This window comes from Ambystoma mexicanum, chromosome 4q (assembly GCF_040938575.1).
Source record: "Ambystoma mexicanum isolate Mex_15411 chromosome 4q, UKY_AmexF1_1, whole genome shotgun sequence".
NCBI classification, from domain to species: domain Eukaryota; kingdom Metazoa; phylum Chordata; class Amphibia; order Caudata; family Ambystomatidae; genus Ambystoma; species Ambystoma mexicanum.
Window position 1 is genome coordinate 630,459,148 of NC_090928.1, and position 72,089 is coordinate 630,531,236.

The window sequence follows — 72,089 nt, forward strand, 5'->3', positions numbered from 1 at the left end:
CCATTCCCATAGAGCCCTATGGGGCAAAAATGGGAATGGGGAAGGGCAATGGGGGAAGGGGGAATTACCGCCCTGCCAACCTTGGAATAGGGTGGTAATTCCCCTTTCCACCAAGGCGGTGCTGGTATTTTACCGGCATGAACCATGGCGCTAAGAGCGCCATGGTTTACTGCCTACCGTGTAATGAGGCCCATAGTGTTATTTACACTGATACATTTGCGTGACATTCGTGAACACAGTCTCCTCTCGAATGTGGTGTGATTGTATTGATCAGTCAACTCTATTTGTCTGCATTTACCAATTTCTTGTGCTTTGCACGTCATAATATAACATACATCACCTTGGGTTACATTGTATGCGATTACACGTGTCAAATTTCTCCACTTCTTGTCGGTTTCTTGGAAGAAGCGGCAATATTCGTAGACTGAAAAAGATTGTCTAATGTCTGAGTCTTGAACTAAAGAATCATTATATGTGACGCCGAAAATATGCTTTAAAACCGGAACAGGCGTCGGTACCGCTACTAAACATGTAGTCAATGAACTCCAGCATTGGGTACATCAGATAAACAGAAATGTGATATGTTTAGCACTTGCTGTGCTAAGTAGATCCACATATTTTCTTCTTGGGTGATCATAGGAGAGTGTTTCCTCCATCCTACAAAGGGCTCCTGTACAACGGGCATCAAGGTTGTTTTCACTTGCTCCTGATGTGTTTGTCGCAATTCATGGATCCATGTCTTCGGTCTGGCGGGCTTGTCGGCACTGGCATAGGGTTGCTTGGGGACAACATTATTCATCACTATCAGTATCCCCTTGATCACTGGCACAGATGTAACATTGTTCACTGGCGACAGGAGACTTGTTAATCCGTCCAAAGGGAGTCCATTTAGTGCCACAGTCACACCAACCAGACCCAGGATCTACAAAGCAAACCCAGAAAAGAGATATCAGTGTTGCACATCACTCTCTTAGGTAACATTTGTCGGCGGGGACATATTGCCATTTCCTTCTACCAGGTTCCATGACTAAAACCACTTGATCTTTGCCTGATGCAATGACATCTGCTGTCACTGGTGGACCACTTGGCTGTTCCACCCACAACTTTGCACCCGGTATCATGCTGTCTGAAGAGCCAAAACCGCGCTCCCCACGAGTAGTTAACACTGTAGGAGGCTCCCCTTTTTTAATCACGGACAACTTAACAGGAATGACTATCATTTGGGCCACTCGATCACCCTTGTGTATTGATAACAATTGATCCCCACTATTCATTAGGATGACTTTAATCTCGCCTTGGTAATCAGCATCAATTACCCCTCCTAACGCTTGAACTCCCTTCAATGCTAGGCCAGATCTAGGGGCAATCCATCCCATATGCCCTGGGGGAATCTGTACTCCAATCCCTGTTTCAATTACAACTATTCCTCTTGGGTCTAGTCTGATTTCTTCATTAGAATGCAAGTCTACCCCTGCTGACTCTGGAGTTGATCGATAGGGAGTTAAAGAACCTGGTGTAATTTCCCAGTACAATAGTGTTTCTCTGACTGAATTGGGTTGAACCTGCAAAGTAGGAGTCATTAATCGCATCAACGGCGTTTCATGTTCATACACAGGTCTATTGTTCAACACCTTCACCGCATCAAACACACGATCACGCCAGCCTGCTAGACTACTGTCTCCAGATTTGCGCAACTGTTCTTTCAGTAACCCATTCATTCGTTCAATTAGCCCTGCTGCAACTGAGTGGTGGGGTATATGGTATACCCACTAAATGCTTTTTTCCTGACAAAATTCCTGGACTAATTTGCCTTTGAAATGTGACCCATTGTCACTTTGAATCTGTAAAGGCACTCCATAATGTAATATGATCTGGTCTAACAGTCTGATGGTGTTCAATTGGGTTGCACGTTTGCACGGCAAAACCATCAAATATCCTGAGTATGTATCTATAATAGTGCATGCATACTGACAACCTCTGCTGATTGGCATAGGACCAATATAATCAATCTGCCAAATTTGACCTGGTAATTTTCCTCTTCTCAATGTGCCACGAACAATTTGAGGTACAGATCTATGCAATTGGTGTTGGCACACGGCACACTGCAAAATAATGGTTTTCACTAGTTCTAAAGGAAGACTGATGCCTCGAGCTTGTGCCCACCTGATAGTAGCCTTTTCTCCAAGGTGCCCACATTTCTGATGGGCCCATTTGGCCAAACCCTCCATATCGTCTTCCTGAGCCTCTGCATCCACTGAGGCAATCTTGGTGTGTTCATCTGCAACAGAATTAAACCAATGTTCTAATTAATCTGTAGCACAATGCGCGTCTACATGATATACAGTGACTTCACTTTGTAACAACATCTCTGCAATATCTTGCCACAGTTCTTTTCCCCACAATTCTTTTGAATGAATTTTCCATCCATTCTTTTGCCAGGTTGGCAACCACACTGCCAATCCATTTTCCACTGACCATGAATCTGTGTACCCATAACATTAACCAGGGGTCTTTTGTTTCAATGCTTGGTAAACTGCGTAAAGTTCTGCGAACTGACTGCTCTTTCCTTTCCCTGTCGTTGTCAACATCTTTTTGCTTTTAGGATTGTACAGCACTGCTTTCCAGTATCGCTCAGTTCCCACATATCAGGCTGAACCATCCGTGAACCAAGCATGCTCTGTTTGTTCTACGGTCAAATCGCTGTAAGGAACTCCCCATTTCACAGGAGATTCACGTTTTTCAGGCACTTCCGGTGGTATGTAATCTGAGGGCGGTATGTTAGCTACTTGTTCATGTAATTTTGCCACTCCACCCTTTCCTGATTTAGCTCTGTCTTGAATGTACCATTTCCATTTAATTATGCTGGCTTCTTGAGCATGTCCTATTCTATGCGTTTTAGGAGAGCTCAGTACCCATTGCATGATTGATATTTCTGGCCTCATCAATACATCATGACCCACCGTCATTTGCTCGGTATCAACAAGGGCCCAATAACATGCCAGCAACTGCTTCTCAAACGGAGTGTATGAGTTACCAGCATCGGGCAATTTACGACTCCAAAACCCCAATGGCACACGTTTCCTGTCCTGTTTCTGCCACACACTCCAGTTAGCATAATTGTCTTGTACAGACACATTCAATTCCACTTTTCCTTCCTTCAATGGCCATAAATCAAGCACCTGCTGCACGGTGTCTTTTGCCAACTCAAATGCTTTCTGTTGCTCTTCCCCCCACTGAAACTCATATTTCTTTCGTGTCACCTTATAGAGGGGGGCCAATATCTGCCCTATATGAGGAATGTGTTGTCTCCAAAACCCAAACAGTCCCATAAACTGCTGAGCTTGCTTTTTTTTCGTTGGAGTGGTGAATTCAAGTATTTTCTGTCGAGCTTTTGGCACCATTTCTCCATGCCCATGATGCCACTGGATCCCTAGAAATATCACTGTTTCAGCTGGACCTTGAATTTTACTCGGATTAATCTTCCACCCTTCCTTTGTCAATCCTTCCCTAAGGACATCTAACTGACTTTGCACGCTGTGCTCATCCTTGCCCTGAATCAAAATGTCATCAATGTTATGAGAGATTGGTATGTCAGGTTTACACGGTATCTTGTCTAAGTGCTCTGCCACCAGCCGGTGACAGATAGTCGGACTGTGCATGTACCCCATGGGTAGTCTAGTGAAAGTGTACTGACGTCCACCCCACGTAAATGCAAACTGTTCTTGACACTCATCAGCAATTGGCACGGAGAGAAATGCATTGGCTAAATCAATCACTGCATACCAAGACCCCTCGAACTTTTGGACATTTTCAATCAGAGTAATAGCATCTGGGACTGCGGGCACCAAGGGAGGAGTATGTTTATTCAACTCCCTGTAATCCACCGTCATCCTCCATGACCCATCCCCTTTTTTAATGGGCCAGAGCGGATTGTTCCATGATGTGGTAATAGGGCGTAATACACCCACCTCCACGTACTCTTTGATGGTGTCTGAAATTTCCTTCTGCCCCCCAGGAATGCGATATTGTTTCATTGCTACCCGCTTGGTTGCTATGGGCACTTGCACTGGGGGCATCTCCAATTTGCCTACAGTAATGGGTGTACAAATCAATGCACTCACCCCAAACTGGTACGTTTTACCGCCAAGTCCCAAGGTTAGCCCTTCCAAAATGTCAAAACCAATTATATTCTCAGGTATCGGGACAATCAACACTTGGTATTTCTGCCTCTTTAAATTGCCTATTTTCATCTCCACTCGCGTTTGCACTGCGGGGGTCTCCTTCCCCCTAGACCTGTGATTGTGAACTGTTTGCCTTTAAAACATGTCGGATTACCATGAATCAAAGAGGCCTCCGCTCCGGTGTCTATCAATGCTCGCACCCCTTGTGTATTTCCTGGCCCCCAAAAAATCTTAACATCAACATGAGGCCGCCTATCCACTTTTATGCGGGCAGACGTTGCCGAAGCTTGGCCGAAGCCCTAGTCAAACTTTGAATGAGTGTGACTTGACTCCGCCTCTAGCATTGCACTCACCACCTTTCTCAAATCAGCGTATGTCGGATGGTACGGGAAGGTGTCCCCATAGACCCTTCATCTTGTTCTTCTGCAGGGGGAGCAGAAGGTGAAGCATCCCCCTTTGGTGTGGTGACTACTTGTTTCTTAACCTGTTTATAGCGCTCTTTTGCTGCAAGTCTTCGTTTTTTGTATAATTCATACATTACTCTGGTTTCAATGCCATCAATTTCTTCATGTGACACACCGTCTTTTAACAAAGCCAGAAACATGTCTTTTCGGGACACTCGGGAGTCTCTGCTATCTTGCCGCCTGCCTTCAGTTCTTCTCTCACTACGCCCCTCTCTCTCCCGTGGCTTGTTATTGCTCTTGTCCCACTCTCCCAAATCTGCAAGTTGCCTAATGGCATCTGCTACCTCATCAGTAGCCTTGCCCGTCATACCTACGAGCAAAGTCATCATGATACTTTTGTATGCGGGTGGCACAGTTCTAATCACCATGTTTTGAGTTGAAACTGAGAGCGGCACGGCTCCCATGTGATCAGGAGCATCTATGTGAATCGCCTCTTTCATAGCATGCTCTCTGACTTTTTGAATTGCTTCTCTCAATGTATACGACTTTGTTTCTTCACTAGGCCAATCTGTGGTAATGGGGTATTTACGGTTACATGCTTGGGCTATCAGGTGCAGCAAAGACACCTGCGTATCTTGACCATTTGCATCAGGGGGCGGTCCTACTCTTAAGACCTCCTGTACATTGGTGTCAATTGACGGGGCTAAAAAACGCGGTGAATCTGTAGAATCTACCAACAACCCTGCAGCACCCCATCTAGTAATCTCACCATCCATGTCAATAAAGCTTCCCCTGATTTTTGCCTCAAACGGGTAATAATTTCCCCAACCTCCTGTTGTGTGTAATCCTCCAATATGGTTAAATCCACCATACCACCACCAGGATTCTGCGGGTGTGGTCCGGCTCGACGCCTTCTAACAGGCTTCGCTGCCACTGTTTTCTGTTTTACCTCTGGTTTGGGGTCAGACTCTTCTGCAGAACTACTTTCTAGACAGGTTGAATCAAAAATATCCCCATCCCATTTGTCTGGATCCCAGTCGGCACCAGCGGTAGCGATTACAGTTGCCACCTTTCTTTTGTTGACCCCTCCCCGTCTTTTCCTATATTTGTAACAAGCTACTCTGACTGCTGCCCTCTCGGCCACCGCCTGATATGTGTCAGCCTTATCTTTAAACTGTTTCATTTGAATCTGCTGCATTAACGCTGTTTGCCTTTCTGCAGCTAGCTCTCTCTCTAATCTCAAAACCTCATTTTTCATATCCATCTGCCTCTGATGTATTTTCCTATAAGCATGCAAAAGAACCCAACCTCGCCTACCTAATGCCACACATTCTTTACCACGTTCTACTGAAACTTGTTGCAAGCATGCCATGACATCAGCCGGATCAGCATCCCCCAATCCTTGATCCCAAGTTTCACTTAGCCCGGCTCCACAAGCCCATGCCTGAGCCAACTTATCATATGGACTCTTAGTCCAGCCTGGAATGACAATATCAGAGCATTAACCGCCAGCGGTAACACTCTTTTTCCTGAACAAACTATTCATTACTGCAAAATGGTACAAAACCTCTTTATATCTATATTTTTTTTCTTTCTGCAATCACTCCCACAAGCACGCACACACCATCAAGGGAAAAAAGAGAGAGAAGAAAAAAAAACAGCTTAACACAGTTCAACACTCACTGCCAACTTACTTTCGCTTGCAAGATAACCGAAGCCTATCTGTGTTCAAAACAGATTATTTGGAACACTTCATCACAAATAACCCTGCTCACAGCGCCATAATGTATTGCTCTCCTCTTCAAAGTGCACAGAACTACCATAAATCACCAATGCAATTAGATCAAATACTTCGACCCAAAAAACAGACAGACACAATAATTCACAGCCACGCACCCTTTAGAAGATAATCAGCTCTTTACGGCTATTTATTCAAAGCTTACAGGTACATAGAAATAACTCATAAAACTAACATGGCCATAAGTAAAGAAAGCCAAAAGAAATACATCACCGTGAGCGTAAATGTTGTCCTCATCTTGTCCAGAATCGGCTGGAAGACTCCGGGGGGACAGCCAGGAAGAGAGTGCTACAGCTCACGGGAAGGCCAGATGGAGCGTCCTCTTCTGGCTGAAGTCTCACCTGACCCCCCCAGATCTTCCGCCTATATAGGCACTCCAAAAAAAGGAGTTAATTCTCGAATCTTCTGGAATTGCACCTGCGCAGTTGAGAGACAGCCGTCGGTTGCCAGCTTGGTCAATCGAGAGCCCCCCCCCAGGAATGCAGGGCCTCTCTGCTCTAAAACTCAGAAAAAATATGCTCCACGGAGAACAGTAGCAAGTCATAACAATGTTAGCTTTTCCCAGCAGAAATGGCCTTAACTGCATACCAAGTTTGAAAAAACATGTTTGTCTCAGCACTGTGAATCTAACACTTCAGCAAAATGTGTGCAGCCTTTCACTGCGGAGTGAAGTAAATATCCAACATGGCTGCGAGCACTCCCAGAATGCATTGTGCTCCTGCGCCATTTTGAATTAAGTATAAATTGAGCAGAACACCCATACGGCTCCAGACAGGCTCATGACAGGTAGGTGCCTTATTGTGAGTGCCTTCGTGTGTGGGCCGGCTCGAGCCTGCCGGCTCGCGATTGGTTGGTACAGAACGGCTGGCAACCAATGGGGATAGGTGATGGGGCCTGATGCTGAAGTTCACAGCAATGAAGGCAAAGTGGAATTGCGGGTGGCCATTTTAGAGAGGCTTCTGCCTCGTGGCAGCTAACAGAGAATGTTACACAGCAGTGTAAATGCAGGCTATTTGGCACAATCTGGTAGGTAGAAGGGCCATCCAAGGAGTAATATCAAATGTGGATAGAATCCGGTAAATTAGAAAGATTATTTACCAACGTCGAGCAGCATACTTCGAGATGCTGCAGTATTAGGCGGACGGCCTATCTTCCATCAGGGTGCACCTTGGAAGCACCTCTGAGCGGGGGCTCCTCCTGGGGACAAGGCAGCATATGAAAATGTGCAGGTAGGTTTCTGGCCCTTAATTTCAGGTGTTCATCAGAATCTGATCCAATGTTCTGAAGTTATAAAAACCTGGTCTGCCTTGCTAGGGTCGGATAGGAGTGCCATTATGGCGCTTGGAGCCGGTGGTACGACCCCAGTATTCATGGGTAATGTGAAAGGGTCCTATTTGTGTGGGCAAGGGGAACCAAGAACCCTGTGCACTAGCACTGAGAAAAAGTAAAACATGAAATACTGCTTTAGACATGATACCTGCTGCGGGTGTCAAAAGGATGCAGGGAACTGTTGACCTGTCAGCATCCTAAGACTGCGCCTGATGTCAATCATATTGTGAACCAATTCTTAATGAAGTACTTCAATGCAATACGTACGTGGAACATATCACATAATGTTCCTTTACCTGTTTGGTCATCACACCCAGACGTTGGGGCTCACACTTCCAGGGTACCGAGCTCACCACAACACACTCCACGCATGGGCTTACGAACAGGCGCTGAAGAACTCAAACGTGTTTTGCATGTCTTTCACACTGTTCACTGTTCCTATGAACCAGATTTTAATAAGGTATCTTTCTGTTGACATCCAAAGCCCCGCCCCTGAACATGCTTCTAACCCCATCTCCCCTGTGTCTAGCAGGCAAACCTCCCTCTGGCAAAATTCAGGGTTTCTCTCTCAACCGGACAACGGTGGCCCCCTCTGTCTTGTCCCCATTTGGGGGTTACATGGCTCAGCGGGTGGCTCTCCCTGGCACCCAGATTTCTACTGTGTCCCTTTGTGAGCGTTCCACATATGACCTCATCACACCCTGTTAATTTATTGGGTGTTTGCATTTTAGTTGATGTTTCTTTTTTATACCCCACCCTTCTAAACAACATAAAGTTTCACTGGTAGGTTCTATGTAAACTAGTCGAATCTTTTTCATCGTAGTAGATTTCATCAAGTTATATACTTTTACAGAAATATTTTTACACAAATATATGCGGGGGAGACCCATGCAGCTCTCCAATAACCCCACTACATTAATGATCCTCCTAAACCCACTCCCACATATAATTGCGGCAAAATCCGATGAAAATAATTACACAAAATCTACTTCAACAAATTCTACTGCGGCAAAAACTCCCTATGCCTCACTGCCATACCAAAATGTCTTAAACTGAGTTCTTTCTGTGTGCATCCATTGCTTCTTCCATGTGGCTGCTGGTTCAGTACATCACTTACAACATAATAACTAAAGCAAGTGCCATCCCTGACATGCTGCACTAGAAAGTATCTTGAGCATTTGCTCTCTTGGTATTGTGATGAATCAGTATCGATGGCTTGGGACCCTTCTTATGTGGCCAGGGAAGGGCAGACGCTTTCTCATCCTGACCCTGGGGGTGGTGTTCTGTGGAGGATCACATGAGGGGGAAACAGGTCAGGAAGACTGGGAGACCCCTTGCTTAACTTTCCCTTCAATCCCACACTTCTAATGGCTTATTGCCAAGTGGAAGAAATAAGAATATCTAATTATGTTGGTTGGAACTACAAGTCCCGTAATCCCCAAAGTACTGGCAGGAGGAAGGGGGCTGAAGAGCAATGTTGCAGTTGTGATCAGTCTGTTGAGCTTAACAAGGTTTCAGTGTTGTGCAATGCAAGTGTGCATGAAATGCTTCCCATTGACATGTAATACATTGCGCCTACGTACACGGGGATCGGACCCTCTGTGGCAAAGCCCTTGCAGGACAAGGCCACAGTGTTATGCAATGCAGGTGCACAGGAGACACTGCCCGTCGACATGTAATATGTTGCACCTACGTACACACACCCAAACTTTTAAGAACCGAAGGATCGGATGCTCTGCGGCAAAGCCCTGCAGGAGAAGGCCAGAGTGTTGTGTGATGCAGGTACACTAAATTTAGGAGGGAACCCCATCAATACCACCTGGATGGAAGCTCTACCTTAAGATGGGTAGTGAAAACTTTAAGTAAACAGGAGATAGATAGCTCTTATTCAACAGTTATCAACATTAAACACATAACTGTTTTTGAAATAATCAATTCGTAATTTATGAAATCGTAAAAAATACAAGTTATAAAAACTTCAACATTTAGAAAACACTGTATAAAAATACAAATTCTAAATAGTGACAAACACTGTCTTTTCAACTTGGCTTCGATCCTAATTGATCAGGGATCAATATAATTAGAGAGGTTCAATTAGCTTCTCTTCAACACACACATCAATTAATTGACATATAACTGTTCTAAATGGTAAAAACATCAACCATTTTCATATGCTCGACATGTTTCAGTCCTCTGTAAGTCATTAAAGGGACCTTCGTCAGGACTAGTGTCACTGGTAATTCTATTAAAAAATAGTTAGAAGATCTACCCTAAATGAAAATAGCTGTAGGGCTTCAACAGCTTCTTCTAAAACAGTGTGGCTGTAGTTTTCTTCGTACAGTAACCATTGTAACTGTTGAAAAACAACAAAGAGAGAGGACATCAGCTATAAATGCTAAGTAGAATCTCTAACAGACATTCATTAGTCTGGAACAGGCCTAATGGTCATCATACCTGGTCTGTTCTGTGGAGAATATTAGAGAAGGAGCCTTGAATGTAGCAAGAAAAATCTTCTCTTAGGTAGAAAATCCCTCTATGTGTAGAGATCGTTCACCCGTAAAGCAAATTTTATGCTAATCAGATCCTGAGTGTTTTAGACCCCGGTGGGGCCGACATAAGGGGTGCACATGCTCGTTTATCCTAAATTCCAAATACTTAAAATAGTTAAAAAATATATAGAGAGAAAATAAAATTCATCTATAAATAGTGCAAGGTATAAAAGATGTAAATACCTTGAGCGGGTAATGGGGTTCTCAAAATTCCTTAGTTGTTGTCGCTGAGTTAATTAGTGGTCAGGGACTTCAGCGAGTCTATCTTGCATGCTGGTATTTACTTTCTAATTCTCCTCCTATTTGTAGGTGGGAAAGGAGGTAGAGAAATAGTAAGCGGCTTGTCTTGCGTTATTATAAAAAGGTTTGTTGTCGTATCTTTTATGTAAAAGCGTAGAAGTAGTATTACCTACACGTAGTACATCTCTCTATTAGTGAGCGATGGTAGCCGTGTCAGCGAGATGGAAATGGTCCTTTGCTTCTGAACATTAAGTCTGCTTCCATTCTAAATAGAAACAGAACATGCAGAGGCTAATATTTTCTGCTTCTAGTTGCATAGGTCGCTCGACCGAGAGAGGGGCTCCTGTACAACGGGCATCAAGGTTGTTTTCAATTGCTCCTGATGTGTTTGTCAGGAGAGAGAGGGGCTCCTGTACAACGGGCATCAAGGTTGTTTTCAATTGCTCCTGATGTGTTTGTCGCAATTACATCTATAACATTAAGGTAATATTTCGTTAAATCTTAAAGGGATTCTTACCTCTAATGTTACTGTCCGTTGGACTAGATCTCTTGGTGGGGACGCTACTAGTTCTCCGCCTATCAGTTCGCTATCAAGTGCTTACTGAGTCGCGGTCGCCATCTTGAGTGGACTATTTATAGGTAACCAAGTCCTATTTTAGTGTCTATTTTAGCTGAGAGTTCTTTCATTACTAATGGGAATTAAGGGTGCTCTGTGTCGCCGCCAAAAGTATAATAAACACTAAAACTCACGCGTAATTAAAAAATCTAAGTCTGGATGACTGAGAGGTCAACAACTTTTATATGGGATTAACTACGAACGATTGTTATATTCATAAGTAACCCATTTCGGCTTGTTAATAGTAGCTACATCAGAGTTTTAAATTCCAGTGACAGAGGGTTTGGATAGAGAAATTCTAATTGGGGCTAGACTTTATGCCATTCGACAGTCTCATTGAGCCCGAGTTGATCACTTTTTGTAAGAAAGATTAATCTCTGTTCTTTTTCAATTAGAGTTTTTTCTTTTTCGTAGTGTCTGTGCCGGTCATGGTAAATAGAACAGTCCATGTGATGTCTTCTGATGTATGTTGGTTATCCATAAAATGCTTACCCTTAGGCGCTGTTAGAACTTTGTTGTTAATACAACTACGATGTTCTATAATTCTAGTTTTAATTTTTCTGTTGGTCTTGCCTATATATCTTTTTCCACATGGACAGGTAATCATGTAAATCACAAATTCCGTGTTACAGTTTGAAAACTTAGTCTGTTGCCATTTCTCTTCTAGACCTATGTCAATTTCTTTGGACTTATTGGTGTATTTACAAACACTACAATGACCGCACGGATAATGTCCTTTAACTGGACCTAGACCCCAATTTTCTGTGAGAGTAGTGTTTTGTTTCTGAGTAGTTTTGAGTTTACTGCTACTAATATGGTTCCCTATGGTAGTGGATTTCCTATAGGCGAAAAGAGGGCAGGGGATTTGCACTGTCGCTCTTTCAAAGATTTTCCACTGTTTCCTAACCATATTAGTAATAGTTAGGCTCAAATTAGTGAAAGTATTCACACTAGCAATCCGATCCTCGGGAGGTTTTTTAACTTTATCTTCCAAAAGTGATTCTCGATTGTTGTTAAATGCTCGTTTGGCTGCTTTGCGTATTAGCTTCTTGGGATATTCTCTATCTTTGACTTTATCTAAGAGTATCTTCGCTTCTGTCTCGTATGATTCTTTTTGGCTACTATTCCGTTTCAGTCTTAAAAATTGCCCGTACGGAAGGTTATCTTTTAGATGCTTAACATGGTGACTATTATAATGGAGGAGTGAGTTTCTGTCCATACTTTTATGATACGGTTTAACTATTAATACTCCTTCATGATGGAAAATGGTTAGATCTAGAAAGTTCATGTTGTTATGATCAATGGTCATGGTGAACTGCAAGTGTCTATTACATTGGTTCAACCAGATGAGAAAATAATTTCCTTCTTGTATTGTGCCTTTCCATATGACAATAATGTCATCTATGTAGCGAGCCCATGAAATGAGGTTCGCTACATAGGGATGCATAGTGTAAATAAATGCTTTCTCTAAAAATTCTACATAGAGGTTTGCTACACTGGGTGCCCTAGTGGCTCCCATTGCAGTTTCCTCTATTTGTTGGTAATAAGCTCCCTGGAATTCAAAGAAGTTTTGAGTTAGTGCCATTTCAAGACACCAGAGTATGAAGGACGTGGGGACTGGGTCATTGTCAGTCCGAGCCAGAAGAATTTCCTCTATAGTGTGAAGAGTTGCTCTCTGAGGGATATTGGTATATAATGAAATTATATCGAGCGTGATCAAATAATGAGATAAATTATCATATGGCTGATGTTCAAATTTTTTATTCACGTCTTTGGTATCTTTTAGATATGATTTCATTTGAGAAACATATATCTTGAGATAATGATCTACATATTTAGACAGGGGTTCAAGAATAGAATTAATCCCTGCTACTATGGGTCGTCCAGGGGGTTTCGATAAAGTTTTATGTACCTTTAGTAGGCAGTAAAATGTAGGAGTACTAGCTTCTTTGCTAATCAAAAAATCACTTTCTTGTCTACTTATCCAATTTCTTTCTTTGGCTTTAGTCAACTTTGATTCTATGATATCCAAGAGCTTCTTGCTCGGATTTTCCGTGAGTTTTTTATAATACATCGTATTATTAAGTTGTCTAAGGCATTCGTCTATATAGTCTTTTTTGTCTTGGATGACTATACTTCAGCCTTTGTCGGCTCTTTTAATTATTATTTTTTCATTTTTTGCAAGGGTACTCAGAGCATCAGTTTCTTTTTTGCTTAGATTATGAAAAAACCAACCGTTCTTTTTTTCAAGTTTGTCAATGAGGCTGTTGAATGGCATAAAGTCTAGCCCCGATTAGAATTTCTCTATCCAAACCCTCTGTCACTGGAATTTAAAACTCTGATGTAGCTACTATTAACAAGCCAAAATGGGTTACTTATGAATGTAACAATCGTTCGTAGTTAAACCCATATAAAAGTTGTTGACCTCTCAGTCATCCAGACTTAGATTTTTTAATTACGCGTGTGTTTTAACGTTTATTATACTTTTGGCGGCGACACAGAGCGCCCTTAATTCCCATTAGTAATGAAAGAACTCTCAGCTAAAATAGACACTAAAATAGGACTTGGTTACCTATAAATAGTCCACTCAAGATGGCGACCGCGACTCAGTAAGCACTTGATAGCGAACTGATAGGCGTAGAACTAGTAGCGTCCCTACCAACGGATCTAGTCCAACGGACAGTAACATTAGAGGTAAGAATCCCTTTAAGATTTAACGAAATGCTACCTTAATGTTATAGATGTAGTTGCATATATTCTCTAGGTCGAGTGACCTATGCAACTAGAAACAGAAAAATAATAGCCTCTGCATGTTCTGTTTCTATTTAGAATGGAAGCAGACTTAATGTTCAGAAGCAAAGGACCATTTCCATCTCGCTGACACGGCTACCATCGCTCACTAATAGAGAGATGTACTACGTGTAGGTAATACTACTTCTACGCTTTTACATAACAGATACGACAACAAACCTTTTTATAATAACGTAAGACAAGCCGCTTACTATTTCTCTACCTCCTTTCCCACCTACAAATAGGAGGAGAATTAGAAAGTAAATACCAGCGTGCAAGATAGACGCCCTGAAGTCCCTGACCACTAATTAACTCAGCGACAACAACTAAGGAATTTTGAGAACCCCATTACCCACTCAAGGTATTTACATCCTTTATACCTTGCGCTACATATAGATGAATTTTCTTTTCTCTATATATATTTTTTAACTATTTTAAGTATTTGGAATTTAGGATAAACGAGAATGTGTACCCCTTATGTCAGCCCCACTGGGGTCTAAAACACTCAGGAACTGATCAGCATAAAAACTGCTTCCCTGGTGAAAAATCTCTAGACATAGAGGGATTTTCTACCTAAGAGAAGATTTTTCTTGCTACATTCAAGGCTCCTTCTCTAATATTCTCCACAGAACAGACCAGGTATGATGACCATTAGGCCTGTTCCAGACTAATGAATGTCTGTTAGAGATTCTACTTAGCATTTATAGCTGATGTCCTCTCTCTTTGTTGTTTTTCAACAGTTACAACGGTTATTGTACGAAGAAAACTACAGCCACACTGTTTTACAAGAAGCTGTAGAAGCCCTACAGCTATTTACATTTAGAGTAGATCTTGTAACTATTTTTTAATAGAATTACCAGTGACACTAGTCCTGACGAAGGTCCCTTTAATGACTTACAAAGGACTGAAACGTGTCGAGCATATGACAATGGTTAATGTTTTTACCATTTAGAACAGTTATATGTCAATTAATTGATGTGTGTGTTGAAGAGAAGCTAATTTGAACCTCTCTGACTATATTGATCCCTGATCAACTAGGATCGAAGCCAAGTTGAAAAGGCAGTGTTTGTCACTATTTCAAAATTTGTATTTTTATGCAGTGTTTTATAAATGCTGAAGTTTTTATAACTTGTATTTTTTACGATTCAAGGTGTGATGCAGGTATCCAGCAGACGCTGCCCGTAGACACATAATGTGTTGCTGGTACATACACGCATCTTAACCTTTAAGAACAGAGGAACGGACCCTCTGCGGCAAAGCTCTCACAGGGCAAGGCCATGGTGTTGTGTGACGCAGGTGCGCAGGAGACGCTGCTGTTGACACATAGTACTTTGCACCCAGGTACACGCATCCAAACCTTGAAGAAACGAGGATCGGGCCCACGGTAGTAAAGCCCTCACAGGACAAGGGCACAGTGTTTTGCAATGCAGGTGCGCAAGATATGCTGCCCGTCGACACGTAATACTCTGTGTCTACATACACGCATCCAAACCTTTAAGAACCAAGGATCAAACCCTCTGTGGCAAAACCATCGCAGAATAAGTCCTCTGTGGTAGCGGCGCAGATTGCAATCGCATGGTGCAGCCGTCGATCATCAGTGTCCGAAAGGTAAGAAAGGTGCGGGTAGGGGGAGCAGCCTTCTCCTTTCTACTAAACTTCCCGGCCTTGCACGTACTTCCCCCTAACTCTCTGACATAACATACTCTGGCTTTGCGAAACTCTAGCCCCTCCCCTTCCAGCGGTTTGCCGTACTTTGTGGGTTTTTTGTCTTTTCTCTAGGTCCCCTCATCTGCGATTACTATTGTTCTGTGAGCTTCTGTCTTCTTAGGCTCTCTCCCACTCTCTAGGTCCCCACTAACTGTGGTTACTGTGTACTGTGATCCGTGTCCTTTAGGCTCTCTCCCACTCTCGAGGACCCCACCCCACTGGGGGCACTGTTTGTACTGTTGAGTGTACCTGTCTGTCCCTTCTGTGCGTTCCCTACTGTGTGACCACGCCCCCATGTGCATCCTGTGTTGTGCGGCACATGCTGTGCTTCTCTCCTCTCTCTCTTTTACTCCCTCCTCCTCCTATCTTCTGTAACTGCTACTCTATCTCCTATCCTATCCCTCTCACTAAGTCTGGAAGGAAGAAGTTCAAGAGGGACATTCTGGTCTCCAACCCCGGCCTCCCTATTGCTGATACCTACATCAGTGCTTCCTGCAGACAGACTCTTGCCAACATTCTCTTTGTCGGTCCCGCTCCAGACCTATGGACCCCTCATATGGTCTCTGTTCTCTCTCCTTTTTCCTCCTCTCCCTTTAATGATGGCACTCAGTGGGAGGTCCTCTTAGCCTCCTTCCACTCCTCCAAGGCCATCATTAATGTCTATCTGAATGGCACCGTCTTGGTCCAGGGCGCTCAGCCAAATATCCTCCTTTTTGATAGCCGTCTCCCACATCTTATCAACTTCCTTCCTTCTCTTGCTACTTCTACCAGCACCTCCCTGGCTCCTCTGCCACCTCCTTCTGCTGCCACCTCTCTGGCACCCTCCTCATCCTCTCTGGCTACTTTGCCTTCTCCTTCTACCTCCTCTGTCCACTATCGGGCCACTCTTCCACCTCCGCAGGGCGTACCTCAAGCCTGTACCCTTCCACGGAAGTCTTTCAAATGTGGCAACCTGCTCTACATCGCTAATCTCAACTCTCGCTCAGCTGTCAAACACTCCTCTGACATCTGCCACCTCCTTGAAGAACTTGACCTGGAGGTCCTCGCTCTCACCGAGACATGGTTCACGGCCAGCTTTGTCATGAGTTTTGACACTCTCCTCCCTGATGGCTACAAGATCATCTCCGAACCCAGAACCAACCGTCCTGGAGGTGGAGTAGCTCTGATCTTTTGGGAGTGGGTCCCTGCCTCTGTCATCCCTACGCAGCCTACTCCTCCTTTGAATGCCTGCTCTGCAGACACTCTATCTATCCTGGACTCTCTCTGACTGTGGCCACTATCTACAGGCCACCTGGCCAGGTCGTCTCTTCTTCTCTGAGTGGGCTGACCTCACCTCTCCTCTCCTGGCCTCTACCTCTCAACTTCTCCTCCTCAGAGACCTCAACATCCATCTGGATGCTTCTAAGCCCTCCTTGTGGCTCTTCCTCAAACTCTGAAACACTCTCTCTCTCTCGCCATTCTACCCTCTGGTCTGACACACTCTGACACGCACACCTCTGATGTTCTCATCTCCTTAGACATCCCCCTATCTTACCCTCTCACCACACCTCTCTCTTGGACTGACCACTTCCTGCTCTCCTCTCACCTGAAGCCCTCTGTCCCCTAGGTGAAGACAACCTCAGCACTGCCACCTACCTTCTCGGTCATCCGACCCATGAAGCATGTGTCAGTGGAGGCCTTTGCCTCCACTTTCTCTGCTCCTCCGACACCTGCGACTGACTCACAGTCTGACACAGCCCTCTCTAACATGCATCTTTCTATCTCCAACACTCTGGATGTACTTGCCCCCGTCATGAGAATCCATCTGAAGCCTACTTCCAAGTGCAAAACTTGGTATGACTCCCATCTCGCCACCCTGAAACGCAAGTGTATGGTGGCTGAGAGGAAGTGAAGGGCATCGGGCGCATCCTCTGACAAACTGGCCTGCCGCCTGCTCCAAGGCAATACAGACTTTTCCAAGCATGCTTCTCTGCAGCTTCTAACAACACGGCTGAACTCTGTAAATCTGCAAGGAGCTGGACAATCCTTCTGCAGTCTCCACCTCTTCTGTGCCCTCCCAGTCCCGCTGTACGGCTCTGGCTTCTTACTTCACCACTGAACCTCAAGACATCCTATCTTCTCTCTCCTCTTCCTCTCCCTCTCCCTCTCTTAGCCGCCCTCTGGCCACCTCTCCCTTTTCTCCTCCTTTATCCTCTTTCTTTCTGACTACCCCATATGATGTTTCTAGACAAGTCAGATCTGTGAAAAGTGTCCTCCAAGCATGTGCTCCCCTGCTCCTCCGGAACCATCAAGAACCACATTGACGCACTTGCTCCAGCCTTGGCCGATTTCTGAAATTACTCTATTGCCACTGGACCTTTTCCTTCTCCCCTCAAGCACTCTCTTATGCACCCACACTTGAAAAAGCCTTCTGCCGATACTTCCTGTCCAGCAAACTACTATCCGATCTCTATCACTCCTTTCATGGGCAAACTCCTCGAAAAGCTGGCCATCTTGCAGCTTACTCTCCACACTGAATCTGTTGGTTGTCTCCATGACCAACCGTCTTGCTTCAGAGCAGCCAAAGGCCATGACCATCAGTCTTGCTTCAGAGCAGCCAAAGGCATGGAAACTGCTCGCCTGAACACTTTTGAAGATCTGCTCACTAATCTCGATTCTAGCCTTCCTTCTGTCCTCACCCTCTTTGATCTTTCCTCTGCTTTTGACATGGTCAATCATGCCATCCTGACAAATCATCTACGAGAGAACCTGGGCATCACGAATCAGGCCCTTGCTTGGTTGACCTCCTTCCTTCTGGATGGACCCTCTCAGATCCATCTTGCATACTTTTTGTCCACCACCTCTCTCTCCACGTGCAGTGTTTCCCAGGGCTCTAACCTCTAACCCTGGCTCTTCATTGTCTACTTGGACCCTTTGGCCCACTTTATCGCTACCTTCTCCTCTAACTTTCAGTGTAATGCAGATGACACTCAGCTCTCCTTCAGGCTCCCCTCAGCCTCTTCTCCTCTCTTGCTCATTCCTGACTGTCTATCTGTGATTCCGGAGTAGTGTGCCTCCAATGATCTCTGCCTTAATGCCAGTAAGACTGTGATCCTTTTCATTGGGACCCCTGCTCCCTCTTTCCCTCTCTCACTCTGGCAGCCCTCCTTGGGCCCTCTTCCATTGCCTTCCCGTGAGGCTAAAATCCTTGGTATCATGTTCGACTCCACTCTATTCTTCTCTCCTCACATCACAGACCTTGCCAAAAAGGACCACTACCAGTTGCACCTCCTCCGAGGTATTCTTCCTTTTCTCACTTTCCCCCATGAGCTCACTGTCTCCTGATACCTGCAACTCCCTAGGCTGGACTACTGCAACAATCTGCCTTTCTCTACTCTCTGCCCTCTGCAACTAATCTAGAACAGGACTGCGACACTTGTCCTTGGCCTCAAGCCCAGGGACCATATCTCTCCAGCCCTGAAATCTCTCCACTGGCTTCCCGTGGCTACACCGATCAAGTTCAAGACCCTCTGCATAATCCACAAGGCTGTCTGGGGCCAGGGCCCGCACTCCATCAAATGTTCTCTTCCTAAACACCTTCCTTCTCAAGCCCTTCTCTCACTGACCTCCAACTCTCTGAGGGTCAGATGCTTCTCCAGGCAGAGAGTGGGGGGTAGATTTCTCTCCTCTGCAGGTGTCCCCCTCTGGAATGGCCTTCCTGGCCCTCTCAAACTAGAGCTGGACCACCAGATGTTTCAGAAGCAGCTCAAGACCTTCCTTTTTTCCCCTGCTTTCTCTCTCTTTCTGCCCTGATGACCGACCTATCTGCTGCGCTGAATGGTTGCCTGGCTACCATCAGAGTCTTACTGGTACCAGGCTCCCCCATGACCAATAGCCCCTGAACTGCCTGCAGGCCTACTGTGGACATAGGGGCTCTTTCTGGAACTCTACAGTCCTCTGCCTCCTTGCACTTACCCAGAGCGGTGCTGCCCTGGCTGCTCTTACTCAGAGCAATTCTGCCCTGATTGCACCTCCCCATCCTCTCGCCCTGGCATTTCTCCTCTCCCTCCCTCCTGCACATTTGCGTATCGCAGATGCATGATCTGAATGACACAAGGCTTAGTAAGATTGTTTGTTTTGTCCTCCCTCTGTCTTCCCTCCCTTGCCTTGTTGTGCCTAGAAACACTTGTGTGCAGTCATGTTATAAATAACTTATCATATCATATTAATGACCCACATCTGAGGGAGGCAGAGAGGCTTCAAAGGCCCCTCAGGTGTAGGCCATTAGATGGCCATGTTGCTGGCGAGGTCACAGCAGTAGCAGCAGCAGAAGCAGAGCATGGCACTGGCAATCCAGGCAGAAGAGGGTGAACAGAAGGGACACTGTGACTTTGACCAAGCAGATTCCAGCTGCCTGTCCTTAAAGGGTCCTGTTCCCACTTAATATGAAGTGTGAAGGTTGCACAGCAGAAGGCGTGAAAGAAGATTGCTTTTCCCCATGTGAACCCGATTGCAGAGATTGTGTAACCAGAAGCATGCTGGAGACCGTGGCTGAGTGTTGACATGCAGCAGGGGTGCTAAGAGCGAGAGGAGCTCCTTAACTGCATGGTGAGCGTGAAGGCACCTGAACAGAAGAGGGGTGTGTGTCCAGATGAAGCCTGGAGCAGTCCAAATCCTGCAATATGCAAGGGAAGCAAGACAGAAGCTGGTGAGTGTTACCAAGCATTCTGTTCCCTTCTGCTGAATGTTGATTGTCAGACAATAAGAAGTTACCAATGTAGCACTTGTGTATGAGGCCACTTTCTTCGTAACACTTGCGTAAGAGTGAAATACTTCAAATCTTGTTAACTGAAGTTTAAATGTCTGAAAACAGATGAAAGACTGGTTGCATGTGCTTTCAAAGTGTTTCTGAGGTGAAAGCAAACCGATGAGTCAATTGTAACGTTGTTGAAGATAGTGTAGCACTGAAACTAAATAACGGAACACTGAATTGTAAGTTTCAGGGAAAATGCATTGCCCACGCCAAGAATGAAACAAGCTTTGCCCAAACCAAGAGTAAAACAAGCACTTCATTAAGCCAAGAATGGTGCAAGTTTTGCCCTAGGCCAAGAGGGATACAAGCATTGCTCAAGCCCAAAGTTGTACAAGCATTGTCTTCAGCCAACAGAGGCTAATACCAAACATACAACTAACTTGCTTTGGTGGGCAAAGAAGGCAAAGGCAAGGGGGTAAAAAGGTGAAGCTTGCTGATTGTAATGGTTCCCTAAGAATTGATATAACTCACATTGCCGAAACCATATAAGGAAGAAAGAGAACATTACATCCTTAAGGACATTGTGGTTGTGGATGTGGCTGAAAGACAAGAATGGCAAAGAGGCTGCCCTCTGTAAGGTGAATGTTCAGAGGAAGAGTGCCTTGCCTACATGAAGGAATTGAAGATGTGAATATTGTCTTTTTCTGAAAAGTTGCTAATCACAAAGTTGCAGATTGTTAAAACCGTGATAAGACTTTTTGTTGTCAGTAGATTTAAAACTTCAGAAGCCCAGTTGAAGGTGAAATACCATGGGGCAGGCGAGCATACCCACATGGTGAATTTTTGGAGAGGTATACCTGGCATGATAGCTAGCCAGGTGGAAGTAGTAGTGCTGTGAAGTCATCCTGACAAAGTTGTAAATTGTGAATTACAAAGCTATAAAGAGAACCTTGACAAGTACTACCAAGAAGCTGTGTTTCTTTGCCAGAAGTTGTGTTTCTTTGAATCTGACAAGGAACTGTATTTCTTCTTTTGACATTTCCAAGTTGTGGCAAAGCATCATGACCCAGATCCTCATTGGTGTTTTTGATGAAGTGGACATTATTACTCAAAGAAGAAGAGGGAGTCGTTTTGGTTGATGGAACATTGTTTGAACTCAGTTTTCCTTTTTACAAAGTGAAGGACTCAAGAATTGAGTTGAAACTTTGGTATAACCCTGGATTTCCGTGTTGCTTTATGTTGAACAATGAAACTGAACCTAACTTGAAACCTTGGGAAGGGGAGCTCACCCAGGTTATAAAGAGATATTGTGAATATCTTAGAAATACTATTGTTGATAATTTATGTGAATGGCCACATATTTTCTTGTGTATGTTATGCTTAAGTGTGAGGGCATGATATCCTTTGTTAGAGTGTTTTGATAGGCAGGGAAATCCTCACCAGGGTAGGGATCGTGAGGCGTTGATTGAAACATATAATTAAATAAAATGGCAGGTTTTGAAAAATCATCCTAAAGTTGTCCACCTCACATTTCTGAACCCCCAAAGTATACTCATGTGATGTGGCCTGCAACATGGCAGGACAGAAATAAATCAGTGGGACAGAACGTCCTGTCCCAGAGGCATAGACAGGGTAGGGCCTTCATCAGGCAAGGTCCACCCAAAATCCATAAATGCCCACTCAGCAGCACTGTATGGGCACTTGCAGATGTTAATGTCACTGCAGTGGGGCCAACTACATTAGCTTAAGGCCCGACTTGTTAGACAATCCTGGCTATGCCTAGCTGGACTGTGGGGAAGCTGTGGAAAGTCCAGTACGGCATGACGAGGCTCTCAGAGTAAAAAAGCTGAGGTGGCAGGGGAACAGGACACTGAATAGAGAGGTCGATGACAAGGAGGAGAAAGGACAGCAGATGTTTTGAAAATACGGGTCCACCAGAGACTTTCCTAGCCATGAGAGGCCGACAACAGAGCATATTGGGAGGGCTGAAGGAAGCACCAAGCAGAGCCCTAACTGGAGATTTTGACAGACACCCACGAGTTTGAAGAGGGAAAAACAATGAGAAGGCCACGTGACGGAGCAGACATCCATGGCTAGTGGCGTCACTAGGAATCTGTATTAGGGGGAAAACCTGGAGCACAATTATATCAACAAGGGGGGGGGGGGCGGTGGAGTGGTGACAAATCAAATAATGGTCAACAGGCCAAACTGGTTTAAATATACCTGTATTTTACCAAGCTGGTTAATGAAATCTGACATTAAGCATGTTCAGAGTAGGTGTAAAACAATTAAAGTTTTGCATCAAAGTTAATGTACATCCTAAAAGGTTAACTCACGTTCAACAGCTGGAAAAATGCACTCAGCAAGACCCTGCATTCTTTTAACTCAAGCAGACATCACTCCCAGCACAGCTTCAAATAATGTGTAGTTCGAGGTGGTATTTGGCAGAAGAGACATCACTTAAAGCTCAGTTCTAAATACTAGCCAGTTAAAAAGAGTCAGTTTAACAGAAGAGATATCACTCAGACCTCAAATTTCAAATGATAGTCAAGGACAGTTTGTTTAACAGATGAAATATCACATAAAGATGACAATTACAGGTGGAAAGGAGGCAACTCCTCCCTTGATTCTTTAGCAATGGTTGCAGGAATGTCATGTTGCCCCCATAGAATTGTTTACAGTTTTCAGTTTCTGGCTGCACATCCCAGTGGTGGCTGATGAATTTTTTAATTGGAGGAGTGTAAATATTTCCCCCAAATATGCAAGAGCGACCAATCGTGAACATTTTTGAAATAATGCATTACAATTGTGCATTTTATAGCACTTTTTTAGAAAAATTGGGTAAAAAGCCAAACAGTTTGCAAATGGCTTTGAAGGCTAACTCCTTGAAAAAAATCCATGTAAAATCCAACAGATGCACGTCACCAACAGTGCACAGGAGCATTTTTCCCACACATTTTCATGATGTCTTTTCCCACAACATATGCCAGTATAGAAACATGTTCATGCTGGCTATGCCCATATGGGTCCCACATATCCCATGTCCTGTGTGCCCTTCACTGGCTCCCAGTGGCCCAGCACATCCAGTTCAAGGCGCTGTGCATTGTACACCGCGCCTTACATGATCAGGGTGCAGAGTAGCTGCATGTTATATTTGAGTGCTACGTTCCTAACCGTCCCGTGAAGTCTGCGGCAGCGGGCATGCTACGTGTGCCGCCCTTTCGATTGACTCCGGTGGGCGGATGTGCCTTTTCGATTGCAGCAGAACAATTGTGGAACACCCTCCCTTCTCCTATGAAGCTGCTGTCTAATCATCTTGCTTTTCGTAAGGCGTTAAAAACATACTTGTTCTGAGCTGTCTACTTCCTGGCTATAGTGTGGTGTTCTATATGTAGCCTCTCCCTCTCTAGTGCCATGATGCCTCGGCGACCGTGCGCTCTATAAGTTAATATAACATATCATAAGAAAACATGTCCATGCTTGCTCTACCAATATATGGCAGTACCACATCTAAGAACATGCTCCAGTTGGCTTTACAATTAAAAATGCCATGCTACAGTATGAAACCATGTCCAAACTGTCTGCATCAAAATTCCAGTCTAGCTACGTAATAACACTTCTCATGCGTCCGTTGTCAAGATGCCCAATACAAAATGTCATGCCACAGTAAGAAATTGATTGGCTGATATAAAATGCCAGTCTGGCTAAATGATAACACATATCATGCTTGCTTTATCATAGATAAACAATACAACATGCCATGCCTGCCACCTAGACCACCAGCACTTTGCATGCACACAACCAATGTGAGTCATGGTATTCTTTACAAGGCATCTATCATAGAATCCAAATAGAAACATGATTTGCCTGGCCCCTGGGCCCCACAGCACCTCAGGTGCACACAATGTGATCATTTGTGCGTGTGAGGCGCAGGGGGGACATCTATCATAGATGCCTAGTATAAAAATACCATAACTGCCCCTGGGACTACCGTGCCTCTCACAAGGAGCTGATTTTGGCCAGTGGGGAGGGAGGCGGAGGGGTGTGCAACAACTGCATTTGTAAAAATGCTGATTTTCCGCAACTGCCCACCCGTTAAAATCAGCTCCATGACCCAGCACAAACATATGGGCACACACATGCACACAACATTCACACGCAGCATGCCTTCGCTCATTCACACGCGCACCCCTCATCATACACTCACTCATTACACACAACACAAGCATACACTCATACATACAGATTTAAATTAACACAACTTCTGCCTTGGTCCTGACGTTTCCTCCCAGCGCACCAGCTTCCGCGTAGCATGAACACAAATCAGGAAGCAAAGAATGCTATCTGGTTCCTGCAGATGCACGCAAGAGCCAGAGCACTGCTGACAAAGTGCCCTGCTCCATTAGTATGTGCAGGGAGGTGCAAGAGCACCCCCTCGAACATACAAACATGCAGTTCCCCAAACAGCATCCCCAATGGCCCATGCAAGGCTTGGGAAGCAAAACGTCCCCGGCTTTGCATGGCCCAATGGACATGGGCGGCTGGGGAACAGAACTGTCAAACGGAAACCACGTTTCACTTTGACAGTTCAAGCCAGCCCAGAAGTGCTCCCTCAGCTGCAAAAAGCAGCTGAGGTAGCGTTCTGTGTTTACACTGGGCTGACACTTCAGCGCCTCCATAATGGGCGAGAGTGCTGATGGGTTGGTGTCCCCTTGCCCATTATGGACGAGCCACCACCAATACATCCTCAATGAATCTATGCACAAGGTCAGTGTGGCTGGAGATAAAATACTGTTGACTTTGAAGTCATGTACACAGGTGTGGACTTGGCAATTGCCAACCCTGAAAAACATGAATCATAACGAATGGGCCTTTATGGCATGCCACTTGCAATATGCCCCCCCCACCCCACCACCCGCAAGATGTCTAACCCCAGCCTTTCACCAACAAGGGTGCAGGTTTGCAATGCCTACCTAGGTGGATGCACAACACTTAGATATGGAAGGGTGGGTTGCTCGTAGCCTGCAACTTCTTTGCTTGTTGCATCTCGCAATCAGCATTTTTTTCAGAATGACATTAAAGGGTTCCAATATTTATTTATATATTTATTTATGTATTTATTTATTTATTTATTTATATATTGTGTACTAAACTGTTTGGCAGAACACATTACAAGATGGAGGGTCATACATTGAGAACACTGGTAAAATAAAATAAAAAGTACTCGATCAAAGCTGTCATGCAGTTGTGTAGAGCGTTGCGTTTTAGGGACCACGCCTTCTGATTGTTTAACATGTCTCCATTTGGTGATGCACTTAACGTCACGTATCATTTGTTGAACTAGAAGTGCTGAACTTCCAGTTATCTTGCGGTAGATAGCAAATCCGGGAAGAGCAATACTGTTCGCTGCGAATGCTGCGCCCATTGTTTCCAGCGTCGGCGCTTTCTCCTCGCCAGCCCATTTGCTGCGTCCCCGACCTTCACAAAGCTGCAACATGCAATTTGCAGAGAGGCACTGGCAAGCCTGAGGATAGCCCTCAGCAAGATTGATGTGACATTTTTAAAATGATAGCAGTTTCTTGGAAATATATCTCGTCCAGTGGCGCCTTTTGGTATTTTCAAAATAATTCTGCAATTGAAAACTGGACAGCAAGCATGGGATAGAATGGTGCTCTGGACTGATGCCATCGGGGACTATTCACAAAGGAAAAGCTTGCTCCTAAAACCGCTAACTCCCACTTTAAATTAGACGTGCCATTTTCACATTAGACTGAGGGATCATTTTATGTTTAATTATTTTATTTATCGATTGCATTTATGCAGTGCTTTAAGTGGGCCGGGGCCTGCTGGGGCTGGGCCCCAGCAGTCTCCAGAAAGTGGGACTGAGCCGGGGCCCTGCCGGGGCCCCCCGGTCCCACACAACATTGGCGGGACGCATTATCCCGCCATGGCTGCAGCCGCGTTGGGAGATGTGCCCGCCATTTTGTCAGGCAAGCTGACAGAAGTGCCAGTCATCAGAGGAAGTTACTGTCCCTTTGTTTGCCCTCCCCAGGTCACTGACCCTTGCGGGCTCCGTGATATAATATGCAGATTAGATCACGGAGCCGCGGGTTCGCAGGGGGTGAAAGACGCCTCGGGCTCAGTGATCTATCTGCTCTGAGCAGAGATCACTGATATCTCCATTGGCAAAGCTTTATAAAAGATGCCTTGAATTGTTTACGTGTCAAGCCATCTTTTAGAAACATAGAAATATGTTACAAATGTCTATGTTTATAAAAGGTGGCTTGAAAAGTACACAAACCATAGTAAGGTAAGCAAGTGTGCGTAACTTACTATGGTTTGTGCACTTTTCAAGCCACCTTTTATAAACATAGAAATATGTAACATTGCTAAGTTTATAAAAGATGGCTTGAAAAGTACACAAACCATAGCAGTATGCATACAAACATATAAATGCTCACATACATTTATATATTTGTTTGCACACCTTGCTATGATTTGTGCACTTTTAGACCATGCACACAATGAAAGCCACGCCCCCAAACGAGAGCCCTCCCCCGCAATTTCTTACCCCACTTAAAGCACTGCATTTCTGCAATGCCCAAACTGTGGGTATCACAAGGTTTTGTACAGTAGCAGGAGGCAGTAGGTACATCAATTGAGACATTAGTCATATTTGTTAAACAATGACACTATTGCAAGTTTTTAGAAGGTTGGGTAGGAGCGCTCATTTCTGATGTGCGTTGAAAGAGAGTCGTAGAGGGAGGGCGCTGTGACTGAAAAGCATGCGCCTCCTGCTCCATTATTTCTGTATCACGGAGTGAGCAAAGAGAGGCTGGCGCAGGATCTTAGCAAGCGCACGTGATGTTAAGTGCTAATCTCACAAAAGGATGGTGTCCACTAGCGCTGCAGTGTTAGCGCCCGCTCCAGGGGACTTTGATTCTTTACTGGTGGGGGTTCAGGTTTGACAGGAGTAGAAAAGACACACGGAAATCTAGGTGGTCCCATGTTCCTATTCCCTTTTGCACCCTTTCCAGAAAGGAGAGCTAATGTAGGCTGCTGTGCACTTGCATGGCACTGCTATAGAGGGAATCCCTACAGGTTTCAAAAGCTGACTGAATCCATAAGATTTAAAATCTCTCCACATGCAGTCAAATTAGAGTCAGTCGGAGACACTGGTGCACTGAGCAGTGGAAGCAGGGGGAGCGTCCTGGAAATTAATCCAAACTGACAAGAAATGTAATAACTGAGCGAAGCGGTATCTTCGCCTATTTTTTATGTTCAATGTCATTTACCACCCACTATAAAATGAGCATGCTCCTCACCATCCTCATCTTCCAGCCCTAAACTTACTTTTTCAAATAATGACAATTCAAATTAGGTTTCTTACAGTAAACATTTTATTCAGGGGATTAAGTGGATTGGGAATTGAGAACAATGTTTTTCTTGCACGTAGGTGTAGAATGATGAAAGTGCGTGTTTTTCTCTCACCCTGATTACTGTGATATTATATGATTGTGTACCCATCTGGGTAAATCAAGGCCTAGCCAGGAGCCCTTTTCTTGGCATGACACACACACACTTGAGTCCATAGGACTCCATGGGGATTTCTGCAGAATTTTGCAAATTTTTTGCGGTAAGGTGAGGATTTACCTACAGCATTTTGCTGGAAGTAAATTCTTCACCATACCACCAAACCTATAGTACGGCTGTGCAGTAATGCAGCTGAAACAGAATTACCACCATTTTATCGCATCGCCATACTCGTAATGAGGCCCATGTTTAGATTTTGTTTTGCTAAATTAAAGAGAAACAAATGTAAAACATTTCCTGTTTACTTTAATTCAATGTGTTTCTAAATATGTATAAAACTGTACCTATAAAACATCTGAGATTTTTCACTGTGCATTAAAAAAGTTAAACAAGCTTATGTGCGGTAATGTAAAAAAGTAATGTTTTTTAAAATGATTATTGTTTTGTTTTAAAAGGACTTTTTATTGATATTACTATTAATTTGTATTGATATTTTATTATTTATAATTTATAGATCGTGATTATTATATTTCACATTAATTTTAATTGATGATTTCATTTTGTATCTTTGCTTTTCATTCCTTACTATTTTATTTTTATATTTGCATTAATCCTGTTGATTACTTCTAATATTAACATTATTTTGTATTCATATTTTATTTTTCATTTATTACTATTTTGTTTTAGTAATTTGTTTATTATGTTGATTATTGTTTGTGATTAATATTAATTTTAGTTTGCCGTACTTTTGTTTTTTCATAGATTATTACTATTTGTATTTTGAATCATTGGCATTAATTGTGATAACAAATTTTCGGGGTAATTCATAGATTTCAGTGCAGAGACAGTGCACACGAGCAGCGCAGAGAGGGATGGTGCGCCAGCGTGCGCCAGCCGTGTGCGCTAAACAGCATTCTGGCGCACCGCGTATTCATGGAATTCCCAAGGCAAAAAGAGGCCTGGTGCAGATAACATCCCGCAGCGCCAGTTATGCCCCAAAGAACGCCCCTCGCGCAAGGAAAAGCCATCAAAATATCCAATCCAGTGCAAAGGGCTGCGCTAACCCTGGACCAGCTTACAGGGCTGCTACACAGCAAACGCCGAGCAGGGAACGTGTATTCCTGGGGTGCGCTGGAATTATCACACGCGGTAGGGCCTGTGAGATTGGGGTACGTGTATTACTGGGGTTTGCGGGGAGTTCCACATGCGTCAGGCCCTGTGCGAGTGGGGTACGTGTATTCCTGGGGTGCATGGGAAGTTTCATGTGCGATTGGCCCTGTGCGGGCCTGGTACATGTATTTCGGGGGTGCGCGGGAAGTTTCACATGCGATTGGCCCTGTGCGAGCATGGTACGTGTATTTCAGGGGTGCGCGGGAAGTTTCACACGCGATTGGCCCTGTGCGAGCGGGGTACGTGTATTACTGGGGTTTGTGGGGAGTTTCACACGCGGTAGGCCCTGTGCGAGCGGGGTACGTGTATTTGGGTGGTACGCGGGGAGTTTCACACGTGGTAGGCCCTGTGCGAGCAGGGTATGTGTATTTCTAGGGTGCGCGGGAATTTTCACACGCAATTGGCCCTGCGCGAGCGGGGTATGTGTATTTCGTGGGTGCGCGGGAAGTTTCACACGCAATTTTGCTGTCAGAGTGGGGTACGTGTATCCAGTGGGGTGCGCGGGGAGTCCCACACGTGAATGGCAGTGTGGGTTCTCCCAGGTGTGCCCTCTGCCCCCTCCACGGGCCCTGCAGGCAGCCCACACCACATGCCCCCCAGCCAGGCCACATGTCACCTTGCACTAGTGATCACCAACTCATGTCCCCCTGCACCCCCATCCACCCAGCATTGAGGGGCACCTGCCAGCAGGCCCCCACTCATGTCCCCCTGCACCCCCACCCCCCAGCAGTGAGGGGCACCTGCCAGCATGCCCCACTCATGTCCCACTCATGTCCCCCTGCACCCCCACCCCCAGCAGTGAGGGGCACCTGCCAGCAGGCCCCCACTCATGTCCCCCTGCACCCCCATCCACCCAGCATTGAGGGGCCCCTGCCAGCAGGCCCCCACTCATGTCCCCCTGCACCCCCACCCCCTAGCAGTGAGGGGCACCTGCCAGAAGGCCCCCACTCATGTCCCACTCATGTCCCCCTGCACCCCACAGCAGTGAGGGGCACTTGCCAGCAGGCCCCCACTCATGTTCCCCTGCACTCCTACCCCCAGCAGTGAGGGGCACCTGCCAGCAGGCCCCCACTCATGTCCCCCTGTACCCCCATCCACCCAGCATTGAGGGGCACCTGCCAGCAGGCCCCCACTCATGTCCCCCTGCACCCCCACCCCCCAGAAGTGAGGGACACCTGCCAGCAGGCCCCCACTCATGTCCCACTCATGTCCCCCTGCACCCCCACCCCCCAGCAGTGAGGGGCACCTGCCAGCAGGCCCCCACTCAAGTCCCCCTGCACCCCCATCCACCTAGCATTGAGGGGCACCTGCCAGCAGGCCCCCACTCATGTCCCCCTGCACCCCCACCCCCCAGCAGTGAGGGGCACCTGCCAACAGGCCCCCACTCATGTCCCCCTCATGTTCCCCTGCACCCCCACCCCCCAGCAGTGAGGGGAACCTGCCAGCAGGCCCCCACAAATGTCCCCCTGCACCCCCACACCTCAGCAGTGAGTGGCACCTGCCAGCAGGCCCCCACTCATGTCCCCCTGCACCCACATCCACCCAGCATTAAGGGACACCTGCCAGCAGGCCCCCACTCATGTCCCACTCATGTCCCCTTGCATCCCCACCCCCCAGCAGTGAGGGGCACCTGCCTGCAGGCCCCCCACACATGTTCCCCTGCACCCCATCTACCCAGCTTTGAGGGGCACCTGCCAGCAGGCCCCCACTCATGTCCCCCTGCACCCCACCCCCCATCAGTGAGGGGCACCTGCCAACAGGCCCCCACTCATGTCCCACTCATTTCCCCCTGCACCCCCACCCCCCAGCAGTGAGGGGCACCTGCCAGCAGGCCCCCACTCATGTCCCACTCATGTCCCCCTGCACCCCCACCCCCCAGCAGTGAGGGGCACCTGCCAGCAGGCCCCCACTCATGTCCCCCTGCACCCCTGCCCCCCAGCAGTGAGGGGCACCTGACAGCAGGCCCCCACTCATGTCCCCCTGCACCCCCACCCCCCAGCAGTGAGGGGCACCTGCCAGAAGGCCCCCACTCATGTCCCACTCATGTCCCCCTGCAACCCCCAGCAGTGAGGGGCACTTGCCAGCAGGCCCCCACTCATGTTCCCCTGCACCCCTACCCCCAGCAGTGAGGGGCACCTGCCAGCAGGCCCCCACTCATGTCCCCCTGCACCCACATCCACCCAGCATTAAGGGACACCTGCCAGCAGGCCCCCACTCATGTCCCACTCATGTCCCCTTGCATCCCCACCCCCCAGCAGTGAGGGGCACCTGCCTGCAGGCCCCCACACATGTTCCCCTGCACCCCATCTACCCAGCTTTGAGGGGCACCTGCCAGCAGGCCCCCACTCATGTCCCCCTGCACCCCACCCCCCATCAGTGAGGGGCACCTGCCAACAGGCCCCCACTCATGTCCCACTCATTTCCCCCTGCACCCCCACCCCCCAGCAGTGAGGGGCACCTGCCAGCAGGCCCCCACTCATGTCCCACTCATGTCCCCCTGCACCCCCACCCCCCAGCAGTGAGGGGCACCTGCCAGCAGGCCCCCACTCATGTCCCCCTGCACCCCTGCCCCCCAGCAGTGAGGGGCACCTGACAGCAGGCCCCCACTCATGTCCCCCTGCACCCCCACCCCCCAGCAGTGAGGGGCACCTGCCAGAAGGCCCCCACTCATGTCCCACTCATGTCCCCCTGCAACCCCCAGCAGTGAGGGGCACTTGCCAGCAGGCCCCCACTCATGTTCCCCTGCACCCCTACCCCCAGCAGTGAGGGGCACCTGCCAGCAGGCCCCCACTCATGTCCCCCTGCACCCCCACACCTCAGCAGTGAGGGGCACCTGCCAGCAGGCCCCCACTCATGTCCCCCTGCACCCACATCCACCCAGCATTAAGGGACACCTGCCAGCAGGCCCCCACTCATGTCCCACTCATGTCCCCTTGCATCCCCACCCCCCAGCAGTGAGGGGCACCTGCCTGCAGGCCCCCACACATGTTCCCCTGCACCCCATCTACCCAGCTTTGAGGGGCACCTGCCAGCAGGCCCCCACTCATGTCCCCCTGCACCCCACCCCCCATCAGTGAGGGGCACCTGCCAACAGGCCCCCACTCATGTCCCACTCATTTCCCCCTGCACCCCCACCCCCCAGCAGTGAGGGGCACCTGCCAGCAGGCCCCCACTCATGTCCCACTCATGTCCCCTGCACCCCCACCCCCCAGCAGTGAGGGGCACCTGCCAGCAGGCCCCCACTCATGTCCCCCTGCACCCCTGCCCCCCAGCAGTGAGGGGCACCTGACAGCAGGCCCCCACTCATGTCCCCCTGCACCCCCACCCCCCAGCAGTGAGGGGCACCTGCCAGAAGGCCCCCACTCATGTCCCACTCATGTCCCCCTGCAACCCCCAGCAGTGAGGGGCACTTGCCAGCAGGCCCCCACTCATGTTCCCCTGCACCCCTACCCCCAGCAGTGAGGGGCACCTGCCAGCAGGCCCCCACTCATGTCCCCCTGTACCCCCATCCACCCAGCATTGAGGGGCACCTGCCAGCAGGCCCCCACTCATGTCCCCCTGCACTCCCACCCCCCAGCAGTGCGGGGCACCTGCCAGCAGGCCCCCACTCATGTCCCCCTGCACCCCCACCCCCCAGAAGTGAGAGACACATGCCAGCAGGCCCCCACTCATGTCCCACTCATGTCCCCCTGCACCCCCACCCCCCAGCAGTGAGGGGCACCTGCCAGCAGGCCCCCACTCAAGTCCCCCTGCACCCCCATCCACCTAGCATTGAGGGGCACCTGCCAGTAGGCCCCCACTCATGTCCCCCTGCACCCCCACCCCCCAGCAGTGAGGGGCACCTGCCAACAGGCCCCCACTCATGTCCCACTCATGTTCCCCTGCACCCCCACGCCCCAGCAGTGAACGGAACCTGCCAGCAGGCCCCCACACATGTCCCCCTGCACCCACATCCACCCAGCATTAAGGGACACCTGCCAGCAGGCCCCCACTCATGTCCCACTCATGTCCCCCTGCATCCCCACCCCCAGCAGTGAGGGGCACCTGCCTGCAGGCCCCCACACATGTTCCCCTGCACCCCATCCACCCAGCTTTGAGGGGCACCTGCCAGCAGGCCCCCACTCATGTCCCCCTGCACCCCCACCCCCATCAGTGAGGGGCACCTGCCAACAGGCCCCCACTCATGTCCCACTCATTTCCCCCTGCACCCCCACCCCCCAGCAGTGAGGGGCACCTGCCAACAGGCCCCCACTCATGTCCCACTCATGTCCCCCTGCACCCCCACCCCCCAGCAGTGAGGGGCACCTGCCAGCAGGCCCCCACTCATGTCCCCCTGCACCCCTGCCCCCAAGCAGTGAGGGGCACCTGACAGCAGGCCCCCACTCATGTCCCACTCATGTCCCCTGCACCCCCACCCCCCAGCAGTGATGGGCACCTGCCAGCAGGCCCCCACTCATGTCCCACTCATGTCGCCCTGTACCCCCACCCCCCAGCAGTGAGGGCCACCTGCCAGCAGGCCCCCACTCATGTCCCCCTGCACCTCCATCCACCTAGCATTGAGGGGCACCTGCCAGCAGGTCCCCACTCATGTCCCCCTGCACCCCCACCCCCCAGCAGTGAGGGGCACCTGCCAGCAGGCCCCCACTCATGTCCCCCTGCACCCCCACCCCCAGCAGTGAGGGGCACCTGCCAGCAAGCCCCCACTCATGTCCCCCTGCACCCCCACTCCTCAGCAGTGAGTGACACCTGCCAGCAGGCCCCCACTCATGTCCCCCTGCACCCACATCCACCCTGCATTGAGGGACACCTGCCAACAGGCCCCCACTCATGTCCCACTCATGTCCCCCTGCATCCCCACCTCCCAGCAGTGAGGAGCACCTGCCAGCAGGCCCCCACTCATATCCCCCCCTTCATGACATATAGATGCACAATCATGGCCCACTTCTACACCAAATTACCACAGCACGCCACCCCAGTCTTGAGACGCAATGATTTCCCAATCCACCCCACACTGACATGCCTATCTCAAGACACAAACCAAAATTCAACTATGTACATCAACACATGTCCGTCACACACACACACTGGTTGGCAATAATTGCGTAAACCCACATTTTCACATGCATGAACCCAATGAGCGAATCACACACATGGAAGTAAAATATCAAAATGTATTATGGACAAAAATAAAGCAATGAAATGAAAGCATAAAAAAATAGCAAACATGAAATGAAAAGCATGTCCAAAAGTTGAGTAAATGAAAAGTATAACCAATCCAAAGAAATCCAAAAGAAAAATAGTCCAAACTCTCCCTCCACCAAAGCAAATCCAAAGGAAACGTAAAAAGAAAAATACATTAATCCATGGTGAAATCCAAAGAAAAAGTTCAAATTAATTCATTGTCTAACTATGTACAATCCATTGTCAAAAAGAAAAATCCATTAATCCATGTTCAAATCCAAATGAAAAGTTCAAATAAATCCATTGTCCAACTATGTACAATCCATTGTCAAGGGTCCATGAGCCCAACGAAAGAAATGAAAGCTACCTAAGAAACTACCTAAGAAACAAACTATATACAAATGTGTGGGGCATAGTCAAATCACCCCAAATCAAAGGAAAATGAAAATGAAACCTAACACTAAAAACTATTTACAATGGCAGCGGGCTAGTCCGACGGCTCACTTTTCGATGTCTCGGGCCAGGGCATCATCGAACTCCCGCTCAATGTCCTGGAGGCGGTCCTCTTCCATGGCCCGAGCGTTCGCAGGGACGATGACATGTTGACCTGCAACTCCATGCGAATTGCCACGAGGCACTCGGCCCGCATCAGTGCCCTCCGCATGGAGTTCTCTGCCCTGACCATTGTGAGCCGTGCCTTTTCCGCCCGCTGCCACTCCGCATCTATGGCGTGGCCCAACCGCTCCCACACGCAAGACACTTGTAATCCTGGGTCGATTGGCGCGTAGGGTGTTCAGGTGAGGAGGGGGTCGGAACAAGGTCCAGCAAATGGAGGAATCCAGCCCTGGTGACCAGTCCCAGTAGGTCACCGCGGTCAATGAGGCATTCGAGATGACTTGTAGTGTCTTCACGAAAACACTGCAGGTCACCTTGCATGCCCCGTTGATGCAACGCCATCCCACTCAGGACAGGCTCAACCTGGTCCCAGATAGCCACGTCCGCAGGGAGAGGAAGGCCAGTTGTTGTAAGCGGATCCCCTCCCTGAAAACGGGTCTGGACGTAGGCATCCCTGCTAGTGTGGGATGATGCAGTCACAGGATCGGGGACATGATTACACACAGGTACCTCCGTGATGGCCTGTGCTGCCTCCTGTCCCTGCCCCTGTACTGCACCACTAGCACCAGTGGAATCCCCACCTCCAGACCCCGTGTGTGTCCCTTCCACGGCCTCCTCCTCCACCAAACCCCCCACCAACCTGGATGACTCTGTGCCATCTTCCTCCGTTGGACCCTGTGGGGTCTCAGCTGCCCCTTCTGCTGCTGAGGAGTCCACCTCCAACCTTCGCCTCTTGGACCTACCCACGGCAGCTGCAGCCTGGGATGCGGTACCAGACTCCTCACTCCCCGACAAGATGACAACCTGGGAGGGGAGCTGGGCCTTGCGTCTCCGGCTGGTGGTGCGATCCCTGCCGCTCTGCTCCACAGCACCCTCTCCGCCCTCTTCATCAGTTGACGCTGCAGACAGGGAGAGATAGAACACAGGCATCAGGGCACTGGACAATGGACTGATACACACATGACAGTTGTACATGAGTGTCAGTGTCAAACTTCAGACATGGCATCACACTCCCCAACACACATGTCATTTCAACTCACACAAATGAACAATTCAACAGCATTATTCCACCAGGCAGCACCGTCCATACACAAACAACAGCACAAGCAGCCGAAGGTGAGCCTGATGTCACATGAAACACGGGGAGTGCACAACACATGCACACAGGCCACCACACTTACATGCATGTGTACATCTCCACCAACTGTTGCAGTGATGAGATCGCCATCCATGTCACATCTGCCATTCAGCCTTCTACATGTGAGTGTCACATGCATCCATGTTGCATCACAGTTGCACACTTGTCAAATACACACATATGCACATGTACACAGTGCAGATACATGCAGCTGGAACCACCATCCATGTGTGACACCACAACCATGCCAACGTACATACACAGTAATTCAAACATGTGTGCTCCCACACCTGCATTTGGCCTGCATGCTTACCAACACATACACCATCCATGTGTCTCACACATGAGAGGACTCACATGTTTCAGCCTCACGCCCCTGTACATACACATCCATACATGGCCCTACAAAAACACATGTGAAACCTGCACACTACTGGCACACCACAACATGCACAGCGTCCAATTAGTATGCATGTACACTTACCGCTCGACTCCAGATGGGTCTGCCTCTCAATGACCTGGACGTGGACCGCTGGGCGTGTGGGTTCCAGGACCCTCATTTGGTGGTCCAAAAGGTGGCCCTGGCGCCCCTTGGCATCCACTGCCTTCAAGAGGTGCTGGGCCCTGTCGAGGGTCCTGGACCTGAAGTCCTCCCACTGCTTCCGGACATGTTTGATGTTGCGGACTGCCACCCCCTCCTCGTTGATGGCAATCATGATGTCCATCCAGATCCTGGTCCGTCCTTCATTGTCGGCGCCCAAACTTCCAAAGAGGGCATCATACTGCCCCAGGACTTGCTCCACCAGGGCACCAACTGCCCTGGCGCTGAAGCTGGTGGCCTTTGCGTGATGACGTCATGTGTTTAACATCCCGGACCCCTTGTTTTGCTGCCTCGCTCCTTTTTACACTCAGCACTATCCCAATGGTAGTCACAATATTTCCACTATTGTGATACCCTGTCTTTTATTTTTTTATCTGTAGCACATCTTCCGATAATTATCTAATTTGAAGACGTAGCATCACACGCATCAGCGTGATGACATCACACCTTTTGACGCAATGTTAACACACACAGCATTGACAATGGCGTCAGCGTTCCTTTGGGCTCCGGTCTCCAGTTGGCAGTGCTGTGGTTACACAGGTAAGAGCTCCTCACCTCAAATAACACTCCCTATGCAGAAACTTGTTCCTACATCGCCCTTTACCACCTTAAATTCGGCTAGACCTTGATATTATTCTACTTCTCTATTGCTATTCCTTGTAGTGACAGTGGACACCTGCTGAACAAATTTCCCAGTCACTGGCTACAATTTAAGTATTTCCAAGCCACCTTCTTGGTTTCCTGATTACCGTGGGTTTCACACCATGGCTAAAGATGATTTTCCACTACCCAGATAGATTGCTATCAATTGTAAGTGTATTTTTAAGTTGATTATTGCTCGAGCCTTTCCTGATTACTGCACTCATTTACTAGTCTCTGATACCCACTCCTTTTCTACAGATATGAGTGCGTTGACATTACTAATCTAGTACTGTTTGGTCGATTACTTGGGATCCCTTTCCTGGATCCACCATCTCTTCGCTTGAAGATATTCTTATATATTCACAAGGTTAGAATTTCCTTTTCTGTTTTTCAGTCCACTTTTGTTATAACCACCACATGACCTTACAATAATTCTTAAAACACAGTCCAGTCTATTAAGTAAGCTCATGATGCTGACTTACTTTGTTTTGCAAATTGTAACATTAAGGGACCTGTTGGGTTTGAAAATGTTAACCCTTGGGTGTCAATTCACCACGAAATTAGGATATTTAGCGCCAATGATGCTCATTCAATTAGCCTATATACTATTTTGAAGTTGGTTGTACAAGCTGTTTTTGTAAAATTGTTGTCAATGGAAAACAATATTCTAATGTAAATTTTATACATATCTTTCCTTAGAACTGTTTGATTTGCCCCTGATGAAGAGTGTTTTACCACTCGAAACGGGTTGGGCCTTCCACAATTTCAACATCAAGAATAAACATGAATTTCGGTTCTTGTGACCTACTTTGACTGAATGTTGATTTCTTCAATAATTGACTTCCCTAAGCTTTTTTTACGCTAAAGGTTTCTTTATAAAGATATTATTAGAAATACTGTTTAAAATACAAATTAATTGTTGGTCTAGTCATCCAGATATTCGAAAGTGTGCAGGGGACGTGAGTTCCTTAATTGGGAACTTTTTTGTTTCTTACTACAGGCTGAGACCCCAGACACGGCTACACACTCCGGCACGTCAAGGAAGCCTAGCTTTAATGACGCCAAACTTGATGCACTTGTGGCCTATGTGTCGGCACATAGCCGCGAAATGGGGGTGACTGCAGGGTGCAAGACCACACCTGGTCAACGTAGGGCACACGGGCAGACCATCGCGGACCGCATTAGTGCCCTTGGATTTGTGAGGCGCACAGCTAATTATTGCTACAAGCGGTGGAATTACCTGAAACGCAGAGCAAAGAACAAGCTGGCCTCAAATCATGCCTCTACTCTGGTCACTGGCGGTGGGTCTCCACCAAAGGACAACCAAATCACTGAACATGAGTCTGTTGCTGGAACCTTCGTCCCAGAGGAACAGATCCAAGGCGTGGGAGACCTACCAGATTACAACGCATTGTCCGGTGAGTGGCCATGTATGTGTGTGTAATCCATGTGTATGTTGTTTGGGTGATGGGCTCTGATTGAGTGCCAGGTGAGGGTGTGTACTCCTGAGTGGTATGGGTCACCCATATGCTTCCTCCAAAACATTCACCGCCTTGGATTTGGGTATGACAGTATACCCTTCTGCCCACAGAGCCAATTAGCCCCATCTTTCTTCAGTTGCCCTTGAACTGTCATCTTGCTACAACATTGTTCTGAATGTTTCAGTGTTCATTCAGGCTGATTGTTTCAATACTCCCATTTTTGCAACGCATTTTTCAGCCCTAATGCCACATATGTGACATGCTTCTGTCATTGATTACACCCCACATTGGCCCACATTTGTTGCCTTGTTATGTGAATGATTAGACCATTCAGGCTGATTGAGTATTGGCCTGCTCACATTATTTTTTGGGGCCTGTTTGAATGTGGAACATGATAGTTGCTTCCTGTCATGTTGAAGTGACCAACCATTAATGTGTACATCTGCCTGCGATCACTGTATTATTGTACACTGGATGTGTTGCAGTGTGTGGCACATGCGTATTTTGTCACACTATTTAGCATTTTTCATCTCATCATGTCCATCTCACATGGATGGGTGACAGTACTCATTCACTGACATATGGCTGTACTTGTCAAATGTACCATGGCTAGGCTACATGCCATCTGTGTGCTGGCATGTATCATGTATGTGTATTGGACATGCCACTCACAGGCTAATGTGTGATGCCAGTGCTACCCAGCATGCAGCAAATTTGTTGCTTTTCCATCTTGGTGTCCTCAGTGTCTGCTTTTTGCCTCACCTTCCAACTCATTGGCAGTGCATGCATGCCAGGGTTATTGTCATGTGGCACATGTGTAATTCATGTACTGGATCTCTGGCTTGGCAGGCCTATGTGTGTGCTATGGTGCTCATGCCTGTTTCCATTTGTTGTCTTTCATGTTTTTGCAGGTGATGACTCACTTGATGCTGTTGAGGAGATGGTGCAGACCCAGGAGGAATCTCAGGCAAGACCTGGCACCAGTGGAGGACGTAGTGTGGTGGTGGGTGAAAACCCAATCTTATTGCAGACCATACTGTACAGGGGAGTCTCTGGTTGCACCTCCCCAGACCTCTATGATTCAGGTGCTGAATCGGATGATGAGACTAATGTGTTGTTGCAGGTGAGTGTTTCTGGCAGGGATTCTGTTCTGTCCAACCCACCTGCACCAGGGGTAGAACCCTCCATGGGGATGTCAGTGTTGGTAACTCCGCCTTTGGCTATTACGGATGCAGGGTCTCACTCCACTACATCTGATCCTGTTCCTGGGCCAGCAGATCAAAGGGGGAATGCAATCCTGCAGCCTCAGGCAGTGCCGGCACAGCAAGGTGCAGAACGCCCGGCCCCAAACAGGTGTGGTGCCCGCCGATGCGGTGGCCATGCGCCACCAGGCAATACTGTATGGGAAAACTCCATCTATGGTATAGCAGCACAACAGGGAGCATCAGTTGAAATGATGTCTCAGGCAATGGAGAGGGTGTCTACTTCCATTCTCCCCCCTGAAAGGCAGATGGAGGAACAACAGTAGGCAACTATCACATCGGGCTGGCAGGCTCACCACCTTTTTAGGTTGATCGGTAATGTCTTCCTCATCAGTAGAACTCGACTCGTTCCCCTGTTCCCTTTCCTCCTCACCTGAGCTTGAAGAGTAATTTAACTTCTTTCTTCTGGTGTGCAGAGCGGGAAGCCCTTTCTTCTGGAGAAGGTAAGGTCGGCCTCGAAAGGAAGCCACCGCGGCTCCACACAGGAGGCACGGTGAGCCCATCGCGACGGACTAAAAACGGAGTGAGGGGAAAAGCCAAACGGCATAAAAACCCCTCCGGAAACCAGGAACCAAAAACAGGAATACTCGGTGAAGTAATCAGGCGATCCGAGGCAAGGTGAGTATGAGTGCGTAACAAGATAGGCAAGCTCCGTAGATAAAGGAGCAGCGCGAGAGACAGCAAGGTAAAGGAACGGACCGGTGTAAAAACCCCCAGGGGGGGAAACTAGAAAGACTGGGAGAAGAAAGAGCAAGGGGCAAAAGAGCAAGAGCTAGGAAGAAAATAGGACAGCACGGGCGGAGCACCGCCAAGGAGAGAACTATAGATGAGCGAGAGCAACAGAGGGAAATCCGAAGTTGCAACGCGCCGAGCCGCCTAGCGTGTGGAAGTAAATACGGGTAGGCGGCGGCCATGTTGAAAAAGACTAGAACGTTAGCGCTGTCAGGGAAAAAACATGACGGCACAATTTAATGGCGGCCCAGCTTCCACCTATTCCACAGCAGCCAGCGCTCAGCGGTCGTGACAGCAACAGACTCCATTTGCCAATCACACAGGGAAGACATGTTGGCGTCCAACAGGGACCGATGGGTGGCACTGGAGACTCTGTGGGAAGCCATTTCTGTGGAGTCACAGGGCCACAGGGAAGCACTGAGGTTAGAACTCCAGTTCCTCAGGCAGACTCTAAGTGAACTTGAGGCTTCCCGGAATTTAAGGTCAGAACAGCAGCTGGAGCAGCTCACACGTTCGCTCTCAGCTGAGCTGCAGGCAACTCAGGAGGAGATCGGGCATCACGCGAGGCCATGTGTGCAGAAATGCAGGCAACCCGTGAGGTGCTGCATGAGGATCTCCGCACTATCATCCTCCAGAATCAGACCTTCAACACCTGCATGCTTGCTGCCATGGCGGACCATACCAGGGCTTTGCGTGTGCTGCCTCCCATAGCACCACCACCTCCTGATGCAGAAGCAGAGGGTGAAGAGAGCGACAGCAGCAGTTCTCCCACAATAGCGTAGCCGTGCAGGCCATGAGCCCAGGGAGGTATTTTTTTCTCTCGCAACATCCACGCAGGTGGGTGTTGGTGTGCACCCTGTCCTCGAACCTCCTGAGTGCGCCCCCCCCACTGGCCCCCATATCGCCATTTTTGATTATTATTATTTTTTTTTTCAGTGTGTTGCCTTGTGTGGCTCCCGTGGGCATCTACTGTGTATTACAGCTGGGCACATGCTGGCTTGTCCTGTGTTTGGATTAGATGCTTGGGTTCCTGACACACACACCCCTCCTGCTTCCCTTTCCATGGGCTTGCAAAGGGTGTGACCAAGTGACAGTGACTTACACAGTGACATTGGGCTCCCATGAGCTGTGTGGGCAGTCTGTAGTCAAAACTGTGTGTACATCCCTAGTGGGGATTGTTGTTGTATTGAACACTGCATGGTGTATTGATATGTGCTTTTGCATCTATGTCTTCCTCCTTATTCACAGGTACCTTCTTCATGTCTTCACAAGGCCGTCTCCTTTGCGGATGCAGTTCATGTTGTATGCAGTACACTGACACATTTGCTTGACATCAACACTCTGCAGTTGGAAGGGGTGGATGTGCTGTCTTATTCAGGTTGTAAAACCTGCTGTAACGCTCACCTGAATCCCTCGGAGGCGCAGGTCTGGGCTGGGGATTCTCGGAGTCTTCTAGGGTCACGCGCAGGCCTCGAATGCCACCCTGGAAAGGGCCTTTCCTCACTGAAATCTTGATCTGAAGGGTGAGGTGTCTGAAATTATGGGAGCAAGGGGTTAATATGGATATATAAGCCTGACTGGGTAAGCTGCCTCCCCTTCCTGGTACTCCCAAGTAGTTCGTAGGCTAAATGTGCTCACCTTATGTAGGTGAAAGCGGAGCTCTCCATCCTGCGTCTGTGCAGGGGCGCTGAAGCCAGTTACTTCACTGGTTAATTGTCCAGCCTCTTGGTTGCAGAGGATGAAGATTTGGAGCTAGGCCGTTGTTAGCAGCACGAACGGCGGTTGCTTGAATATGGAGGTCCGGAGAGCGATGGAATGGCGAAGGTATTGCTGGCAAGTAAGTAGAAAATGTCAATTCGAAGTTAAAAGCACTTCTTAATGTCTCTTTTCCTTTTTCAGGTCGCAGAAGCAGCTGGGTAGAAAAATGGATGTCGAGGAATGCACCGAGGAGTGAGAAAGATGAGCGCTGCCCAAAACACGTGCGTATAGATGGAGTTTTGTATTTCTTAATGATGTCCTTTTGTTTTGCCGATGCGAGTAGCAGCGTCGGCGGAGGCGAGAAGAATGCAGCGCAGGTAAGGAAAGTTTCACAGAGGTTTACTAACCAATGTTTTTACTTCCACAGGGTGCCGAAAAAATGGAAAGCTGTGGCCCTTGGCTTGAGATGCACCGATGGATTGGGTAAGTGCTGCGCTGGTTTTTATCTCGTGCTAACCTGGTGTTCTTTTCCCTTTTCAGATGCTGCTGAAGACGAAGATGGTATTTCGGAAGGTAAGATTGCCGATTTCTCTTCCCCAGATGCAGAAGTTGAAGATTCTCTGGAGCTGACACGGTGAGCGTCCTGCTGCTATTGCAGAATAACGCGAAGCACGTTGCTCTGATCGGGCGTGGTTTAAATAGCTTACTGGAGTGCTTAGGTGTCTCCTTCCACAGCAGCCTCGCCCAGGGAAGAAGTCCCAGCTTTCCAGAATAGTTCCAGTATCCAGTCCCACGGAGTGGTGCTGGCCACACCCAGAAGGTAAAGTAGTTCCAGCCATGGATGGATGAGGATTTCATCCTGCAGGTGAGTGAGCAGCATGGTCTGCAGCAGGTAGGTCCACCCAAGCACCATTCCTTACATCATGAGCCCGGCACGTCCTGTGCCGGGACTGGGTCCCCTTATGAGCCTGGCGCCACTGGCGCCAGGACAAGGTCCATAAGGCCCCTATGGGAGCCGATGGGTGCCTGGAAATGAAGTTGTGACCCAGCTTCCGAGGCAGTTGGGCTAAACCTGACTCCTTGGAGGCTGCGGTCATGACAGCACCCCCCCTCAAGGCCCCTACCAAGCTTGTCTTTTCCGGAGGTTTTGGCTTGTTGGGAAAAGCCCAATGAAATTTTCGGACTAGACGAGGTGCATGTACATATTCTGAGGGTTCCCAAGATCTCTCCTGGGGTCCATATCCTTTCCAATCAATCAAGTAGTATAGTTTTGATTTGGAAATTTTGGAGTCCAAGATGTCTCGAATTTCAAATTCGGATTCTCCGTCAACTTGGATTGGCTCAGGAGGTTTAGTCAAACGGGTTCCGGATTGCACAGGTTTCAGGAGAGAAACATCGAAGACAGGATGTATCTTCATTCGAGTAGGTAATTCTAGTTTGACAGCCACTGGGTTAATCACAGCCGTGATCGAGTAGGGTCCTAAATATCTTGGGTTGAAGGTGCGTGGCCCTTTTAAAGATAAATGTTTAGTGGACAGCCAGACTTGATCTCCTTTTTGATATTGAGGAGCCTCTTTTCGATGTTGGGCTGCTCCTTTTTTGTATGATTCTTTAGCTCGTTGAAGATGAGCTGTGGCTTCTTTAAATGCTTGAGTTATCGTCGAATGCAGATGGTCAACAGCAGGTGTTCCGAGAGCTTGAGGTGGGTCCAGATTTGAGGTTCGAGGATGACTTCCATACAGCAGGAAAAAAGGGGTTTTTCCCGTCCCAGAATGGATTGAATTATTGTAAGCGTATTCAGCAATCCAAAGGACATCCTTCCAAGTACCCTCGGATTGATGCAACATGCAGCGCAGATATTGTTCTAAAGTTTGGTTAGTTCTCTCAGTCTGCCCGTCGGTTTGAGGGTGATGGCTGGTGGAAAGTCGTACATCAATTTGTGCTAAACGACAACAACTCCGCCAAAAATGGGAAATAAATTGGCTCCCTCGGTCAGAGATTAGTACTGAAGGGAAACCGTGCAAACGGACAATGTTTTCAAGAAATTCTCGGGCTAGAATGGAAGCTGTAGGTAAGCCCTTCAGTGGGATAAAATGAGCCATTTTTGAAAAAAGGTCCACGATCACTAGAATTGTGTTGTATCCGGAGCAAGGGGGTAAATCCGTGATAAAATCCATCGAGAGCGTGTGCCAAGGGCCTGGTGGAATGTCTATTGGACATAGTAATCCTGCTGGTTTTTCCTTCTGACTCTTGTTTTGTGCGCAGATACCACAAGAAGCCACAAACTTTTTAACATCTTTCCTCCAAGATGGCCACCAAAAATGCCTTTTAATTTTCTCTGAGGTTTTGGCAACTCCAGGATGTCCTTCCATTAGAGAATCATGGTAGCAGGTGATGACCTGTTTTTGTAAGTCAACGCAGGGTAAGAATAGTCTTCCTTGGAAATATAATAGGTTCTGATCTATTGTAAAATCCTTTCCTTTCAATTGCCACTTCGATGAATCTTCGGGAGTTATGAGTTGATTGATCCTTGCTTTAATCTCTTTGAGGGATAGTGTGTTGATTGCTCCTAGTATCTTTTGTTCAGGAATTATTGGCATCGGCTCCGGATTAGCTGTAAGTTCGTGTACCCCTATCCGGGAAAGGGCGTCTGCTTTTCCGTTCCTAAAGCCTGGTCGATATGTGATTACAAAATCGAATTCTGCGAAGAATAAAGCCCAGCGTAGTTGCCTCGAAGATTGAGCTTTAGCTGACTTCAGGTACTGGAGGTTACGGTGATCCGTGATTACAGTTAGGGTGTGCCGGGCTCCCAAAAGATAATGCCGCCAGGCCTTAAAGGCGGACTTAATTGCCAAGAGTTCTTTGTCCGTAATTGTGTAGTTGATCTCAGGAGCCGAAAATTTGCGAGACCAAAAGGCTACAGGGTGCGTTTCGGGGTCTCTTTGTGACAGCACCGCCCCCATTGCTAGACTGGAAGCGTCTGTCTCGACGATGTAGGGAAGTTCTGGACGGGGATGCCTTAAGAGTGGAGCAGAGATAAATTTGGCTTTTAATTCTTGGAACGCTTGTTCGGCTTCTTGAGTCCACTCGAATTTTTTAATCTTTTTCAGAAGAGCCGTGATAGGTTGGACTACCCGAGAGAATTCAGGAATGAACCTTCGGTAAAAATTAGCGAAGCCCAGCATGCTCTGTACACCTTTCACGGAAGTTGGGGAAGGCCATTTGGTGATAGCATCCACTTTTCTTGAGTCCATGTGGATTCCGTTGGGTGACAAGATGAACCCTAAAAATTCCACTTCCTTTGCGTGAAAGGTACACTTCTCCAGTTTAGCAAACACGCGGTGTTGGCGAAGTCTCTGTAAAACCGCTGTGACGTGTCTACGATGATCAGTTTCTGAGGCTGAGTATACCAGGGTGTCGTCAATATAAACGACTATGCACACATCAATAAGTTCTCTGAGGACATCATTCATGAAAAACTGGAAAGCGGCCGGTGCGTTACATAGTCCGAAGGGCATTACTTGATACTCAATCCATATTTAGTGCGAAAGGCCGTCTTCCATTCGTCGCCCTCCTTAATACGTACCAAATGGTAAGCTCCTCTGAGGTCTAACTTTGTGTATATGTAGGTGCCTTTTACCTGGTCCAATAATTCAGGAATCAAGGGCAACGGGTATCGGTTTTTGACTGTAATCTGGTTCAGGGCGCGATAATCGATACAAGTTCTTAGGTCACCTTCCTTTTTCGGGACGAAGAACAAAGCTGAGGAAGCCGGGGATTTCGAGGGGCGGATGAATCCATTAGCCAAGTACTGGTCCAAGTATTGCCTGAGATGGAGGTTTTCTGGTTCAGTGAGGGCATATATTCTACTGCACGGAGGGGTGGACCCAGGTATTAGGTCTATCTGGCAGTCGTATGACCGATGCGGAGGCAGGGTGTTGGCTTGATCTTTCTGAAAGACGTCGCTGAACTCCTGGTAATCCAGAGGTAATCGGGGGTCCTCGGAAGTGATGGCTGCTAGCTTGATTTCGGGCTGAGGATAACAGGTTGAAGCGCATTCTGGAAACCGAATTACCTTGGCTCGCCAGTCTATCTGAGGATTGTGCTTTTCCAACCAAGGTATTCCCAGAATCACCTGAAACTGCGGGGCCTTGATTACATCAAACACGATCTTCTCCCGATGTCCGTCTTGACATAACAACGTTACCTCCATGGTGGTATGAGAAACTGGTCCGGAAGCTATTTCAGTACCATACACTGTAGTGATTACGTCCTTTACCATCTTGGGACGTAGGGGAAGATCCTTCCTGATAGCCAAGTCTTGGTCCACATAATTACCGATTGCTCCGCTATCAATGTATACTTTGATAGCATGCATGCGATCTGGTCTATTGGGACTTATGAGGACCATAGGCATTACCAAATGCGAGGTCAAGGAACTGGTCTTAACGCTCGGCAAGCGGACCTCTACGCTTGTCGGGCGAGGTCGTTTCCCGATTCCAGTTTCTCAGCATTTTTATCAGAAACTCCTACGGTCTTCTTGACCGGTTTCACTGAGCAATCACGAAGGAAATGTCCAGAATTCCCACAGTATAGGCACAGCTGTAATTGCCTTCTTCTTTCCCGTTCTTTCTGAGTTAATGGTCCTTTTACTACTCCTATTTGCATTGGTTCCACGGAGTCATTCCCTTTAGCGGAGCTCTGAGGTCTTGAAAGTACCCGGGTTTCAAATCTGGATCGATCGGTCTTCCTGTTCTGTAGCCGATGATCTAATTGGACTACTAGGTCGATATAATCTGAACAGTCTTGCGGCGGATTAACCACCTGTGCTAAAACGTCTTTAAGTTCCCCACGTAGAGTTCTGTAGAAGAGCGTGATTCTCTTATCTTCAGGCCACCTGGTCTCAACCACCAGTCTATTAAAGGACGCTATGTAAACCAGGAGATCCTGATTACCTTGTCTGAGTGACAGGAGTTCATTGTCCAAGGCCTGCCCCTGTGAATGTCTTGCGAACAACTTTTCCATACTGGTCTGAAAGTCTTGAAAGTTATAGAGGAGCGGGTCATCCTGTGTCACGAGAGGAATGGACCAATCTGCAGCACTACCGCTAAGATAGGAAAGTACAAACGCTACCTTGGCTTGGTCCGTTGGGAATGCGGCGGGTCTACACAAAAAGTTCAAGCGGCATTGATTGATGAATACTGCATATCGCTTTGGATCACCGGAAAAACGTTCGGGCGGGGCCAAAGGCACATTCCCTGGCAGATTAATTTGCACCGGATTACTTGAGCTTGTAGGAGTGCCGCCCCCTCCATAGGGAGGCAGTGGCGTCTGTCCCGCTTGAGCCTGTAGCAACTGTCTGGCCAGATCATCCGTCCGTTCCTTGGCAATGATCAACTCCCTTCGTAAAGCGTTTGTTTCTTGGCGAGATGCCTGTACTTCTCCCTTAGTTCCACCAACAATTGAGCCAGTTGATCTGTGTCTGAGGTTTCCATTGCGCCTGGGTGGGAAAATTGCGGTAGGCTTCGCGTTCAGTAACGCTCACCTGAATCCCTCGGAGGCGCAGGTCTGGGCTGGGGGTTCACAGAGTCTTCTAGGGTCACGCGCAGGCCTCGAATGCCACCCTGGAAAGGGCCTTTCCTCACTGAAATCTTGATCTGAAGGGTGAGGTGTCTGCAATTATGAGAGCAAGGGGTTAATATGGATATATAAGCCTGACTGGGTAAGCTGCCTCCCCTTCCTGGTACTCCCAAGTAGTTTGTAGGCTAAATGTGCTCACCTTATGTAGGTGAAAGCGGAGCTCTCCATCATGCGTCTGTGCAGGGGCGCCGAAGCCAGTTACTTCACTGGTTAATTGTCCAGCCTCTTGGTTGCAGAGGATGAAGATTTGGAGCTAGGCCGTTGTTAGCAGCACGAACGGCGGTTGCTTGAATATGGAGGTCCGGAGAGCGATGGAATGGCGAAGGTATTGCAGGCAAGTAAGTAGAAAATGTCAATTCGAAGTTAAAAGCACTTCTTAATGTCTCTTTTCCTTTTTCAGGTCGCAGAAGCAGCTGGGTAGAAAAATGGATGTCGAGGAATGCACCGAGGAGTGAGAAAGATGAGCGCTGCCCAAAACACTTGCGTATAGATGGAGTTTTGTTTTTCTTAATGATGTCCTTTTGTTTTGCAGATGCGAGTAGCAGCGTCGGCGGAGGCGAGAAGAATGCAGCGCAGGTAAGGAAAGTTTCACGGAGGTTTACTAACCAATGTTTTTACTTCCACAGGGTGCCGAAAAAATGGAAAGCTGCGGCCCGTGGCTTGAGATGCACCGATGGATTGGGTAAGTGCTGCGCTGGTTTTTATCTCGTGCTAACCTGGTGTTCTTTTCCCTTTTCAGATGCTGCTGAAGACGAAGATGGTATTTCGGAAGGTAAGATTGCAGATTTCTCTTCCCCAGATGCAGAAGTTAAAGATTCTCTGGAGCTGACACGGTGAGCGTCCTGCTGCTATTGCAGAATAACGCGAAGCACGTTGCTCTGATCGGGCGTGGTTTAAATAGCTTACTGGAGTGCTTAGGTGTCTCCTTCCACAGCAGCCTCGCCCAGGGAAGAAGTCCCAGCTTTCCAGAATAGTTCCAGTATCCAGTCCCAGGGAGTGGTGCTGGCCACACCCAGAAGGTAAAGTAGTTCCAGCCATGGATGGATGAGGATTTCATCCTGCAGGTGAGTGAGCAGCATGGTCTGCAGCAGGTAGGTCCACCCAAGCACCATTCCTTACATCATGAGCCCGGCACGTCCTGTGCCGGGACTGGGTCCCCTTATGAGCCTGGCGCCACTGGCGCCAGGACAAGGTCCATAAGGCCCCTATGGGAGCCGATGGGTGCCTGGAAATGAAGTTGTGACCCAGCTTCCGAGGCAGTTGGGCTAAACCTGACTCCTTGGAGGCTGCGGTCATGACACTTGCACTACTTTTATTTAGTACTGTCATATTTTGGCAATGTTTCATCCTGTGTTGCTGTATTGTGTTGCTGGTAAGTATTTGGTCATATGTGCTGTTTGTTATTGATTACTGGGAGCATATTGTCTGTGGCCTGTTTCCATTTGGGACAGTGCACTTTGTGACACTTGTGTCATGTGTTGTGCATTCCTTTGTTTGCTTTCACATTGTATGACATGCCATGGTGTGTTGGGTAGTGGAGATGGGGAGGGGTTGGGTGACATCACGCTGTTTTCATGTTGTATTTTGCAAGGGGGTAGTCATTCATGCAGCATAAATGTGTGTCTTTTTGTGACACAGCATTGGTTGTCTTTCGGTAGGTAGGGATGCACACAATGTAACACTTCCAGGTGACCAATCTCAGGCTGGTCTGGTTGTGACAGTTGACTGTCCCTTATGTCATCATCATTGATTGTCAGCTGGTATGTACCAGGGCGGTGTGCACTCCACAGGGGTGTGATTTTAGGTGAAGTAATTAGCCACCACCTGCGTACGGGCTGCCTCACCACGTGCCCTTTCCCCTCCATGCGCAGCGGCCGTCCATGTGGTTGGGGATGTGGGGGCACCACCATGTCCACCGGCAGGCCCCGGCGGGTTGCAACGTTTTGCAGGACTCATGTTGTCACTATGATCCTGCACACTACTGGAGGCGTGTATAGCAGCTGCCCACCAGAGCGGTCAAGGGAGCGAAAGCGTGACTTGAGCACCTCAAATGTGTGCTCCACTATGCCCCGGGTTGCAATATGGGCTGTGTTGTATCTTACCTTGGGTGGTGTGGTGGGGTTCCGAATTGGCGTCATCAGGTGGGTGCTTAGAGGGTAGGCACTGTCCCCTGGGGAGGTGATGATGGGTATCATTAGTGGGGTTGTGACATTACTCAGTATCTGACATGCATGCATGTGCAGAGGCATTTATACTCACCAAGCAGCCATGTATCGCCATGCTGCCCAGCTTCTTGGTCCCGGTTTAGGGTTGACATTCTGTAAATGAAACTGTCATGGGTGGACCCTGGATAGTTGGCATATACTGAGGTGATGATTCCCTTGGCATCACATACTACCTGCACGTTGATGGAATGCCAGTGCTTGCGGTTTCTATAGATGTGCTCAGTTGCCCTGGGAGGACGTAGAGCCACATGGGTGCAATCAATGGCAACTAGCACTTTGGGGAAGTGTGCCACCCCGTAAAAATCCTGGACGGCAGCCTGCCTTTCTGCAGGTGTTCTGGGCAGGTATATGTGCCTGTGGACTGATGGGCGTGCAGTCATGATGGCCAACACCTGGTGTAGGCAGCGTGACTGCGTTGCCTGTGACACCCCCCCACTATGGCACTTGTCCGCTGAAATGAACCAGTGGCCAAGAAGTGCAGTACATTGAGCACCTTTTCCAAGGGGCTCAGTGCTTGGGAGCACAGGGTGGATGATGTGAGGTCATCCTCCCACTCACTCACCAGGTCGAGTATTATGTGAGGTGGAAACCTGTACCTCCCATACACCTGGTCATCAGGCATCCCAAAAAGGCTGGTTCTGGGTGTAAAAATTCTGGCCCTGACTATCCTCCTCCTCCTGCGGTGTCCCACGACCACTGCTGCGAGGAACGGTATATTCATCGTAGCGTCTGATCTTGTTTGTTGTTTGCGCGCACTTTTATGCTGCGCGGGTCCACGTATGCCTGCTTCCTGCTGGCGTACATGTTTCCGATTAGCGTGTCTTTTTTGGCGCACGCGTTTCCCCTGTTCGATTCCATGAATACGTGTTGTAGGCACGCGTGGGGGCGTTCCGCGCATTTGCCTCCTGTACTTCCCCCGTAACGCCCACATTTTCAAGCGTTGTTCCCCATTCCGCGTGTTACGCCCCGTGTTACGCCTACTTTTGTTGTGTGTGCCGTGCTATGTGCGCTTTCGCTGTGCGTGTAGCACACGCCGTTTGATGAGGTGTGCACCCGCGTGCGCCACGCAGGATTATAGCGCACATCCCAGCATTTACACGCGCACGGACTTCCATGAATCGATGTGCGCGGCTTTCGCACGCTTGCACTGCGATTTTCGCACTTGCACTGCGATTCGCACACTTCGCACGCTTTCGCACGCTTTCGCACGCTTGCGCGGAGATTTTCAGCGCACATGAATTCCATGAATCGGCCTTATTTATGTGTTATTATTCATTTACTGCATTTATTAAAGTCAACCTTTACACTCTGATTACTATAAATTTATGCTATATTAATATTGTATGTTTATTGAATGATTACTATTTTATTATTAACCTTGATAATTCATGTTGAGTTATAATAGTATTTATTTTTTATTTTTGCTGTTTTATTTGTTACCATTTTAATGTATACGTTTTTGTATTACTCTTGATTATGGCTTCTTATTGGTATTTTTCTATTAATATTGTTTTTTCTTTAAATGTTGCTATTTTTCTATTAATAATAATTGTTATTACTGAATGATATTCATTTTTAATGTGTTATAATTGCAATTTTTATGAATTGTTACTGGGGGAAATGCATTGTTTGTGTTGTCTCCCTGTGCTGGCCAACATGTGCTCTGTTTTTATTATTTGTACTGTGTACTGGTTTTAATTCTTTTTCCCCAGGATTGCCTCCTACCGTTATGTACTCTAATTATATTAAATAGGGTTACTGTATTTTACATACGTTTATTAATTTTTATTATTGCTATTTAACATACAATACATTTTTTACGATTGAATATTAATTAATTATTACCCATTTTTCATTTATCTTGATATATAATTTTAATACATAATTTTATGTATATGTTTAATTTGTCATTTATTTCTATTTTGTTTTATTAAATGTATTGATCTTGAAGTTCATATGATTAACAATATTTTATATGACTGTTATTTGGAATGTATTACTTGTTTTATAAATCCTCTTCATAAATATGGCCGATTAATATTAATTTTCTTGTGTACTCATATTTTATTTTTCATGTTTTACTTTTTTAAGGAATGTTTTAATTTTGTGGACTTAAGTGGGAATGGCAGAGAGCAATGGAACACAGCGATCAGAGAACAGTGGAAAGTTAAATCAAAAGTGAAAATTGTGCCAATTGTCTAAACTTTAAAGTAGCACTCACTTTCATGAACTTGGTCTTATCTGTCATTTGTCAATTTTAGCTTTCTTGCCACCTTTGCTCCAGCCAGGTCCAGCAACTCATTTAGATTCACGGGCATATGTAATACTTTTTATCGACATATTTACAATATGAGTATATGTTCCTCAACATTTGTATTTTTCCCAGTAAACCATGACTATAGAGCATGCATACATAACATGTTTCTCTTCCATGCTGTTAGACAAATCAATTATGATTCCATTTTTTGAGAAGTCTAGCTGAAATACTGCACCAAAGACTGACGCTGGAGCAAGAAAGAAACGGCATGTGTCGAAGAAAACTGGCATTCTGGGATCAAACCCTCCCAATTCTTTGGAAGAAATCTTTTGTTGCAATCACTGCTAGTGCGTCTGGTGCAGCCACCAGTACTCGACACTATGATGAACAGGGTGAAAGTGCTGCTGGGCACAACGTGTCATCCAATTAAGTCACGTGGGAAAGAAGGCACCTCTTCTGACTGGAGCTGAAGTGCTGCACACAATATTAGGCGTGGGGTACAGTCATAGGGGGAGGGGCACGCACTATAAACAAGGAATTTCTTCAGATGTTTTTGGGAATGGCAGTGGTAATGACGAAAGTCCGGGGCAGCCATTTCTCACTGTTGTCCCTTTTGGTGGATGACACCAGTGAACCTCTATGGCTCCTTGCTCCTGCAGCACAGGTAAAAGGAAGATTCAAGAATTGTTGATGGGCACTAATTTTGTTATGTTCTGTTAATAGCTGTTTATACTTCATACAGGCTCTGACTGACCTATAGGGAATTATGCACATGGCTGAACCAAAAACATGAAATGCTGGTGTGGGGCAGTTTTTTTGGTCAAAGTGGGCAACTTTTTGGGCCAATTTCAGCCAGTTTTATGAGTTAATTCACTCTACGGCTAGTTCGTTCGACCAGTACTGCTGAATACATATTTTTAAAAAATGCACAATTTGCATCACTCTTAATCCAAAAACACGCCCCCCCCCTCTTGGTTACTATTCAAACAGTTTCACAAAAGGAATGAATCTCCATTTGCAATTGTGGGCCACTTTTTCATTGTTGCCCGAGAGAATGTTATGGCCCAGTCCAACCCTGACTGCAGCAGCCATTACAGCATGGACCAACAACACTGTGGCTTGCCCGGAAGCAGCACATTGCCCCATCCTTAGTCTTCAGAGGAACTGAAAAGGGCCTTAGAGGAGTGGAAGGGGGAGCAGAGTTAGACAAACATGAAAGACCTGCACAGGTAGAAGATGTGAAGGGAAGTGGGCATGGAAACTGTGATAGTGTGCATGTCTGTAGTGTCAGTGAAGCGCGATGATCAGGAAAGGGGCTTACGCATATATTCCACAGACTGAGCATATTACCTGTGAGGGCAAGTTCCCAAAAAATTCTAAAAAATAAAATAAACAAATTCGACCCTTTGGTTTTCGATCCTTTTGATTCGACCCTTTGGTCATTCGATCCTTTGCATTCGAAACTTTGACCTAGAACCGTTATTTACCACTGCCCTAGAATGTAAGGTCAATATAGTTTGCATTTTGTTGCACTCAGAGTCAAGTTCCCTGTACAAATATAATGTGTTATTGATGACAATGATTCTACAGCTGCTATTTGCATTAGATGTGTGAGTGAAGGTGGAGGTGTGGAGCAGCAGAGGCACAAAGCAAGTAGCATGTGTTGTATCATTAAATGCGACTTTTTATCACCCACCCAACAAAAATAAGTTAAGCTACTATAGGGCAAGTAGTACAAGTACAACTGAAAGCACAGAGGCAGCAACAGGCAGCAGTCTAACAACCCGAATGGTATGGGGTTGCTCTATGTCCGCTAATGAACCCGCCAGCACAGAACCAAAATAGGAAGCTCTGTCTCTGGCTTTGTCAGAGTGATAAAAGACACATCACCAAACAGATTTTTTCAACATTGTTAAGAACAATGACCATATTGTAATCTGCACACTCTGCAAAAAGCTGTGCATTGTAGAAAACCAGGCACATATTATTGCACCCGGGAATGCAGAGTCTCTTGGAAAACAATGATCAAGGGCAAATGTGTGCCCATCAGGGAACGAGTAAAAGTGGGTCAGCTACTGGAACTTCTTCTAAAGGAGAAGTGCTGACCTTAGAGGAAGGACATGAAGGCGCTTATTCTTCCTCTGAATTCTGCTCCTGGTCTTGGGCTTTGTGGCCATCTTAACTGGGTGAATTTCCCATTCCAGTGAAGTAGTGAAAACTCTTGGGGTCCATCTTGCTTCCTCCTTATCTATGGCATCACAGGTAAGTGCAGTGTGTCAGACTGGCCACTTTCTACTGAGGGTTCTTCGTAGGGTACTGCCCTTTCTCCCTGCCTGTCTTTGACCTTTGGCCTCGCTCATCTCTAGCAGGCTTTATTATTGCAAGGCTCTTTATTTGGCCCAGCCCTCTGGCATAATCCATCGCCTTCAACTGCTTCAGAACCTGGCTGCTCGGACAACCACAGCCACTCCTTACGGTTCCCATATCAGTCCAGTGCCGCATTCTTTGCATTGGCTCCCGGTGAAACAAAGAAACGTTTTTAAATCCCTATGGCTTGTTCACCAGGCATATTACCAGGTTGGTGCTGATTTTCTGTGGGACAGGTTTACACCTTATATTTCCTGCAAGCCTCTCTGGTCCAGCAGCGACTGTCTGGTTGTGGTTCCCAGATTACACTTTCAAAGAATCGGCAGTCGAGCTTTCTCAGTGGCTGCCAGCAAGTTATGGAATAGTCTTCCTCTAACATTAAGACAGACCTTGAACCATCTGCACTTCCGCCGCCAACTTAAAACTCTGCTCTTCTGTTAGTTCCAGGATAGCTGTAGTGCTACTGAATCATCCTTGTGCACTATAAATTTGAATAACATAACATATCATGGTGGAGGAGCTATGAGAACACATTTCGATTCAGTGAGCATGGCATCAAGATCCATGACCCCTCCGCTGGCCTCCTGGTGGCACAGCGTGGTCACCCCTGCTCATGCATGGTCAGCATCACTCAGTGAGCCAGGCTCAACCCCAGCCAGAACACTTTCACAATCACAGTATTTTAAACAAGTCAGCGTCCAGACTCTTCTTACCAAGTCTGCAAATTACTACAGAAGCCTTCCCTTGTGAAGCTGGCACAAATATTGGAAGTTCAACTCCTGCCCTATTCATTGCTGGACTCCAATGATTCTGGGAATTTGTCAAAGCGGTTTGTCCCAAATATCAAGTACCCAGCAACACATTTTTTCAGAGCTGCCGTGCCTGATCTTCACTGAACACATTTATAACAATTGGAAATGTACCCTGCACACTCTTCATTTAACAAGGGACATGTGCACCAGTGGACAGGCTCACCAGTTGGGCAACTGCGACTACCACAACCGCCATGCTGAAAACATTATGCCAGCATGGAGCTGTTTCATTGCTTGCTATGGTGAAGGCACACACAGCAGCAAACATCGTGGGAGTATTCAATGTCAAGGTTTTGGGATGGCTTAGACAAAAAGTATCGACTTTTGGTTTTGCTGTGTTATGGTAGCAGCATTGTGGTGCAAGGGCGAATGACAATTACTACCATGAGCCCTATTTTGAACACTGCTGAACCTCGTAGTATAGGACCTTCTGAAACAACACACAAATGTTGCCAATATAATGGACATATGTCACAGAATTCATGGCCATTTCCGCCATTCTGTCAAAGCTCAGAAAATGCTGAGAAGTTTTCAGACCAAGAATGTCTTTCATCAGTTCAGTCTAATATTAGAATGTGGCCCTGTAGCTCTGCAGCTCCCCCTTTGAACAGCACAAAGCTATCTTATCTTATTGTATCTTAAAAACATTTATAGAGTGCTGGTACACCCGAATACATTTTGGTGCTAAAGTAATCGCTAGCAGGTATGACCACAGGCCTAAATGGTCAGCTAAAATAGGAATGTTTTCAAAGCACACCTGAACCATAAATGATTCTCAGTGGCCCTGAGTGTAAGTGGCAGATCATTCCAGAGTTTAGCTGCAACCAGAGAGAAGGACCAGCTGTCAGTCCTGACTAGCCTACAATGGGGGACTTGAACAAGGCAGTCATCCTGGGACCGAAGTATGTGCCCTGGAGTGTAGGGACTGAATTTCAACTGCAGATACTCCGCTCCATGGCCATAAAATGCCAGATGAACCGGACAAAGAGACTTAAATATGATACGTTTAGAGACTGGCAGCCAGCGCAGTGAGCAAAGCACAGGAGAGATTTGAGAACCATAAGGAGAACCAGTGGCAACTCTAACTGCAAGATTTTGAAGGAGTTGCAGGCGATAAATTTAATACAAGGCTCAGCCAAAAATAAGGAGTTGCAATAATCGATGCAACTCAAGACAAGCAATGCCACCACTGGAGTGTGCAGATGAGAGGGAAGAAAGGGCAGAACCTGTCGAAGAAGCCTAAGTTGAAAATGACTGACTTGGCAAATAGCCCTAACCTGATCCTCCATAGCAACATATGAGATTTTCAGACCCAGGTCTTTAACAACCTGTACAGGCTTTCGGAAGAGGGTCCAGAGCAGGAGGCCAACACGAGTGCGCCCACAAGGAGGTGGCTTTGGGAAGGCCAACCACTAGGACCTCCATCTTATCCCATTCAACTGGAGCCAATTATCACTCATCCAAAGTTATACCACTTCCAAGTAACCTCTAAACCAGTGGTCTTCAAACTGTGGGGCTGGAACCCTAGGGGGGCTCGAAGGATGCCCAAGGGGTGTGCAAAGCTCTTAAAAAAGGGATTACTATGACTGCTTATAATGGAAAATATAGCAGATATGGAATCACGGGGGCAGCAACCATATTTCTACTTACGGGGGCGTCTCAGCAGTAATGTTTTTACTGTAGGGGGGTCAGCATAAAAAAGTTTGAAAACCACTGCTCTAAGTTGAGACGAAGTGCTGTGCTGAGCAAAATCAAGCCACACGATGATCTGAGTTTCGTCAGCTTAGTAGCAGTAACGGAGACCATGGGAGTGAATGAGCCCAATTAAAGGCTGGAGGTGAAAGGGGCCCCTAGGGGTCCTTCGTGCTATGGAAACAAGGCAATAACCATACACGAAAAGATGCACCAGACACGAGGTTCAAATTCCCAATGCTAGGGTTTATTGCAAGCAAAAAATAGTATCAATTGGCCAATTCTGATCTCACGCCCCGCAACGTGAGTTTCCTAGACCTGGAGGGACGCAAGAGAGCGAATTACGTACATCAGTTACATATGTACAAAATGCATATCATACAATCAGCAATGTCATGTTTAACACCCCTCTTTATTAAGTTCCTTTGAACTCGGGATGACGATGGACATATCCGACGAGTATGACGATTATGACACTTTCGATGTCTATTCTAGTAACAATTTGCAATTAGAAAGTGCGGAGGCATCTTTTAGTTGTTGAACAGAACACGGTGGTTCTGTTCTTGGAAGCAAGCTGCACACGGGGGAAGAGCCACATTCCAAGCTTTGCTATCTATGAGGTACTATTCGTGTCCTGGGAGCCGACACGTTCTAAAGGGTTTTGCGAAGGGGGGCCGTAGGAAGAGCATAATTCAAGCCTTTAGCTGTTTTATTCTAACATATTCTACCATCGTACGAGACTGGCTGGCAGCTGTGAAGTGATTAAATGCCCTGCAGCTCTCTCCCAAGGCTACAGAGAGGGAGCGTGGGCATTCCTCTCTGGGCTACTCATGAGGAGTTTCAACAAACTCTTCAGTCCCGCGACCTTGTCCTTTCATATTCAGACAACAATGTTAACAGTTGAGCAGACTAAGCAGAATCCGCATGAATTGCGAGCTGCAAAGCAGTTTTTAGAGAGAAAGCAATGAGCAATGGTTAACAAGCAAAATGGCGATTCTTGCTACATTTAAAATGGCCACTCGTTGGTCAAGCATAGCAGTTTATATTTCTATAATTCAGTGCATAAGACGGTTGGCCCACGGCCATCAAGTTATGTCTATCATTCAAATGAAGGGTATTCATTTTTCCAGATTGACAAACCCTCCTTTTGGCCGTATGCCAAACGTCTTATTTATTCATTGTATCCTCCTCCAATGAGGATAGGTCTGGGGTATCTATGTCTGAACCATCTTCATCATTCATGTCTATCGCCATTATTTGTTTTACTGTTTTTGTTTCCTCAGTGTCTCTGTTATTTCGGCCATGCGTCTGTTTTCCTCTCGACACCATGTGGATACATCCCTTAGTACATCCATCAGTTATTTCAGTGCAGACTATTGGTAAGCATTGTATGCAACAGCAGCATGTTATAAATATTCCAAGTACCATCATTAGTATCGAAATTAACTTCCATCCCCAAGACTGCAATAATCCCCAAAACCAGGATCCTATCCCCCAACCCCCTTCTTCAGTAGAGAGTGTGGAACTTATGACATGTAATTTCCGGATCGCTTTAAATATCGTAGGGGAGTAGTCATCTATATACACACAGCATGCAGTTTTTACGAGTTTGCAAACTACCCCACGATCAACTAATATTATATCGAGAGCCATCCTGTTTTGAAGTGCCATTAGTCTTATTCCTTTTTCTTCTAACGTCATATTCAATAAAATATCCGTTGTGGAATCTATTGTTTTTTGTAATATTCCAGACAGTTTTCTTATATTGTAAGAATTTTCTATTTGGGACAAGAACAGTATAAATGATTTGGCTATATCCATTGCTATCATTCCATCCTCGCTACTCCTTTGAGTTCTACCTTTTGTTCGTTTGGCTACTTCTGCTGTCTCCAAGAGGAACACTCCTGGAAACAGTAGACCTAGGTAGCATTTACCTCCCCAGTTCCTAGGTAACCATGGATATGCTTTTTCTCCACATATAAAGTAAACAGGGTCTCCTACGTACACAGGTTCTATTTCGTGGTTTAAAACCACTGTGTTCAGGCAGTTGCTGAACGTTCCTACTTTATAGGAACCATTTTTCTGTAGACATAGGGGAGCAGTTTTGGGGCTCTGATCCACTGGATAGGCAGGGGGCACAGCATCTTTGTTCCATTCATCCCTCATTCGAAATGTCATTACTGATGTTTTTTCTGCTGGCGGGGTTGGTCTATTTTGCCTATGTAATCTATCTAGTCTTGTTATCTTTCGTGTATTCTTTCTCATGGGTTCTAGTGCAAACACGCAAGCTTTTTGGAATATGGAAAAACCCACAGGTCTCATGATCACTTCCTCAAATTCATTCATATTGGTCTCATCTAGCTGACCCGTATTACTCTTGTTCCATTTCCCAAAGAACATTGCACTTAATGTGTGCTGTGGTAAATGGGCGCAAACCCAGCAATCTTTTTTCTTTAAAACCGCATGGGTCATGTTCATGATGAGCAACAATGTATTGTTGCCGTATCCTTCTTTATGTCTCTCTTCCATTGGGGGCAAAGTACCAGTGATTACATGAACCGGGCTTTCAGTAGCTGCTTTTGGCAAAAGTGTTTCTAATGGGTGTACGTACTCCAGGAACCATAGTTTAATAGCTGTTATTGTTGGTACTATCATACTTAAGAAACACAGGACCAATGTCCAAATCAGTACCTTATTCCTTTTACCATGCTTTTTCCCTAAATTTACAGTCTCTAAATCTATTATCTTTTCAGCAGGGGTGCAGGAGGAGGCTGAAACCGGTCTTGACTTGTTCCTCATCGTCTTTCTTCTTGCTGGCAAAGTTCGTCGCAAATGTCTCTCGTTCTTGATGCCAGAAAAGTTCAACGAAAAATGTCACAGTTCAATTCTGCCAGCCTTTTCACAGCCTAGATCATTTATCCACTCCGAGCAAGATTAGTTGTTCTTTCTCCCACTGCTCAGACGATTTCCGAACAGTTCTTTATTGATAGAGTACTATGTGCATCCAGCTTGTCCCGCTCTGGCTTAGGACACATGCACTCTATCAGCCTTAGTACTTATGTGCGTCCAGCTTGTCCTGCTCTGGCTCCTGACACATGTACTTTTATAAGCGCACCGAGGAGCCGTGAGTCTTGAATTGTCCGACTTGCACAATTCTCACACTTGCCTCCTCTAAGCCCCTGGCTCCTACTCCATCCGTGAGTGGAACCAAAGGCAAAAAGAAAAGCACCAAAGATCTGTGGATCACTTTGCCTCTCGAGGCCGCAAATTATACCGATTCACTCCTGGTATTGTATGATCCGTGAATAGTGCCGTTGCATTTCCAGTATTAGGCTCAGAGTCAGCCTGTGGCACAATGATGGGTAGCGATGAGCGCTGTGGCAATAATGTAGTTTCTTTCTTTGGCTTTGGTGCATTTGCAGAAACTGGTGGGCGCCAAAGGGGTACACGTGTTGTTTCTGCTTGTGTTTGCCATGCAGGGTTTGTGTCGCTCGGCAGTGATGTTGTTTCTGTTGAGCACCGTTGGGGCACTTTTCGCCCTTTCCCCTTACTGGCAGCCTCCTCAGGCTCTGTTTCGAGTTTCACTTCTCGCTTGTGCTTTGTTTCAACTTTCACTTCTCGCTCAGGCTGATGCTGTGGCATTGGACTGGCAACAGTTTCTTTCGTTTCCGAGACCGTTTCCTTTTTCTGGTCGTCGAAAGTTGGCAGCAGTCCTGGGAATCTTTTTGCATGTGTTGCATGGATCCATGCCTTCCGTCCGTCTACTCGGATGGCCGTTTGCGTCGCCAACAGTACTTGGTAGGGGCTGCGCCACCTGGGTGCTAATGCTGTCTTCCGTTCGAAGTTTTTAATCAGGACCCAGCTTCCAGGCTCCAGCGAGTGCCCCGGTCCGGTATATCGCACTGGTAACGCCTCCTGCACCTGCTGATTAATCAAACGCAACTTCTGTATTAAAAGCCCACAGTACGTGCTTAACATAGGATGCTCGACCTCAAATAATCTTTTGGGCTGCGGTGCGCACCATATATTTGCTGGTCTCCCCATTATAATCTCATAGGGGGAGAGCCCAGTCTTAGCCTGCACAGACGTGCGCATACACAACAGTGCTAGGGGTAATGCATCCACCCAACTCAACTTGCTCCCAGCACAGATTTTTGCTATCTTTGACTTCAAGATTCCGTAATGTCTCTCCACAAGCCCGGCAGAACTGGGATGCCTGGAACTGTGGAATCTCTTCTCTATCTGTAGACCTGCACAGATCTGTAGCACTACTGCGCCCACAAAGTGGGGGCCGTTGTCTGACCACAGGACACGGGGCAACCCAAACCGGGAGAAATACTCTTTTAACATTACTTTTGCTGTGGCCATGGCAGTACAGTCTTTTAAAGGATATGCCTCCACCCACTTGCTGAATGCACAAATTACCACTAACACATATTTGTAGTTCTGGCACCTTTCCATTTCTATGAAATCAAAATGGACCACCTCAAATGGCATAGAGGGTGGGCCGAAACTACCTGCTGGAGTCACGGTTCCCTTCCCTACATTGTGTTGCAGGCACGTAATACAATTCTGCACTAGTCTTTCTGCATTCTTTTTTATGTGCTCATTCTTCCATACTGTGGATAAATGCTGTACCATCTTCTTTGCGCAAATGTGGGTAGGGCTATGCGCCATTATAACCATTGCAGTCACGTAACAATTTGGCAGCATCCAGTTCTTTGTTTCCTTGTTCACCCAACATCCTTCCAAATCTAACTCAGCAGAGCCCTCAGCCCACCCCTGAATCTCTTCGGTCGTGGCCTCAGCCTGCATTTCTTTGACTGTGGCAACTCCATTCTCTATCATACAAGGTACTGCCTCAGTCTGTACTGTCATCATTTTATTCCCCAAATCTGTGGCTGTTTGCTTCGCAATCCTGTCTGCAAATGCGTTTCCCTCTCCCACTTTACATGTTACTTTCTTATGCGCCTCGCACTTCACTATAGCTAGGCGCTTTGGAAACGTGAGTGCAGACAACAATCGCACAATCAAAGGGCCATGCTGAATCCTGGCCCCATGTGATGTCAAGAAACCCCTCTCAGCCCAAAGTCGGCCAAAGTTGTGAACCACGCCAAAGGCGTACTGGCTGTCAGTATAATATTCACGCTCAGATTCTCAGAGAGTTCACAGGCTCGGGTCAGTGCTATTATTTCTGCGGCTTGCGCCGAATTGTAGGGGATTCTTCTGCTTTCTACAACACTCTTTAGGGTAGTAATTGCATATGCGGCCGTTGATGTGCCATCAGGTAATTTAAAACAAGAGCCATCACAGAATAACTCCCCATCTGGCTCTTTCTGTGGGATATCGCTCAAATCAATCCTTCCCTTTGTTTCTTCTTCAGTGATCATTAAACAATCATGGGGTGGTGATTCGTTGTCACCAATTTCTGCTATCGGCAGTGGCATTAATTCTGCAGGAATCAATGCGCTACACCTCATAATTTGGATGTGGGGTGCAAACAAGATGAGCTCATATCTTGTCAGTCTAGCTGAGGTGAGGTGTTGCGTCTGTGTCCTATTTAATAGAACGTCTATAGCATGTGGCACCGTCAGAATTAAAGTGTGCCCCAATACCATTCCTTCCGTTTGTTTCACTGACGCAGCAGCCTCTGCGACAGATCGGAAACATCGTGGTAGTGCGCGCGCTACAGGGTCCAACGCGCAAGAAAAATAGCCGCACGGCCTATTTCTTCCACCTTGTTCCTGTGTCAAAACCGCCAATGCACATCCTTCACTCTCACTCACAAATAGTCTAAAGATCTTTTTATAGTCGGGAGTGCCTAAAACTGGCGCAGCACACAATGCAGCTTTCAATTGTTCAAACGCTTTCTGACATTCCTCATCCCACTGTAAAGGCATCTCTGCATCCTTTTTAGTCAGCTTTATCATCGGCTTCACAATCAACGCAAAATTATTGATCCACTGCCGACAATAAGAGGCCATGCCTATTACAGCTCTCACTCCTTTTTGAGTTTTTGTAATAGGCATACTAGAAATACTTTCTATGCGTTCTGGTGTTAATCTTCTCCCTTCTTTCGAAAGTAGGTAACCCAAATAAGACACCTCCTTTTGATTGTACTGGAATTTCTTCAAACTTGCCTTGTGACCATGGGTCGCTAAGTGTGTCAATAGTAATATAGTACTTTCTTTAAAGATCTCTTTCATGTCAGCAGCTAATAACAAGTCATCTATGTACTGCAAGAGTACACAACCTTCGGGTAATTCTAGCATGTCTAGCTGCTCTTTTAGCACTCTGCTGTAAATGCTTGGGCTTTCTGTGTATCCTTGTGGAATGCGTGTGAATGTGAATGATCGACCTCCTAGAGTGAACGCGAACAGATATCTACTGCTTTTATCCACTGGAATACTAAAGAATGCGTTCTTCAAATCGACTACACTAAAGTATTCTGCAGTGGCCGGTATCATTGTCAGTATTGTTGTGACATCTGGGACCAAAGGGAATTGTGGGTCTACCACTTTGTTGAATGCGCGCAGATCAATTATGAAATGATAGGGTACCTCATTGCCTCCTTTCTTGTAAACTGGAAGAATCGGACTGTTGAACGTGCTACCTGCAATTTCCTCAACCACCCCCAATCTCACCAGGTCAGTAACAATGCTTTTCAATCCCTTCTCACCTTCAACAGAAATGTTGTACTGGGGAATTTGTGGTAGTGTGACACCTTCTTTCAAAGTTATTTTTGCTGGCTCGATTTTCAAGCATCCTACATCGTTATCATGCATTGCCCACAGCCAGGTTGGTACTCTACTTAGCTCTTCTGGCAACTCTTTTGACATAAATTCCGTCATCGGTGCATCGTGAGGCCACATCGTGAGGAACACCCCATCTGCCGTACAATGTATGACTGCCCCCAATTTTCTCAACAAATTTAATCTTAGCAAGTTCTCTCCACAATTTTCTGTGAAAAGAAATGGACACTGTTCCGTAAATGGTCCTATTGTAATTGGGACAGCTTCGGACATGGGGTTAATTACTGGTGTACCTGCGAACCCTACAGAAACATTCTTCTGCCCCGACAGTGGTATCTCCGGAACCAAGTGGTGGTCTATCGAGCACTTCTGTGCCCCTGTATCTACAAGGAAACGGTGCTCCTTATTCCCGACTCTCATTTCTACATAGGGTCCTCTCTGATTCACAGGAATACACCCTGGTTCCGACCCCTGCCGTGGGCTGTCCTATCGCGAAAATAACACATCGTCCGATGTGTAGTCACCGCTACTGCTATAATACGTGTTTGGTTGTGTATGAAAAATATTCCCATTTCTCCCTCGATGTCCTCCACTCTGATCATTTCTCTGTTGGCCCTGCCCGCCCTGATTCTGGTTCGAAACACTTTGGTTCAATGCCTGGCTCTGTTGCGCTTGGTTTTGACCATAGGGTTGGGTTTGAGTACCTCCATTGGTATATCCCTGCTGCTGCTGCATGTTATTTCTGCTTGGGCCGTTTGACGCCTGATGTCCTCTATGAGGCCTTCTCTGACCAAACCCACCTCTATTCTGTAGGTGCGGGCATTGCGCTCGCCAGTGTCCTTCCTCCTTATACGCACATTGATTTAATCCCAATGACACCCCATGCATATTATTCAAATTTCCTCTGCCTTGTGCATTTCCTCTACCTCTTTTGTATCCAATGACCTGCTGCAGTAACACCCCTACTATCGTTTGCATCGCTTCTTTTCTCATCTCCAATGGGTACCCATTACATATCTCACTTACTTCCTTTACTGACATTCTTTTGTTCGACATCCATCGCATTGTTTCTCCTACCCATACCTGCAATCTTTGTTTATCACCTATTTGTCCCGGTACCGGCAAATGCTTTGTACCACCTGGAAAAACTCTCGGCCATGATTTTTTCATTTTCAACCTTGACGCCTCCTTCCTACCTTTCTTAATAAACTCTGTACTATACTCAGGTGTAGCAAACATCTCAGCATATCTGTCTTCCATTTCATTTTGTAGTTCAATGAGTTTGTGCACATGTTTTCTTACATCCTCATCTCTTTGCTCACTGCGTGCTAACTTATTCAAATCTAACAATCGCTGTGGCGGTAAATTCCCGAGTATCTTTTTCCATTCTCCCACCAAAATTTCCCCCATGCATTCCAACACTACCTGTCTCTCGTCGCTTCTTCGGTACCCATACAATGAGGCCAATGCTGCCGTCTCATCATTTCCTTCTATGTACATTTCTGCCTCTTGCCGTAATTCAATCTTTCTTTTTTTGCTGATCGCACTTCGAGTTACCCGTCCAAATCCTGTTCCTTCAGCCCCGCCTCTCGCCTCCCCGGTCTCAATTTCGACATCGGGAGGGGCGGATGGTGCTGAATCTGTCTCTGGAGCGGGAGGTGCGGATGGGACAAGTGACACAGGTGGCATCTGTGAAGGGCCTTCCTGGATGCTGGGCAATTGTGTGTCCGCGGTCTGCACTTGTGGGAGTGCTCACGCTGTGGGTGGGGCTTGGGTTAACGCTTGCGTGAGGGGAAGTGCTTGGGCTACGGGAGGGGGTATGAGAGCTACTGGTTGGGCCTGCGCAGTCACTGCTGGCGTGTTTGGTTTTGATTCTGGTTTTGGGCCTCGACTCGTGTTAGTTAACAAATGTTCCATTAATTCGTCTGCTATGTGTAGTTCCCGCTGCGGGTATATTCTTTCTATGTTCATCTGGTCATGTCTCCCATCCCGTCTTAGACTTGCCATCCACTCCTCCTCTTCCTTTTCTTCTGCTACCTCAAGCTTTGTTTTGTGCCTATGCGCATGCTTCTCTCTACTCCTAAGTCGGAGCATTGCTTCCCTCCTCCAATCTTTGACAGTCTCAAAAGCTGCAGGTCGCGCTTTCTTTCTAATTAGCACCCTTTCTAGGTTATCTATCCTCCCAATCTCAAAACTACCATTAATTGGCCACTGATGGTCGGGTTGCTTTCTAGTTTGCCTATGCCAAATTTCACAAAATATTATCGCACCCACACCATATTTTGCATACACATCATAAGCCGGCGTTCCCCCTGGCGGTGCACTTTAGCCATATTCCAAGGACTGTCTACCGCAGCTGAAAAGCCCCGCTAAAGTGGACAGTACTCCAGGCATTTTTCTTTAACCTTCCCCTTTGGTTAGCTAACTTTTACCTGGACGTTTGAATTTGCAAAATCAACACTCTACCAAAAATCAGGTTTCTCTTTGAATTGGGGAATGACTCACCTGATAAAACAAGTCGCCTGTCCTAATGCAACCTCTCCCAACGTCGTGTCTGCGCTTCTCTGGCTTCTGCCTCGTCTCGGGACCCTCGCCTCCTTTGCCCTCTGGCCCGGTACGTCGATCAGGGATCAGATGCGTGCAGATCTGCGGAAGGAATCTCTCCTCACTTCTACAGGGCTCCCCGTACACTTCTTGATCCCGGCTCGACCGTCCCGTCCTCGCCGTTCTTCCGCCTTTACTCCGTTACAACGTATACGATGGGGCAAGTGGGGGGGGGTCCCTATTTGGACGCCATCTTGAAAGGGGCCCCTAGGGGTCCCTCGTGCTATGGAAACAAGGCAATAACCATACACGAAAAGATGCGCCAGACACGAGGTTCAAATTCCCAATGCTAGGGTTTATTGCAAGCAAAAAATAGTATCAATTGGCCAATTCTGATCTCACGCCCCGCAAAGTGTTTCCTAGACCTGGAGGGACGCAAGAGAGCGAATTACGTACATCAGTTACATATATACAAAATGCATATCATACAATCAGCAATGTCATGTTTAACACCCCTCTTTATTAAGTTCCTTTGAACTCGGGATGACGATGGACATATCCGACGAGTATGACGATTATGACACTTTCGATGTCTATTCTAGTAACAATGTGCAATTAGAAAGTGCGGAGGCATCTTTTAGTTGTTGGACAGAACACAGTGGTTCTGTTCTTGGAAGCAAACTGCACACAGGGGAAGAGCCACATTCCAAACTTTGCTATCTATGAGGTATTATTCGTGTCCTGGGAGCGGACACGTTCGAAAGGGTTTTGCGTAGGGGGGCCGTAGGAAGAGCATAATTCAAGCCTTTAGCTGTTTTATTCTAACATATTCTATCATCGTACGAGACTGGCTGGTAGATGTGAAGTGATTAAATGCCCTGCAGCTCTCTCCCAAGGCTACAGAGAGGGAGCGTGGGCATTCCTCTCTGGGCTACTCATGAGGAGTTTCAACAAACTCTTCAGTCCCGCGACCTTGTCCTTTCATATTCAGACAACAATGTTAACAGTTGAGCAGAGTAAGCAGAATCCGCAAGAATTGCAAGCTGCAAAGCAGTTTTTAGACAGAAAGCAATGAGCAATGGTTAACAAGCAAAATGGCGATTCTTGCTACATTTAAAATGGCCGCTCGTTGGTCAAGCATAGCAGTTTATATTTCTATAATTCGGTGCATAAGACGGTTGGCCCACGGCCATCAAGTTACGTCTATCATTCAAATGAAGGGTATTCATTTTTCCAGATTGACAGAGGTAGATGTGAAGGGGGGACAAGGTGGACCCCTGGGGGACCCCACAGGAAAGAGCCGTAGAACAGGAATGGCAAGAGGAAAGAGAAAGGATTTGACCCTCCCAGTAAGAAAAGAGGTAATCTATGACCGGACGGGCCGGAGAGTCCAGCCAGGGCCAAACGGTCCAGCAGGAGTCGATGGTGCAGGAGTGGATGGTCGGCCGTGTTTTATGCTGCTGATAGATCTAAAAGAATCAGAATGCCTGGTCAGACACCTGTCTAGATCATCCATAACAGAGACCAGAACACTCTCTGTACCATGGCCTGGTTGGAAGCTTGACTGGGAAGGGTCAAAGAAAAGAGAATTCTCTAGAAATTAACTTACCAGAGACAAGTTCAAAGACTCCATAAGCTTCATCAGAAATATAAGAAGAGAAATAGGACGACAATTAGCAAGAACTGCAGGGCCAAGATATGGCTTCTTTAGAAGTAGAATTACCAATGCCAGCTTCAGTTCCTCCGGGATAACACCAGGGGTACTTGAGGAGTTAATTGCCTGAGTGATCCAAGTGGCTATACTAGGCATCATCTCGTTAAGGATACTTAGGGGAACAGGATCAAGAGGGGAGGCAGATTGAAGTCTCATAGTGGATGCTATGATATCATCTGAAGTAAACAGAGGAAAAGAGGACCAAGAGTGAGCAGGCGAAGTAGGCTGCATAACAGAGGTAAAATTGCCTGTTGTCAGACTGGACAAAGACATTTTGTTGTGAATCACAATGATCTTATGGATAAAGAAGTCTAAGAGAGAATCGCATAAAGCCTGGGGTGGTACAATATCTGCGGACGACGCAGAATTAGATGACAATGAGCATTCTAAAGAAAAAAGTTCCACTTTATTAGTATAAAAGGTGTACTTAGCCACTCGGCTAGATTTGTGTTAGTGTGTCGTAATTTGTCAAAGAGCCATTTTATCCTGTTGGTTGTAAGTGTCATGCCAATTGTGTTTAGCTTGCCTACGTTTCAAAAGGACGGCCATGGATCTTAGCGAGTCGACAAGGGGCAATGATGGACCAGGTTATAGGAAAAACTGAATACACCGAAGTTAATATTTCTGTTGCAAAAACATGGTCTAGAATATTGCTGAGCTGATGTGTAGGCTCCAATACCTGTTGTACAAGGCTCAGATCAGTCATAGAATTGACAAATCTTAATGAAGGAGAATCAGGAGGAGCGTTGAACTTAAAATGAAAATCACCCAGTGATCACTATCAACGAGTATGTGGCACAATGCAAAGGTGAAGTAGGGTCATCAATGTCTTTGACTTTTTGGCAATGGGGTCTTGTGCTTCTAGCACCTTTTAGAAATATTACATAGGCTATCAGCTATGATAATGCAGGCCTCAGTGATGTATTCCCTCTGGTTCGTGTGCTTAAATGCCAGAGCCTGTTGATGTGGCATGAAATTAAAAAGGAAAATAAATTTGAAGATACAGATCCAGATTGTCTGCTTTTTGCCTAATGTGATGAATCCCAGGATGTCGTCACTGCTTCCGAAGGGGGAGCTCCTTCCCATGAGGCCAGGGATAGTAGGCCACTACCCGATAGTCCCCCTGTGGTGGTACTCAGCGGGTGGATCTCATGGCAGAGGAAGCCCCCTTTGGAACCAGTGATGACTACTGTGGGAGAATGCAGTATCCATATAAACCCTGCACCTCCCAGTCACACCATCTTCACCCTTACACTCCTATCCCATATACTTCTATAGTAAGCAAGAAGTCAAAAGGACTGAGACGAGGAAGAATGGGCATGACAATCATGAAGATCCAGAACAAGAAACTGTCAGGAGGAAGAGGCGCTTATCCCCAGGGATCATTCAGATAAACCTATTTGAACGTTCTAGTCTTCACCAGAGACATTATCAGATATGGATATAAAAACTGACAATGGACTCACCCGATTGTCAGATGCTCTGGAGAGGAACCGTAAGAAGGATCGTGAATTCAATCTTCACCAAGCAGAAGAAATACTTCCAAGTGTCTCAACACTAAACATTAGTTCAATGTATCTTTATAAAACTGTTTGAAACTTTGCATTGTGTTTTCCGTCACACAATACAATGCTTACCATGTAGCGTGAGAATCGTATACTAATAACAACTGTCATGTAATATCAAGAGTGTGCCTACTTGGGACTAGTTATTGTGCCAAACTGTATTTAAAGCGAGAATGTCTATATATTACATACTTAATATATGTGTTTTGTAATAAATGCCACTTGAGGATGGACAACATTTGCCGCGTGCCAGCGCTTCTCCAACAGCTTCAAATTCACAAACTCATCTTAATTTATTGAACACAAGTGAGCTTACCTCAAATAACCCCAGTATATTGGTGTAATTTAATTTGAACAAGTATACCAGTTTTGGCTGTCATTCGTGCACCCCCCTTCTTTTAAACATACAAGCAACATGCTCATTATACATGGTAAACATATATATTTTGTTCAGCAGCAACGCCACTAAATTCTACAAGGCGTCCGTTTTGGTTTCGTTTCGTTTTAAAATGGACCTTTCACATCCTTAATCAGTACGTGTTTCCCCGGCTTCAGTTCCTACAAATACAGACTTCAAGCTGTGCTGGAATTCTTATGTTCCACACATGGGATTGTGCGTTCTTTCATTTTTTTCTATACTCTCACTCATTTGATGCATGTGTGCTTACACCCCGACGTCACTCGTGTCACGTCATGTCCCTTTATATAGGTTTTGTAAAATGGAGGCCAGAGATGAAAACGTTGATGCCGAAAGCCTTAACAACATGGCTCCTACGCACCCCTGCATCAGGTAAGATTTCTTGTAACATCGAACTATTATCAGTGATTTCACTTTGCAATTCACCCACACCATGATAGTCCTTGTTGTTTCCATTTAGCAGATTTACTGAGATGACGACTTGAATGTTGCGGGACTACATGGTTTAGGGCAGGTAAATATTTAGAGTTTCATTTTCTATTATTTTAAGGATTTTTGATAGTACAGAGATGATCTGGAATTTGGTTGTTTCATGTATTTCAGATCCAATACGGACACTATTTGGACCAATGTGCCCTTGCATGGTTAATGGAGGTATTAAATATTAAATGATTTTTAGGATCATGAATCCACATCCCGTCATAGTTTTATATTGTATGCATTTTTTCCCCCTAGAAATCCGATTGGAGTAATAGGGCTACATCAAGGCTCTGTGTTATATAGAGGGGTGATTGTTACCCAGCAAGTCCCTAGTTTGTAGGCAAGACAGATGGCCGCTTGGTGGATGTTCTCCATTTCACTATGGCTTTTCTGTTTGTTTTTTATGTTTGGTATTTCTGACTGGATTATCCTTATAGTGAGAACTAATTCGTGTTTTGTTTTCCCCTTTTCTCTTTCACCTAACCCCCAACCTCACAATAACATTGTGAAAATATTAGGTTCACTGGCAAAAAAATTGTTTCGTATATAATCTGATACTGGAAAATGTATGAATGCACTTTAGTTGCTTTTATTTTGGGCTCGCTTGCTTCGGGTGATACATTACTACTCGTCCGAAATATGTTACCGCCTTGAAAAGGACACTCGCAGAGTCGAACCACGTGCTGGCTGTGTTCTCAGGATTTGTCATTGGGCCCGATTCATGGAACATTTTCCTATGGGATTTTGCCATTATAAAAAACTTCCATGAATCAGGCCCATAGTGTCTATACAGACTTCGTATTTTTGAATTTTTGTGTAAAATCACAACATACTATTAAATAACTGTCTGAAATTGGAATTTTCCAGCCAATGGGTTCGTTTATTTGTAACATACATCTATGCGTGTCAGTGCCTTGGGCTAATGGTTTCACTTGGTCTACCTTGTAGAAGTGGGCGGGAATCCACTATCCCTACCCAGAAACAGGCTGCACGCTTCTGATAAATCACAGATGTCAATCACCACTACCCGGCGCAGTTCATTGTCATTTCTTGCGCCTAGCCTCCAGTGAAGATCTAGTAGCACTTCTTACCTCACCTATATTGTGCCAGATTAGGAGGATATGTTGTGTGAGAGTCTAGGGACTTGTGAACATATAATGTGCTTGATGTGTTTTACAGTAGTCTTCACTTTTGCACCATCTAAACCACCACATATGCGCACGT